Source organism: Pogona vitticeps, chromosome 6, assembly GCF_051106095.1.
Source record: "Pogona vitticeps strain Pit_001003342236 chromosome 6, PviZW2.1, whole genome shotgun sequence".
NCBI classification, from domain to species: domain Eukaryota; kingdom Metazoa; phylum Chordata; class Lepidosauria; order Squamata; family Agamidae; genus Pogona; species Pogona vitticeps.
The window spans coordinates 17,520,173-17,578,430 of NC_135788.1; the positions used below are offsets into that span (position 1 = coordinate 17,520,173).

A 58,258-nucleotide genomic window follows, 5' to 3' on the forward strand; every position below is an offset into this window, starting at 1 on the left:
TAGAATGATTAAAGTGATAGAGAACTCAGACTGTTATTACTATTACACAAGAGTGGGACCAACTATGTAGTAATTTAAAACACACTGAATTTTTTTTTAAAAAAAAACCAAATATTCAGCAAGGCCATCTCTTACAGTCCTAATTTACAGAATCATCTTGTAATCATGAGTTTCTTTTTTTACATTTTAGCTTGCACATAATATGGCAGAATTAAGCCATGGTCATCTTGGCATGGTTTTAGGAGAGGCTTTTGTTAAAACAAGAAGTCAGAAAACTATCTCATAAGCATATGAGTTAACAAGAAGGAAGGATAGTTAGAAATAGCTTCTTAAATGTGAAGTACCAAGCCCACTAGTCTAGAGGTAGGATTCATCTAAATCTTATAGGTTGCTTTATCATGCATGTTTGTGGTTCTATCATGTGATCAGTTGCATAATGAGTGCATAACTGGGCATATCCTGGAGACGCTGGCAAATGGACAACGCCCTTTTCATGACTGACATGTCGTGCATGGTAAATCAGAAAGAATGTTTGACCTTCATTTTCAAGTTCAGCACATGTTCAGTTCTTTTTCCATCAAAATCCCCATGTGTTTAAATGGCTTTATTTAGTTTGATTGTCCCAAGTGTCTATCTTCTTTAGCTGTCTTTCGGGGCAACCTTTAGAATCAATCTTGAGAATCAATCTCACCATTTCCTGATAGATCTAGATGTTCTTTGTATAGTTCCTGTCCACAAACTGTCTCAAAATAATTGTGCATAACATGACTGTTATAAAAATGTGTTTCATGTTAATGTTTCATTGAGTTCCTGTCGGACTGTAGTTACATGAAAAACACATTACATTATTGCAAACACAATGTCTTTATTTTGCAACACAGCATATGCCTCTGAAACAGCTGTTATAACCTTCAAAATATTGTACTGCTGTCCAACATATAAAATATATATAAAAATGATGTCATCTAACAATATGGGCTTTGAAGGTCACTTGTCACATGATAGGGAGAGGGAGGACAGGAAATACTTGACAAAGGATGTGTTTAAGCAGTTACCAGCATAAGCACATTCACATATATTATATTGGAAAACAGATTATGGTTCAGCCGAGTTCAACATTACACCTACAGAGACACTGTTGGTGCCAACTGTTTTTTCCTATGTTGCTCAACTGCTCCAATTTAATTACTAAAGTACTATGCAGTATGGGACTATGCAGGAAGATAAAACTTTTGTGTGTAAAAGTTTAAACTTATGTCATTGAACAATTTGAATGAAAAACTCAGAAAACACAGCAGAATTAATTACTTCACCCTCAAACAAACTAGGTGGGATTGTTTTAACCCAGATGTTCTTAGACTGCAAATCCCAGAAACCCTGGCCAACACAGCTGGCGCTGAAGGCTTCTGGGAATTACAGCCCAAGAATGTTTAACTCATGTTTATCATTTACAGTAATTTTATGTTATGTTGATGGTGATGTTTTTGCCCAGAGTAGTGGCAGATGGGCAGGAGAGAATTTTTAAAAATAAATTTTAACACAATAAGTTTTTTGAAACTGCTAAACAAAGTAGTGATTGAAAGACAAATTAGTTCACCAGAGCTCTTCTACCACCAACTACACTCACTCAGCCGTACAATTCAATGTTTTACTGAATACTGATTGCTCATAATCAGATTATCTCTTGCTGATGACAGAATGGCTACATAGTCAGTTGAACCAAGACTTGATTCAGACTGTAATGTTGTGCACAGTGTTACTTCCCAAGCAGGACTACCTTGTTTGTTCTTTAGCATACCTGGAAATTATTTCAGGTGTCCTTGTAATGTTACAAATCCACTTTGGCTAAAAGACAAGTAGCCACTTCCCCTTTTATGCAGATCCTGAAGCTGAGGCTCCAATACTTTGGCTATCTCATGAGAAGAGAAGACTCCCTGGAAAGGACCCTGATGTTGGGAAAGTGTGAAGGCAAGAGGAGAAGGGGACGCCAGAAGATGAGATGGCTGGATAGTATCATCGAAGCTACCAACATCAATTTGACCAAACTCTGGGGGGCAGTGGAAGACAGGAGGGCCTGCCGTGCTCTGGTCCATGGGGTTACGAAGAGTCAGACACGACTAAATGACTAAAGAACAATAAACAATACAACAACAAAGAGAGGGTGCTGTAACTGTACAACCTGTGTGTGAACTTCTAACATTAAGGGTCATAGACATGAATGCTGCTTCTCCTATCACAGGTTAGCAGACCTGTGTTGAGTATTAAAAAGGCATTTCTGTTAGAATTACAATCAGTCCCAGTGTGGTTGATGGCTCTATTTTGATGTAATTAGTTCAATTAATCTTGGTAAATGTTTATTCATTCCTTGAAAAGCAACTTATAATTACTAATAACCAATGTAGTATAAAGTATATGTGTGTATGTGATGCACCATCAAGTTGGAAATAACTTATAGTGACCATAACAGGGGTTTCAAGGTATGTGAGATATTTAAGAGATGGTTTTACCAGTGATTCAGCAAATCCTCATTGATTCAATGAGCCTACTCTAGTTTCTGCTTACTACTGGATTTCAGCCAATGTGTGAGTTTGGACTAGTCACCATATTTTAGTGTAAGCTATGTCATAAAGATAAAACCAAAGGCAGAGCAAAGATGATGTCCCTTGTTCTGTGGAAAGAAAAGGAGAGTAAACAGATTATGGTTGTGCTAGATTAGGAAATACATGAGTGCTGGTATTATAGCTGGCAAATCATACATTCATCTTGCCCAAAATGGAAGAGGGAAAATGCTATTTATTTTATTTTATTTGGTAATGGCAGGAAAGTGACATGCATACCTCTTGTATGCCATACACCATCAATCAAGAATTTCAGTATTCTGATTTATACACTACATTTTGTTTAAAAAGTCTCAAAACAGAGAAATGGTTCAGGCCACTGGCCTTCTGAATCCACAAGCTCAAGTCTGCTGTACCTACTGAAAGGAAATCTCTTAGGAAAATGTATTTTAGGTGGTATAATTTATTGCAAGATACCAGCGTACTGTTGTGGATAGAGTGATGGACTATGACTCAGAAGGCCTGAGTTTGAATCCCTGCTCGGCCATGGAAGCTCATTTGGGGTGTGGAACTGATAAAGGTTCCACACCCCAAATGAGCTTCCACGGCCGAGTGGAAGGTATCTCATTTACCTTGAAAGCCTTATCAGGGTCTCTATGTGTCAGTTCTGACTTGATTACGTATAACAACAACTTCTTGCAGCCTGTATGCACAGAGTGGTAGATAATCTGCAGTTCCCCATGAGCCAATCATAAATAATGCTTCAAATTACAACTTTTGCAATACAAAAAACAAATATGTCATTGAAAAATTATGATTAAGGGACCAAAATAAAAAATTTCTCTTTCTTTTCTCTTCCCCCCACCAAAAAACAGATAGTCTATCTAAATCTACAAAAGTTTCATAAATCAAGTCCATCAAAGAGAGAGGTCACTCCCCCCCACCCCGTAAATTGATCAAGATAATTGGCAGTTGCTCAAGTAACTTTCAAAAAGAGTTAACAGCAAACGAGGTGTATCTTTTCTGGATCAGCACCTTGGTTAGGGAGTTTTAAAGGATATATTTAATCCTTTGGTCCTCACTGTAGATGGAATTGAAATGGGTGTACCTTTTCACTAGGGGGAGCAAATCTCCTATTTGCCCCAATGTAAATACTCTCCCCAGTACTGTACAAATGGCAAGTAAGAGCTGATCAGGAACACAGAGAATGTAAGCCAGCACCTTCCTCATCTCCAAGATACTTATCTGGGTTGGCCCCTGCATCTGCTCTTCTTTTCTTTTTAACTTGAATGAAAATTTTCCCTGCATAGATGGCTTTTCATACATTTTGTAATTCACTCAGTAGAAGAGGAATGACTATGGAAAACACAAAACAAGGCTAATAACAAATTTAAAACAGTGGTTAATAGCTTCATATTTTCTCCTCTGCCTTCTCTATATCTTGTCCCTCCCCCTCTACATTCTTTACGAGTAATTTATCATATTCCTTTTGATCTTAATGCAAAGGTGCTGTGCTTATTTTCACTCATTCATTCTACATTTTTTTTCTAGTTGTTCTTTGACTTGAACTCTTAGTCTGACCCTTGATTTGGCAGATTTTGCCAAATGCATTCTTACACACAAGCATTTTCCATTTATTCTAATCAGAGTTCCAAGAAGAAAATACATTCTCTCCTAAAGACATGAAAAGATTTCAGGATCTACGGAACATTAATTAAACATTTAAGAGATGTTATCAAAGAGAATGTGTACAATGCAGTTTTAAGCAGGCAAAGCATACCGGCTGTGATCTCAGAACACAGAAAAACCCTTTTCATCAAAGCAGCTAATATTATTTTAAATAAAAGCATAGTTTCCTAATAGAATCAGCATATTAAAGTATTTCATTTTTCTGCTCAATGAATACATTTTCTATACAATGGTTCTTTTATTGTTTCAGGATTTCTACTGGTTAATAATAGAAATAAAAAGTATATTGTAAAATACAGTGTTAAGCATCTACTCATCTGAGCTACAGCTAAGTGGTGCAATCCATCATTTCCAGTGACCCTTTCAATGATATCGCTCACCAACCTGATAACTCAACAATCACCCGACAGTCTGATTCATTACTGGAGCAGCCAACACCATTTCAGCCATAACTTTTTGGGGGGCTTTCCAAAAGCACATTATGGATTCTCTTCTGAAACACTATTAAACGCAATATACCTTACCACTTTTGGAACCATGTCAAGAATGTTGGAAATGTCTGAAGAAACCATTTTCATTTTTCAAGTGACACAGGTGGGGAAAACCTTCCTTACCGCCTTCTCTTTTTCTTCTCCTCACATATTCAAACACCAGACAGAGGTTACAGGTCCAAAATGTATGCAATGAAATCCTAAACGAGTTTACTCAGAAGAAAGTGTTACTGGATCCAATGGGACACCCTTTTTGGGTAGAATGCTTAGACTCACAACCTTACATCTGTTTAACAAAACAATCACATTTGCTAGGGCTACTCCAGCATCAAACTGGTGTTTCTTACGGCAGATACAAAATGCATGAATAGCATACAGTATGTGTGTTCCCTTCATGGATTGCTGCCTTGTCATAGTGAAGGGGCTTGAGTAATTCAGAGAAGATATGGGCTATGCCATGCAGGGACACCCAAGACGGACAGGTTGTAGTGGAGAGTTCTGACTAAACGTGATCCACCTGGAGCAGGAACTGGCAAGCCACTCCAATATCTTTGCCAAGAAAACTCCATGGACAGAAACAAAAGGCTAAAAGATATGACGCTGGAAGATGAGACCCTCAAGTCGGAAGGCATCCAACATGCTATTGAGGAAGAGTGGAGGACAAGGACGAGTAGCTCCAGAGCTAATGAAGTGGTTGGGCCAAAGCCGAAAGGACGCTCAGCTGTGGATGTGCCTGGAAGTGAAAGGAAAGTCCAATGCTGTAAAGAAAAATACTGCATAGGAACCTGGAATGTAAGATCTATGAACCTCAGGAAGCTGGAGGTGGTCAAACAGGAGATGGCAAGAATAAACATCGACATCCTGGGCATCAGTGAACTAAAATGGACAGGAATGGGCGAATTCAGCTCAGATGATTATTATATCTACTATTGTGGGCAACAATCCCGTAGAAAAAATGGAGTAGCCCTCGTAGTCAACAAAAGAGTGGGAAAAGCTATACTGGGATACAATCTCAAAAAGGATAGAATGATTTCAATAAGAATCCAAGGCTGACCTTTCAACATCACAGTAATCCAAATTTATGCACCAACCACCAATGCTGAAGAGGCAGAAATTGACCAATTTTATGAAGACTTACAACACCTTCTAGAACTGATACCAAAGAAAAATGTTCTTCTCATTATAGGGGACTGGAATGCTAAAGTAGGAAGTCAAGAGATAAAAGGAACAACAGGTTTTACCTTGGAGTTCAAAACAAAGCAGGGCAAAGGCTAAATTAGTTTTGTCAAGAGAACAAGCTGGTCATCACAAACACTCTTTTCCAACACAAGAGAAATGTGGAGCTCAGCAATTAATGATAAGTTAACAAGTGAAATGAAAATAAGAAGAGGATAAAGTGTAATAATTTCAAAGATGTATGGAATTCATATTTGGAGCATGTCTTTTCAAAGAGAAACGGCTATATGCCAGCAAATGAATCAATGTATTTTTGGAGAGATATGGGGTGAAAATGGGCATAAATTGATATTATTGGTCACCTGGGCCCAAAGGTGAAGATGGCATGGGTGTGGAAAGTCCAATGTGCATGTGTGTACTTACTATTGAACTTGCATTTTAGTTTTAATCTTCTAAAAAATAGAAACATAAAAAATAGAATTGTCGTTTATTTTGAGAATAAAAGCTACCCCATTTTCTCTCTGGTCGATGACTTTCCCATTCTATGATGTGTAACCCTATAGAACTCTATAGCATAATAATAATAATTTTGTGCTGCCAAGTCAGTTCTGATTTATGGAGACCCTTTTCAGAGTTTTCTAGGTAGAGAGTATTCAGAAGTGGTTTACCATTCCCTCCTTCTGGGGGCATCCTGCGGCTGTGAAGCTTACCCATGACTGCACAGGCTGGCTTTTCTCTTGGGAGACACAGTAGGTAACTGAACTCCCAACGTCTGGATCCACAGCCAGATACCTAAGCCACTGAGATATTCAGCCAACTATACAGCATAAATGGACGTGGTGGCGCTGTGGGCTAAACCGCAGAAGCCTGTGCTGCAGGGTCAGAAGATCCGGCAGTCGTAAGATCGAATCCACGCGACGGAATGAGCACCCGTCGCTTGTCCCAGCTCCCGCCAACCTAGCGGTTCGAAAGCATGCAAATGCGAGTAGACAAATAGGGACCACCTCGGTGGGAAGGTAAACAGCATTCCGTGTCTAAATCACACTGGCCATGTGACCATGGAAGATTGTCTTCGGACAAACGTTGGCTCTATGGCTTGAAGAGCGGGATGAGCGCCGCCCCCTAGAGTCGGACACGACTGGACAAAAATTGTCAAGGGGAACCTTTACCTTTACCTTTATACAGCATAAAAGCATGTTAAAAGAAATAGATTGTACTTATGACAAAATAGGATCTGTCATGTTAGAGTAATTTTTGAAAACCAGAAAAGCAATCTACAAAGACAAATAGCACTCGAGAACTGAAGAGCACACGTGCAAAGAGCAAGCCATACTAAATTCAGATACGCATATTGTGAAATGAGCAATCCAACGCATATCCTACCTTGGAAAACCACTTGCAAAAATTGCAGTAATAGCAAGGGGAAAAGTGAGCAGATGCAGAAAGAAAAAGCAACCACACTGAACAGCACATCAGCTCTCAGTCCAGGGGCCATGGAAAAGTTACCCACCAGGACCTCCAGCCAGCATGCTCAGTTGTTCTCGGGGCTGTCATGCAAAACTCTGGGTCAGAATGTATTTTCCTTCGGCACTGAATTCTAACTGGCCATTGCAGCCAAATATTCTTTCTGGCAATGGTCTCTGCTTACTCTTTCATCTTCTAGTTTTCCCCTCAATTATGATCCTCCTGGGGAGCAAAAGATGCAGTTCTCAGTGACCTTACGGTTCTGTCTGTTGGACAGAACTGAATGAATGGATGGATGGATGGATGGATGGATGGATGGATGGATGGATGGATGGATGGATGGATGGATGGATGGATGGATGGATGGATGGATGGATGGATGGATGGATGGATGGATGGATGGATGAGTCAGCCAGACAGCTAGCCACTATTCTGGACACTTCCCAATAGTTAAATAAACATCAAGAACACAACCACACTACACTGAATTCACAAATCTGAAAAGCATATTTTAATGTGTTTTGTGAATATTAGAAGGGGGCTGACGCACCTCCACGTGCAGAGCATTCCACAAAGAGCTGGCCACCACAGAGAAGGCCCAGCTTCTGGTTGAAGACTTCCTGGCCTCCCTCAGGGTGGCCACCCACAGCAGCAAAAACAGAGGTACAAGTAGCACAGGAAGTTGATCTTCGGGAGAGGTGTTCCAATAGGTAGCAAGGTTGCAAAATGTTCAGGGCTCTATAGGGTTTGTGAGTTTTAACCTTGTGTAAACCACCCTAGGTAGTACTTACACTAAGGTGGCAGTCTATAAACTGAATAAACAAATACATCGATTTACATAAATGAATACACACTACCTTGCCTTTAGACTGTATTCAATTACTCACCTTTTCCCCTTAATACTCATGACACCCACCCTGTAAGATACATCAGGCTGAAAGAGAATGACTGGTTAGTGGTCAACCAATGAATTTCATGGTGAAGTGAGGACCAGAAGCTAGTTCTTCTAGGTCCCAACCCTACACATCAAACAGTACTGGTTCACATATTCATGAGCATCCATTTTGAAATGTGGTTACCAGTTTATAGATAACTGCAGAGTAAAATGAGACTGAAAACCAACATTTCACTATCCTAAAAACATTTTTAACATGTGGGATTAGATCTGTATAAGAGAAGATCTAGAGAAATCAATGGGCTATGACTTATTTGTTCTACAAATTTCAGTGGGTTTGCATTAAGCATAATTCAAGCTAGATCCAACCCTCTTTGGATTACCAGATTTACTATTTCATTTCTTCTATTCACAGAGCAGAACAAATACAATCAAATAGAACACCAGTCCCTTCTACTGCTGAATATTTGCTGCCATCATCTGGTCAGTTCAATTTTATTCACTGGAGCTTGTGTCAGCATCTCTGTTATCTTCAGTTTTCACCATAGCCTTTTGTTGCCCACAGGTTGCTAATGATTAGTATATCATGTATCAATACCTTTGTTTATCAAGACCTCTATTAGCTTGTCATGTTGACCTTTGTCAAAGGCTTTCTTGTAATAAAAAAATGCAAGCATATCATGGCATCTTTCGCAAAGTACTTACATGCAGATTAGGACTTTCTTCTTCCAATTCTCATTTTAATCCACACTTTGTATGTCCTGCCCTTTCATTTCACTTTAGTAAATTCTGCCATATATTTTTTAAGAAAAACTTAACCAAACACGTTTATTGTTTTGTAGTCATTATTAACATTGACATTTTCCTTTCTGAGTATTTTAAAAAAGGTTGATCCCAGCCAAATTTCAAAAATGAGTCTTATTCTGTAGGTATAATTGAAAAGATTCACTAAGAGTCATCTTTCATTACCTTTACTACTTCTGTGGAACAACTCAGGAGAATTACATTTTCTGCTAGCTCCATTGTATTTTGGATTTCAGATTTCTTTATTTCCAGTTCACTGCAAATGGCTGCCACAATAAATTAGGTTGGTCTGTTACTTTTGAAGAGGCCATTAATACAGATGGACATGAACCGGTTCATCTCAGTTCACCCCAGTTCATAAAGGCAACAGCACAGGTGCTGCTGGTCCACTTCCCTGCCTCCTCAGTCAATCAGCCACTCCCAGGCCCAGTTTGCTTGCTTTTTCCATCTCCTTGGCAAATCTTGCAATCATGAGCAAAAGCACAGGGTTCTCTACCAGGCCCTTTTGCCTGAGTGGGAGATCAGCCAAGAGGGCCGGGCAAAGAAGCCTGAGCTGTTGCTGGGACTGGAAGATCAGTTGAGGAGGTGCAGGAAAACAAGCATGCTGGGCCTGGCAAGAGGAGGCAAGGGAGGGGAGCAGCCACACCTGTGCTGCCTTCCTTAATGAACTGGGACAAACCGGTTTGTGCACATCTCTAGTCTCCAATGTACCTGGCCTACATTACAACATTTCTCCTCTTGATGTCAAGTATCAGATAATTATTTCTATCCAGAAGTAGCAGGGAGTAGCAATTTTTAAAAAATGCCAGTTACCGCCTTCATCCTTTATTTGTATTAAGGCAATAATAGATCCTTTCTATATTTTCTTTTTCTGCATATTGTTTGAACCCAGCATTTAGCACAATAGTCATTCTTTAATTCTAGGATTCATTTTAAAGAATTAAAAGGAATTCAAGGAATTTACCCTGGCCATTCTCAACATAGGGGCTTATGACCCCCCCCTTGGGCGCCCCAGTACTTTTGAAGGGGGCCACAGCCTGGAACCAATTCTTCACACACCACCTTAATTTGCTCTGCAGTTTATACAATCCTAATTTTGCCTATATGTCTTTTGTATTGTGTTTACTGTGTCCTCCAAAAAAGGTAGAGATTGCCTTCAAGACAATAAGGATAAAATAGAAATCTCATTCCTGCTTTACTTTGAGGAATCCAAATTACCCTACCATGGCTTTCAAAATATATCACATGATTCAATGCTTTTAAATTCATTCATTTTGTTCTGTTTTGGTGGTTCGAATCCACGTGACGGAATGAGCACCCGTCGCTTGTCCCAGCTCCCGCCAACCTAGCGGTTCGAAAGCAAGCAAATGCGAGTAGATAAATAGGTACCATCTCGGTGGGAAGGTAAACAGCGTTCCGTGTCTAAATCACACTGGCCATGTGACCACGGAAAGATTGTCTTCGGACAAACGCTGGCTCTATGGCTTGAAGAGCGGGATGAGCGCTGCCCCCTAGAGTCGGACACGACTGGACAAAAATTGTCAAGGGGAACCTTTACCTTTACCTTTTACTCCTACTGTACTTAGAAAGGAAGCCTTAGCTATATGCACACAAGGGCCACTAGATGGCAGTATGCAAGAATCTTCAGGAACTCTTTCCTTCTTATACCCATTCCAGCTTCTACTTGACTTGGTTTCGGCTGCTCCAGCGTTGTGGCAAATACTGTTAAAAACACCAGTTGTGGTTTTTACTCACTATAGTACAAATTATAAAAAAAAGGTAGGCACAGGTGCACATGATGAACGCAAATTCTAGAAATGTGTTACTGCAATCTGTAAATTTCCTTCAGAACACGGCCAAAGAGCCCGAAAAACCCACAACCACCATTAGATCCTGGCTGTGAAAGCCTTCGTGAATACAAATATCCCTATTGTTTTCAATGTTACACTACCCACACATTCTGCCTTTCTACAATTAATGATGTAATCTCCTGGTCCCTGAGATGGGATCTTAGAGACCATGGGTTATATGACGCTCTCCTAAACGGACAGATCCAGTGTCTTGGGGTGTTCTTAGATTAATCTCTATCACTGGAAGCCCAAGCGGACTAAGTAGCAAACAGCACTTACTACCAACTTTGGCAGTTATGGCAAATACAAGCATTCCTTGTTGATGATTTATCACCTGTTACAATAATCTCTACTTTACCGCACATGTCAAGATTTGGCAAGTTTAGACTTTCTCTGCTCAAGTCCTCTTTCCTTCCTTAAACCCACAAGGGAGGGAGGGAAGGCTGTCTCTTTCTGAGCAATGTATTCATGTTGTTTTTGTGGCAGCAACAGTGGCTGGTACAAGCAAGTTATCGATATCCTCTTTTTTAAAAAAAAATTAAAGGATACAAGCACAGTGGCCATAAAGTGGCCAACAGACCCAAAAGTCTGACCCCTTTGCAAAATAAATAAATCCACAGCAATGTCCACATGCACTGAAACAACAAGGAATGAAGCAATACCTGGTTGATAAATTTTAAAACAACCCTCCTGGAGAGTGGGGGGGGGGGAATGATTGGCTCGCCAAATGAATCAGTGTTAGCCAAACAGAGTAGTCCTAGAATGAGCTGGAATATTCAGCATGTATACATTATTGAAACAGCGACATCTATGTTGGCTTGGGCATGTCGTGAGAATGGTTGATGGTCGGATTCCAAAGGATCTCCTGTATGGAGAATTAGTGCAGGGAAATCGCCCCAGAGGGAGACCACAGCTGCGATACAAGGATATCTGCAAGCGGGACCTGAAGGCCTTAGGAATAGACCTCAACAGATGGGAAACCCTGACATCTGATCGTTCAGCCTGGAGGCAGGCAGTGCATCACGGCCTCTCCCAATTTGAAGAGACCCTTGCTCAGCAGGCCGAGGCAAAGAGGAAGTCACAAAAGCAGCAAAACCAGGGAGTTGGACAGGGGACAGATTGGATTTGTCTTCAGTGTGGAAGAGATTGTCACTCTCAAATTGGCCTCTTCAGCCACACTAAACGTTGTTCCAAGTCCTCCATACAGAGCACGTCACCATAGTCTTTCGAGACTAAAGGATGCCTACTATGCATCATGTGAACAGAAATTTACAAAAGTTTTAAAAACAGCAGAATCAATATAACAGGGGTTCTTTTGGCATGTGTGATGAAGCCTTAAATTCAGCATGCAAATGCAAAAGCTTTGCATTTCTTACCAGGAACTATGGCTTGCAATATGAATATGCCACCACCAGATGCCTCCACATCACTTTCGAACAGACCGAAAAAGCCGAAACACCATTTTGGCTTCACTTTTGATTAGAATCACTTGTATGCTTCACTTCAGAAAGCAAAGAATATCTCAGATTCTATAACAGAAGAACCATATAATTTTATACAATTGATGTTTATGGCAAAAATGTGTACATTTACCTAATATTCAGAAAGACATAACCATTCCAACAACATAAAGAGTTAATTATTATTTGCCAAATAGCTTCAATGTAAAGGATCATTGTTCTCATCCAATCTAGAATGTATGATAATCAGGTAATGGCATTCAAAAATAAATGGCAGACTTCTCCGTCCTTTGGGAATAATTATGTTTGGTCTAGACCAGTGGTTCTTAACCTTTGTTACTCGGATGTTTTTGAACTGCAACTCCCAGAAACCCCGGCCAGCACAGTTGGTGGTGAAGGCTTCTGGGAGTTGCACTCCAAAACTCCTGAGTAACCCAAGGTTAAGAACCAGTGGTCTAGACGAAAGAATATTTCAGTATGCTGTAACCTACTGTATGGTCCATTTTCTATGTTCTAGGGTGTTTTTTTTTCCAAATCAGGTCAAAAAAGTATTCAGAAAATTTAATTGGTCCAATATGCTCCCTCAGATAACTGACTAGAGCCAATTATTCGGCACCTGCTTTTTATAGTAGCTTCACATGGCTTCTGGTTTGATGCCAGGCAGAGATCAATGTCCTGGCTATTTATTTATTTAAAGTATTTACTAATCATTTTCCAACCCGGGGGGGGGGCATGAAAACGTAATGCAAAGTCAAAGCAATGCCTTGGGCCACGCTCAGCAAGTGATATGAAAAACAAGATTCTAAACAATTTCAAAAACCATTTTTAAAAGCCCTTTAGAATAGTGCTGTCACAAGATCAGCAAGAAATGCCCTCATCCAGACTTCTCTTTGAGATTTATTTTTAGCAGACTAAAGTTTGGCAACATGTTATCATTTCAATTTACGAGATCGAAGCGGCCAGAGGAAGTTTTACACTTGCAGTTCGAATCGAAGCGCCCGCAGGTGGCGCGGCTGAACCAACGCTGCAAGAGGGCGGCTTTCTTTCCTCCCAATTACTTCCTTTTATTACAGGCCGGAGTGACTCCGTTAGAAAAATAAATAGATGAATAAAAACGAGTAGGGGAGGGAGTTGTTTGAAAAACAGGTGGCAACTGAGGGGAGCAGAGGCTTTGCGGAGGACAGTCCTGGCGCTGAGTGTGTGTATGCATAGTCTCCCTCCCCCCCTCCCGCTTTTTGCCCCCTTTTCCGCTCAGAGAGAGGCCACACCCGGGCTCACTTTCACTGCCGCCCCATCTCTCTTCGGCTCTTTCTTTTCTCCCTTCTGGGGCGTCTCCTCCTGCTCGTTCCGCAGAGGGAAAAGCCTTATCGACTCTTTCAGTCAAGGCAAAGTAGTAAAACGCCGGTTTGAAAGGGGTTCGATTTAGCCTTGCCAATTATACACGGAGGGAAAATTATTTCGATCCCACTTAGTTTTATAAACGGAGAAAATCTCAGGGGAGTTGGCCGCGTAGAAAAAGAAAGAGAAAGAGAAAGGGGAAAGAGCAAGCGATGCCGCGGCGGGGCTGCCGCACGGACTGCCTGGAGCGGCCCCTGTCGCGGGCGCTGCGGGCGCTGGGGGCCCTGGTGGGCGCCCACCCGTGGCCCTTCCTGCTGCTGCCCTTGGCCCTCTCGGCCGCCCTGGGCTCCGGCTTCGTCTTCCTGCGGCGCCGCGAGGCCAAAGACCTCGAGGGCCAGTTCACGCCGGTCGGGGGCCCGGCCAAAGGCGAGCGCCGCTTCGTCCAGGCGCGCTTCCCCACCGACGACGCCCGGCGCTTCTCGGCCGAGAGACTCGCCACCGAGGGCGCCTTCGCCTCTTTCATCGCCGTGGCCGCCGGAGGGAACGGTGACTCGCTCCTCACGAGGGAGGCCTTCGCCCAGCTGCTGGCGCTCGACGCGGCCGTGCGGGGGCTCCGGGCGGCGGCGGGCGGGCGCGCCTTCGAGGACCTCTGTGCGCGCAGCAGCCAGGGCGCCTGCAGCAGCCCCAACCCGCTCCTGGGCGCCGCGCAAGGCCAGGCCGCGGGCATAGAAGCGCTGCTGCCCGGCCTCACTTTCCCGCTCTTCCAGGGGCGCCTTTTCCTCGGCTTCTTCCTGGGGGGCGTCACGCTCGGCCCCGGAGACGGACCGGCGCGCCCCCTCCTGGCCGCCAAAGCCCTGCGCCTCGTCTACTACTTGCAGGAGGACGACGCTCAAAGGCGAGAGGACAGCCGGCGATGGCTCGACGCCTTTCTGGACCGCATCCCGGGCGTCCTCGACTCCTTGAACTTCTCCTCCGTCCGGGTAAGCGCGACCTGGCCCGCGACCCCCTCACGATTTAGGAGACCCGGCAGGTCCGCCCCTCACTGTCTTTGATAGTGGTGAAGTAACCTGGTAGATTTATGCTCCTGAATAAACTGATGGCCAACCTAGGTCCCTTTCAGTACAGTATTAACATCCCTTGTTGATGATTTATGGGGTCAATTTTGATGCGTGTTCTGCTATGACTTAAAAAAATAAATCTTTCTGCCTTTCCTCGGCATTGTAAGCTCAGTTTCCTGTTGCACCTTTATTTGGGGGCGGGAGGAGCGAGTGGGGGCCCCTCATCCAGGAGCTGAGGCACCTTTGCAATCGCTGGACAGGTTGAGGGCCGGTCTCTTCCCAGTCCCGTCGTTCAGTCGTGTCCAATTCTTCGTGACCCCATGGACCAGAGCACGCCAGGCCCTCCTATCTTCCACTGCCTCCCGGAGTTGTGTCTAGCTGCAGCATTAATCCGGGAGGGAAGCCTAGTATTAAGTAGCTTAAGCACGTCGGGTATTATTTCCCCGATGGAATTGCAGAGAGGGGCTGTCGCACCGTCGCTGTCTCCTTCCTGGGGCAGAAACCTGTCTGTGTTCCTTTTGCTTCCTCCCAAGGCCAGATCGTGGCCTGAAGATGGCCCTAAGTGGCCCTTATTTGGGCCACTGCAGATCCTCCACGGACCCTCCTCTCTGTGTGCAGCTGGCACCTAGGGACTGCTTTGAACAACATGCAAGGCGCCTGTCAATGTTATGTTGTGATTTTTTTTAATTTTCAAACCAAGCAAGAGAAATTAATAGATGGCCATAAGGCAGGCATTTCTATGGAGGGAATTTAGCCCAACTTTGGAAGTTCTGGGTAAATTTTATCTTGTTACATTGGGGAAATCTCTGAACAAACAGGTAAGTGTATCTGTTAATTGACAGAGTATTTTTCAGCCCTGTCTATTAAATACTGTAGTTGGAAACATGAAGAGAGAACTTTAAGGTTCATATTATAAAATAAAATATTTACCAGGTTTATCCTTCTTCTTTCCTACACCCTGGCAGGTGTCCTATTTCACCTCATTGTCCAGACAGGAAGAATTTGACAAAAATTCCAAGGATGTGATCCAACTGTTTTCCATCACATATTTTTTAACAATCTTCTTTTCAATTATATCATGTTCAAGGTAACTCATCCACCCTTTACATTTGGGAGAGGGAGGGACTTTTTCATCTTATGGGGACTTTTTCTCTTTAGTTAAAAAACCTAACAAGTTCTCTGCTGCAGTTCTGTCGATTAAATGTACTAATCTTCATGAAGTATATGAGTGGCTTTCAAAAAATATGGAAACAAATGAATACCAGTCAGTTGCTGAACATCAAAATTTATTTTTTTATTTATTTATTTGAATTTTATCTCATCTTTCTTCTCAAGAACAAAAAATAAACAATTGATGGACATGTTTGGGGCATAAATTTTTAAATTTTAATTGTACTTTAATCGTTTTATCTTTTTATTGCATTCAGTAAAGACATTCAGACATTAAAATTGTTGTAAGCTGCCCAGAGAACTTTGGGTAGTGTGGGTGGCATATAAGATGAATGAATGAATGAATGAATGAATGAATGAATGAATGAATGAATGAATGAATGAATGAATGAATGAATGAATGAAATGAAATGAAATGAAATGAAATGAAATGAAATGAAATGAATGTGCAATCAGTGCAATTATACACTTAGGCTGCAGCCCAATACACTGAAGTATGAACTATAGTGAAACCAGAAGAAACATGCTTATTTCTCCAGATTCTTGAGAACCAAGCAGGGAGAGCAGCACATCCCAGAATTTCATGAACTCAGCATGGCTTACTAAACAGAGGACTTGATTGCTATTTAGCTGGTGTTTGGCCTGTGTCAAGACCAGGGGTAACTTGTGGACTGAGATGAGAATTTGGGCAGGGGGCGGAACATCCTCCCTGCTCTAGTCATAACCCATCCTCAACTGAGATACATATTTTAGTTTTTCATGTTATAGCCATGTTAGTCTCTGCAAGCATTTCAACAAGTAATACAAAGCAAAGCAAAAAAAATGCTCAGTGAAAGTTTACTTTAAAATATAGCAGTTAGTATTCTCGAAGGCTTTCACAGCCAAGATCCGATGGTTGAAAAACATCCAGAACACGGCCAAACAGCCCGAAAAAACGACAACAACCATAACAGTCTTTAAGATGCCACAACATCTTTTTTTTTTTTTGCTTTTATGTGTCTGTATGTTTCTTGCTGATAGAGAATTTAGAATAGGGAACATTGCCTTCCTACCAAATTTGAAAGTTTGTGACATTTCATTATGGATCTGCTTTGCACCTTTCCCTTGGAGAAACAGGAACTTGATAATGGTCCTATGCTCTTCCACAGTGAACTTTTCTGGAGGTGCCGCCATGTTCACTTTGGACCAGAAAATGAAAGTTAAGTTAAAATCATAGGCAGTTGATTTTTGCACCGTTGAATATAGACAAATTGGTTAATATATCCTGCAATTTATAGCTTCTGTTAAGGGAGCTCAATTTTTTCAAGGTAAGGCTCAATACTTATCAGCAGCCCCTCATACAGCCTTGTAGGAAATATGGGCTTGTTTAAAGGTGAAGGAAATATTTGCCCCATTTCACAAAGGTAGATAGTTCTAAGAAAGATAACATTATTCAGGACCAAGAAGGAGTGCCTCACTAAGAAAAGCAGGTGACATTTTCCCATGAAAACTATGGAGAGATAGATGAAAACCCATAAAGAGTCCTGTATCACCCTAGACAGTTACATACACGATCTGAACAGCAAACCGTCAACATGGGAGCCACACCTTCAACAATGCAATGTTTTCTATGTGTACAGTGGCATGATAGATTTGTGAGAATGTTTTTTAAAATGAAAAAAATATATAAATGATTATACTTCTACGTTATATCTTATTTTTCTTAAGTATGTATCTGCATATGGTATTCTACATTTGTACAAAATGAATTAACACATCTTCAGTGAATGTCAATGTCCAGTTAGCTTTTTTTAAAAAAATACACTTTACAAGCTGTATTAGAAAAAGAAGACTAATGTATGACTTTAAAGACTAATAATTTTATTTCAATATAAGCTTTCTTGGATCAGACATTGGTATCCTAAACATGACCAGTATTATTTTTATGGCCAAATGATACAGATAAAATGCAGAGTGACATGGTTCATTAACGCAGAGATGTGACTCTTTTCTCTTGTCAGCATGGTAAAATAGATCAATGTGGCTACTTCTTTGGAATTTTTACAGGCTAGACTGTGTACGAACGAAAGTGTGGGTTGCAGCATTTGGAGTGTTGTCGTCTGGTTTATCTGTGCTCAGCAGCTTTGGATTATTGTTCTTTTGTGGGGCACAGTTTGTTGTTACTGCTGCGAATGCACCGTTTCTTATACTTGGTAAGTGAGAAAACAGATATTAACATTTCATTTCTCTTGAGCCTTGAATATGTGCGTCTATATGTTTTTTCCCAAATTATTCATGGGCTACATAAGTGAAAGGAAGCACACTGTTCCCTGGGGGAATCAAGCCCTAAGCCTTGAAATAGTTGTGTGGGATAATTAAATGGCATCACAATCTGAAGCTGTCCTCAAGTCCATTTCACTAGCCATGCTAATATTTCCATGCTATTTTCCAAGTAGAAATCAATGGTGGGGATGGTGCTTTTTAACTTTTTGATGAATTTTAAATTATGGCTATTATTAACTAATGTTACAAGCTTTTCTTCTCAATCCTATCACTTTACAAAAGCTTAAGGTTTATAGTTGTGCCTTTTACCCAAGTGAATATGAAAAGTGGAGACTATAGGGCGAAAACGGAGATTTTCTAATATCCCCCCCTTAAATAGGACTAGTTTATGGCTTGATCTTAGAAACTGTTTCTCAGGAAATAAGTCAAGTGAACACAAGTGAAACCCATGCTCTAGAGCAGTGGTTCTTAACCTTTGTTACTCGGATGCTTTTGAACTGCAACTCCCAGAAACCCCAGCCAGCACAGTTGGTGGTGAAGGCTTCTGGGAGTTGCAGTCCAATGCTCCTGAGTAACCCAAGGTTAAGAACCAGTGCTCTAGAGGCAAAATATTCCTCTTCTCTAGGATCATTAATCACTGCAAGTTTTCCTTTCTCCCAATACAGATCAACTGGGCTGACATAGTAAAGTAAATATGTAATTAGGAAAAGGACTGTGTTAGTGTAACTGTGGAAATTAATGAATGAATTTCACAGAGTTACATTGGTCCTCCCAACCAGCTCCCAAATAGGCAGGGTCTTGTCCCTCTTCTTAGATTTCGGTGGAATTTATAAAGCTATTACAGTCACGATTCCACTCTTCCCCTCTGGGGAGGAGGACAAAATCAATGGCAAGCACACAATTTGTTTCACCAATAAAATTAGCCACATTATACACACACTAGAGTGAGTATTATACTCTGGTATTTACTTCAGGCAAAGTACAAGAAGAATGCATCCATGTTCAAATATAACTTTTTGCTTTTAATCAAATATCTCTTCTCTTTTGAGAAAACAGTCTTTAAACAATGATTTTGAAAGTGTTTGAAAGTTTTGGTAGCAGGGGATTGCAAATGAAAGGTTCAAAAACATTACTTTAGCATTTGTGATTCTGCAGAATTTTGGAAGACAAAATAAGGAAAAGATTTGCTGTCTGCACTGTCAATTTTTTTATCCCAATTTTACTGGTTATTAATTATAAAGCATGCTCATTTCTTTTCTTTTGCACTCTTCTCATATCTTTTGTTGTTCCTGTTGTTTAGGAGTTGGTGTTGATGACATGTTCATCATGGTATCCTGCTGGCAACAGACTAAAGTAAAGCGTAGTGTTAAAAATCGGATGGCTGATACCTACGAAGAGGCGGCTGTGTCTATTACCATCACCACTCTCACAGATGTGCTAGCCTTCTATATTGGAATGGCAACTTCCTTCCGATCAGTTCAGTCATTTTGCATCTATACAGGAACAGCTTTTATATTCTGCTACTTGTATAATTTGACATTCTTTGGGGCTATCCTTGCTCTAAATGGTAAACGAGAAGAAACCAACAGACATTGGCTCACGTTCATGAAAGTGAAAGATGAACCTCAAAAATCTCAGGGTCGTCTGTATAATATGTGCTGCGTAGGAGGGTATTTTGATACCTCCACTGAAACAGAGACTGAACATCCCATAAATGCATTTTTTAGAAAGTATTATGGTCCTTTCCTTATGAACATATGGGTCAAGGTGTTTGTGGTAGCCGTGTATCTTGTGTACGTAGGTAGTAGCATTTATGGATGTACGCAGCTTAAAGAAGGGATAGATCTTCAAAACCTAGCTACTGACCATTCTTATGTTATTCAGTATTATGACTGGGAAGATGAATATTTTTCAGAATATGGTCCAAGGGTTATGATTGTTGTTACTGAAAGCATAGCATATTGGAATTCATCTGTCCGTGCAGACCTTGAGAACTGCATCGATGCACTAGAAAGCTCATCTTATGTGGACAAGAATTTATCACAGTCATGGCTGAGAATTTATGAAACTGTTGCCCAACAAATGTCTATAAATATAAATGAACGTACTACGTTCATCAGAAATCTACCTGTCCTGTTTAGAGTAAAACCAGAATCTAGATGGGATGTTAATTATACTACTACGGAGATATATGCTTCACGTTTTTTCATACAAATAGTCAATGTTTCTACTGCAGTTGATGAGCAAAATCTCTTAAACCAACTGAGAGGCCTTGCAGAAGACTGCAAGATACCCCTGATGGTTTATCATCCAAGCTTTATATACTTTGATCAGTACCTTGTGATAGCTCAAAACACCATTCAGAATATTGCTATTGCTACTGGAGCCATGTTAATTATTTCTTTGCTGTTGATTCCCAATCCTGTTTGCTCTTTATGGGTAACATTTGCCATTGCTTCTATCATTGTGGGTGTGACTGGTTTTATGGTCTATTGGGATGTCAATCTTGATTCCATATCCATGATCAACCTTATTATTTGCATAGGGTTTTCAGTGGACTTCTCTGCTCATATTTCTTATGCCTTTGTTTCCAGTGAGAAACCAACTGTGAATGAGAAGGCAGTGGATGCTCTTTATCATCTTGGTTACCCTGTTCTACAGGGAGCTGTTTCTACCATATTAGGGGTGGTTGTCCTGTCTGCAGCAGCCTCATACATCTTCAGAACCTTTTTTAAGATCATGTTCTTGGTGATCTTGTTTGGCGCTGCTCATGGTCTCATTTTTATTCCTGTGTTCTTAACATTCTTTGGCTTTTGTGGCAGGCAGACAAAAAGACAACCGCAAATGGATGACCAGTGCTATAAAAACTCAGCCAATGTTCAAAATTCTATTCTATAACTGCCTCTTGTAAGTACAATTAAAACCCAACAGCCTTCATTTCAACAAGATTCAGATTATGATAAAATCTTTAATTATTATGTAACATGTTAGCTTGTAGATTCTGGTCAGTCTTATTTTACCCGGCCTATAGATACATATCTTAAATTTGTTTTAATAGTTATGTGTGGTCCTCATAACATGCAGCTTAATCCTCATCAACCAGGATTTTTTTAACATTGCTTTGAGTAAGTTTGGGGGTATTTTCTTCTCCCACACAAATTCCAATCTATTGAGACTTAGCAGTAGGGTTAGAGTGTGAGTTACGTTTACCTGTGTTATACAGTGGTGCCTCGCAAGACAAATTTAATTTGTTCTGCAGTTAATGTTGTCTTGCGAAAAATTTGTCTTGCGAAATAGGTTTTCCAGTAGGAATTCATTGAAATCTTATTAATGTGTTCCTATGGGCAAAAAAAAAAAAGTCAGAACAAAGTCAAATTTGGTTTACAAAAGGTTTATTAAGTGCTCTTTAAAGCCATACATATTGTACAGACGATTTAAAAATTTTCAATCAAAAAAATTTAACTTTTTAAAAATCATAGAAAAACATTTAAAAATCAGCAAACATCAGGCAGGAACAAAAAACGGAAAACATTCGTCTTGCGAAACATGGCCATAGGAACATTTGTCTTGCGAGTCATCAACCCCCGTTGCCAAAACCATTTGTCTTGTGAATTTTTTGTCCTGTGAGGCATTTGTCTACATAGAGAATTCTAGAGGCCATGTCAGATAAGGATAATTTACTGATAATTGGAATATATTATTTGCTGCCCTTTCTGGTTTTCCAAAAAACAGCATTGAAGTAGGTTTTTTATTTTGTTTATGGTTTAGGTCCCAATACCTTCCTTGGCTGGTATATGGATATGCTTATGTTCTTAGAAAAAATGTTACTTGGTGTAACTTCAGAAAGAAAATATAACTTGAAGTACTTCTAGTCAGCTTTGGCTGACATGCCAGTTGTTATTCTTCTCTCACACACAGAAAATAAAGATGTGGCTGCTATCAGTGGCTTCTAGATAAGATTACTATAATATATTGTAATGTTTTTCATTACAATTGAAGACAAGCTGGAACCTTCAGTTAGTGCAGAACACTGCCATCCATGTACTATTTATTTTTGTGTTTCTGTTTTTTATCATTATCTATTATTTCAACAAGAAAATTTTATTTTACTTTTTTGATATCTGCAATGGGACTTTGAATGTTACATTTTAAAGGGATTGGTTGTATTGCTCATTGTTTAGCTCTGATTGTGCAAGCAAGTTGTTCCCTTATGTTATTGCTGCTTTGCATTGTTATTATTTATTTATTTATTTATTTATTGGACTTATATACCGCCCCATAGCGCTACAAGCACTCTCCGGGCGGTTTACAATTTTAATTATACAGGCTACACATTGCCCCCCCAGCAAGCTGGGTACTCATTTTACCGACCTCGGAAGGATGGAAGGCTGAGTCAACCTTGAGCCGGCTACCTGGGATTTGAACCCCAGGTCGTGAGCACAGTTTTAGCTGCAGTACAGCGTTTTAACCACTTACCAATGGAACAGTAAAATACATAAAAATGTGGTAACTGCAAAGGATCAGTTTCTTTTTTTCTAGCCTAAGCCATACCATCAGTTATCCATACACCATATCTATTAGCCAGTGTGGACAGACACATAGCTATATTCTTAGAGGAAGACCTGAAGTTCTAAATTCTGTAATAAAGATGTGTCATTCAGTGGCTGAAATCCAGTAGTAAATTACAATTAGAGTAGGCCTATTAATTAGATCAGTGGCAGTTACAGAGTTGACTCACCAAATCTCCGTGGAATCAATGGGCCTATTCTAGTTGTGGCTTGCTAACAAATTTCAGCCACTTACAGTAACTTGAATTTTGCTTACTCTTCCTGATACCACCAGTAGTAAAACTAATTTTTTTTTTTTAGTAAAACTAGAGTGGTCGCAAGACCAGATAGGCAGGATATAAATACTGTAGAATGAATGAATGAATGAATGAATGAATAAATAAATAAATAAATAAATAAATAAATAAATAAATAAATAAATAAATAAATAAATAAATAAATAAATAAATAAATCTAAAGCTAATGTTCTTCTGTGATCTTACACATCCTTATGACTGACTTATAGACAGTTTATAACTCCCTTTGAGATCTGTTCTGATCTTTGAGATCTCAACTCCCTTTGAAATCTGTTCACCAGTAGGTATAACATGGGCTGGATATTGTAATGCGAAGAAACTGGTTTACCATAAGAGAACAACTATTCACGTCTTTCTCTGGGGGGATGTTGACCCTGCCACTTTGCGAAACCAACCACCTCAGAGGGTCTTGGTTCACCAGATGCCCTCCTGAACTTCGTGTCTCTCAGGCTGTTGCCTCCAGAAGTCCTTACAGAAGGACACCCCTTTTGGACAATAAACTCTGTCAGCAATTACCTCAGAGGTTTCCATGGCAATAAGCCTCCTGGGATGCCAATCAGCCTGGCAGAGTGCTTTCCTGGAATGATTTCTTTCTCTTTCTTTTTTTTGCCCATAGAGACATTTTCTGAGACATACAACAAACACTCTCATGCATACTAACCTGACAAATAAGGCAGAAAATCCCACAAACTCTTCCCTCATTCTTGACAATAAAAATACACAGAGAACAAGTTAAACTACTGTACTAATCATTTACAATTCTTGGCTGCCACATAAAATCCACTGTCTGAGAGAAATGCTTCATTGTATTATTAAAGAGCCTTCCCTGATTTCCAAGTTCCTCCTGCAGTACTAAAGTGGAATATTCTGAGGTAAAAAACCTTCAGTCTTTTCCCACCATATGACACTAGAAATAGTCTCCACAGGAGAGATACAGAATGAAACCTCAATAAAGGGAGAGCAAGTTTGAAAGGGAAAGAAAGTGTGTAGTTTGATCACCAGTCAGAAACCAGTCAGGTAATTATTTCACAAAAAAAGGCAGAAATTGTTTGGGAGAAGCAGGACCGACTTCTGCTGCTGCCTCACAATGTTAAATCTTGAGGTGAACACAGAAAATAACCTGTTCTTGACTTTCTTTGGCACATGAGATGCTCTCTGATCAATTTAGACAACTCTTATGTCATACAGGATCACACTGGCATTTTAATAAGTTTTTCTATATCAGAACAAAAAAAGCCATTCCTAAAGAGCAGCCTCAAGTCTTTTCCATGAGGTACGGTTAGTCCAAGTTACAGCGAATGTCTGCAGCAGAGGCATAGCTTGGACAGAGTCACTGCGGCTTTGGCGAGGAGCACTGAAATTGCTGCTGGAAGAGTATGAATTTGCCTACTCCAGACACATATAACATGTCCAGTGACTTTTCAGACAGAAGGAAATACAAAATAGGTTCAGCACAAAATGAATATGGCTGTCATACACTCAGACCCAGACATCCCTTCTGACTTCTCCAACTCCACATGATCAAGCCTTAATCAATAGGGCAGCAAAACCCTAGAGGTGAAAATGTCTAATTATGCCTCAGGCTCAAAGTTATGACTAACATGCCAGAGAGGCCCAGATGGATAATTCCTGCCAAGTACCATTGGTAAGTCCCGCCAACCTAGTGGTTCAAAAGCATGCAAATGCAAGTAGATAAATAGGGACCACCTCGGTGGGAAGGTAACAGCGTTCCGTGTCTAAGTCGCACTGGCCATGTGACCACGGAAGATTGTCTTCAGACAAAACGCTGGCTCTATGGCTTGGAAACGGGGATGAGCACCACCCCCTAGAGTCGAACACGACTGGACAAAAATTCTCAAGGGGAACCTTTACCTTTACCTTACCATTGGTAAGAGATAGCACATCACTTGCAGGAAATTGCCATGGGGATTAAAGGAGAGTGAATTCTTACTATCCAAATTACTTCTGTGTCCCACCAGTGATAGGTGAACCACTGTATTACACTGCAATAGTAACTACGTTATTCTAAGGTAAACTTGTATGCTTGCAGATTGTGAATTAATAAGGAATTTGATATTTTTTCATATTACTGTTCATGAGTCCTCTGCTATTACCAGAGAGCTTTAACTTTATATTCTTATGACACTTTATAGGAAACCATGTCACTGTTTTTGTGCATAATTTTTTAGTCCCCTCCACCACAATGGTCTGCAACATTATTTAAAATATGGGCAGGTTTCAACACCAATTTGTATCTCAGCCATGGTGACTACTGTTTCAGAATTTCAGTTTTGTGTGCCAAGGACATAAGCAAACCTAAAACAGCTCTTATTGTAAACAGATGTTTTCTCATTAGCTGAAATCCTGTTGTGTACATAGGTAAAGGTAAAGGTTCCCCTTGACAATTTTTGTCCAGTCGTGTCCGACTCTAGGGGGTGGCGCTCATCCCGCTCTTCAAGCCATAGAACCAGCGTTTTGTCCGAAGGCAATCTTTCCGTGGTCACATGGCCAGTGTGATTTAGACACGGAACGCTGTTTACCTTCCCACCGAGGTAGTCCCTATTTATCTACTCGCATTTGCATGCTTTCGAACCGCTAGGTTGGCGGGAGCTGGGACAAGCGACGGGTGCTCATTCCGTTGCGTGGATTCGATCTTACGACTGCCGGATCTTCTGACCCTGCAGCACAGGCTTCTGCGGTTTAGCCCACAGCGCCACCACGTCCCATAATTTGCAATTACAACCATGGTAGCTACAATACTGCCAAAATGAAAGTGCTGTCCACAAAATCACTTTTGCCCGCATAGTGTGGGAATCGCTTGACTGCACAATCGAATCTCACAATTTCATGTTGCCTTGATGTAGCCTCAGAAAATTTACACAGTGTAACTTTACACTACACTTGTACAAACAGTATTTCGGCTTTTGGGTAAATATTATGAACAACACACATCATGTGTATGTGTGTGCAAAACTACATATTTTCACCCTTTTGTTTTTAATTGTTTCTTAACTCAAAAATTAATCATAGTTAGACCCATTATTTCAGAGACACTATTCCCCTATATTCTTAAAACTACCATATATTGAGCTAGGATCTAGTAGTTCATTTATAAATTTTTTGAACTGTATTTCCTAAAAGAAATATGGAGTTTGAATGTATTTAAGTAATACTGTACAGTGATTTATTAAGGCTTGAGTGAACAAACATTCCTATTTAGTACAAATTAAATGAATTAAACCAAAACTTTATTTTGTGAGAATAATACATCATTTGGAGGAAGCTTACATTTACTTCATTACAGTGGTTGGAATAAATCCAAATATAGTAAACATAAGCAAATCATATTACAATAAACCTGGGTGAGCCAGCATGCTCACCACACCTTTGTGTTAATTCTACACCAAAGAGGTTAACTTCCATCTTAACACAGTGTACCTGTCTTTAATCTTATCCCACATTCATTAATGGGCATAACTGGACACCAAAGAAAGATATTTGCATTGACATGAAGATTTGTATTTTTACAAAAAACAGGAAGAACTTAAAATCTGACACTTTCTGAGGTATATATCAGTGATAAAAATGATAATTTAGGAAAATCTAAAAGAGTTACCAGACTTAAATTACTGGTCAATAGTACATGTAAGTATTCTCAAGAGACCAAAGTGCAAGCAGCTTCACCTATTCCTGCAGAATTTGACTCAGAAACCAAACTATCACATTTCATTAAAATGAAAAAAAAAGATATGCATAAACTGCACATTCATGAATCAGGTCTTTTTTTTTCATTTCAATAAATTTGTCTAATTCATGTCTCATCAGAAGCAAGACCTAGTGATTTAAATGAGAATTATTCCCAGGTAAATGTGCATAGAATTGAAGTCACAGGGTCAACCTCGACATCATAAAAAGTATGTAGCATGCCATTTAAGAGTTCTATATTTTTTTTCCTCTGAAGTGAGGGTGCACAGCCATAACCAAGTTTAAATCCTCCGCCACGTTATGATTCTTGCTGAGAATTCTTACTTGTTATAAAAGCGTACAATTCTAACAACACAGCAACATTATCAACAGAGCAGCTACAAACAAACACTCAAACTTTCTCCATTCTGTTCCTCACTCTGCTCTTTCTCAGGTTTTTCAACTGACTTAGATGCATCTTCTAAAATCAATGCTAAACTAAGCAATGTAGTAGTAGGACTGAGGAGCTTCACAACTGGTATGTCTACTCTTCTTTCACTGAAAATGCGATTCCGCAGGCTCATTGCTGACATAGAATCCATGCCAAGAGATAAAAGTGGTGTATCCATTGCAATATCAGTTGGATCCGTACCACTGAGATGACTTACCAACAACTTGATATATTCTTCAGGTTTTATTGGAACCAAATCCTGAGACACAGTTAGTTCTGAAAACTTAAGATTGCTGCCCAACGCTTCTGTCACAATTGCATACATGCGAGATAGGTATTTCCTTTGACTGAATAATGTTTTAAAATTGAACTTCACAACGGCTTGCTGAGGATTGTTTTGTGTTAAGCAAATTTTAAGATATTCATAAAAATCATTGACTTGCAGAATCTCTATGCCTTTCTCCTTTAAAAGATTTTGAAGTTGACTTTGATTGTGTAGTACTCCAAGATTTAAAGCACCCCAGTTAATGGATTGTCCTGACAATCCACAATGTCTCCTATAATGGCAGAAGAGATCCAGGAAGGAATTGGCAGCAGCGTAGTTTGCTTGCATCGCGTTTCCAAGAAAGGAAGTAATTGACGAATAGCATACAAAATAGTCAAGGTCCTGCCCCCGAGTCGCATGGTGAAGGTTGATGGCTCCAGCAACCTTTGGACTTAAAACTTTTTCAAAGGTAGCAAAAGTTAAAGCTTCAATTGATCCATCATGAAAAACCACAGCACTGTGGAACATCCCTTTGATGGAACACTTTGGGAAGATCTTGATAATTGAATTGATGGCTCGGTCAACTTCAGTCCTTAATATGATGTTACACTGCAGGCTGACTATTTTGCTCCTTTCATTCTCACTCTGCAAATTATTTATTTCCTTTTGCACCTCAGCACTGGGCTTTCTCCGGGAAAGAATCACAATGTATCCTCCTCCATTTTGAGCAATAAACCTTACAGTTTCAAAACCAAGACCAGACAGACCCCCTGTGACGATGTAAACAGCATTTTGCTTAAACAGTCTCGCCTGGGCTGCATACATTGGTATGTCTGAAGTGAAGCTGTCGTGTACGTTAGTTTTCATCACAACAAATGGGAGAGACTTGCAGGCAAGAGTGGATAAGGTTGTGTTGTCTGTCTTCTCACCTTTCTCTGTTGTCTGAAAAACTGAACAAGGTAAATTCTTAAAATTTTTCCATCTCATTGATTTCATCCAGTGGGAGAAAGGTTTATGAGAGTGTTTCAAAGATGCTTTCTGAAAAATAGTTGCAAGACTCAGAATATGAACTTGAAAGTTTTCATGATCAAAGGTAAGGAGAGGTCTCAGGCATTCAAAGTGTTGGTTGCTGCATATTACCACAACATTCTGGAGATGTGAAAGACGAGTTAAAACTTGGTGAGGTAATCTTTCTATGGGAGGCAGGAAAACGAGAGCATTGCACTGCGCTGCACTTTCATCCAGCTTTCCGTCAACTATTGTACTTAAAGTTTTCCAGCCTGCTTCCTGAGCTGAGATTCCCAGTACTTTGCACAACACTGATTCTGGTTCAGCAGAAATGATCCCTAAAAATCCATTGCGCTTCACCTTCGGTAAAATCTGATGCAGGATTTCCCATGTAATTTTGAAGAGGGACACACAAGGGACATTTTCAAAGCACGGACATTTGTGGGTGTTGAAGCAGATTGTTTCTGGGACCCTGGCTTTTGAAGATGCAACCACTGGATAACATGAAGCTATCCGATCCCCCACTTTGACTTTTTCCACATTTCTGCCAATTGCTGTCACTTTTCCTGACCAATCCAATGCTAAGAGCTTGTGTTTATCACTCGTTTCTGAACTCCAGTATAATGCATTTCCAAAATTACGACTGGTAACACTAACAGGATAATAATCCTCAGAATGGATCCCTATTTTTTCAATTTCCACTTCAACACTGTCATTATCAAGGGGAGTGTTAGCATTGTCACTCAGCTCAGCAAATACATCTCTGGCTTCATATGGCTCAGAAGTATAAAGAGTAAGCTCCCCAGGGTTTTCAAAAGACTGCAAAGGGTGAATGTAGGATGTATCATTGCCCTGGCTATGCCTAATTTCTGAAATATAAATTCTTCCCTCGTTAATCCATATCTCAGGGTAGTTCTTTACTTCAGAATCTACTAAAACATCTGCTAAAGCTGAGATGTCCATCGTTCTTGTCGAGCTGATATCAATAATCTGAAATGCAATTTCAGTAGCTTCTGCCATGCAGGATCGTGCCATGCCACACAAAGCAAAACCAGGATTAATATGGTCTACAATCCTATCTGTTGTCCTGTAAGTGATTAACCTGATAGAGCAACGACTCATCTTTTCTCTCAGTGCAACAATAAGTTGTCGAAAAGCTTCACAGCACTTTGATAAACTTCTAATAACAATGTCTGCATTTTCTTCATTCAGTCTTTCAATTCCCCACATGAACAAAACATCATTGTAATCTTGTACCTCTTGCTTAATTTTGTTCTGTGCAGCCAGTTCTGGGCTTTGCGGTCCCAGTAATTTCTCCCAGTCTTCACAGATTAAAAATTTGGAATCTTTATGGAGGTATTTTTTGAGATGATGAGATACTCCAATTTCATCAGCAAACACTGCAAATCTACAGGCTTCTCTTGAGTTTTGGATAGCTTGGGAAAAGATTTTCTCTTTCCAACTATTTTCAAAGAGTAGATCATTTTCCCTCATGGAAGTTTCCTTCACAAAAGTTATCCTAACACGTTTTATCTCTACCAGAACAGAGCCATGTTTATTGGTAAAACATCCGCAACATTCTAAGTAATTGTCAGCGGACTTGCTTGATTTCATATATATCATCATCTCCTCTTCTAAAGGTTGAGCAATTACAAGGCTGTTTATTCCAGAAGGAAAACCAACACGGTTTCTGAAGGTCTTTGTTGCCAGAACAACTATCATTTGTAGAAAACAATCTAGGAGAATTGGATGGATATGATACTCGTGCATTTCCTCTGTGATCTGTCTTTTTACCTTTATGGTACTAATGGCTTCCTTCAGTTCTTCACAATAAAACACATCACCTAACTGCTTAAAGGCTGTCCCATATTCAAATCCAGTAAAAGACAGCGTTTCATATATCTCTTCTTTGCTAACAAAAGATTTACACCGTTGAAAAATATCATGATAGGAAATGCTCTTTTCTTCAAGAGAGATTTCTGGGTTCGTTCTGATTTGTCCGGATGCATAAACTGCTCCAGAGGAAGACAGTATCTGGAAGTCTCTTTCTTCTTTATGTGATTCCACTTTTACCTTCAATTCATGAGAACTTTCACTCAACACACATGGTGATGTAAACCTGATGCTCATCTGACACAAACGTAAGGGCACTTTTGGTCTTGAGGTCGTCATCACAGCTGTCAAAGCAAGATGAACAAAAAAGGCACCAGGAACTAGAGCAACACCATTGTGTTTGTGCTCATACAGATAGGGGGTTGCTGCTTGAGATACATAGCTTCTGAATTCCGTATTGCCATTGCTAACACTGTCAACTAGAACATGGTTTAAATTTGCCGCCGTTTCAGTTTTCCACTGTAGAAAGTCCGGAACGGAACGGTGCTTCTTAGAATCAAACTGATATCTGGGATAGCTTGCTGGTGCTCCTTGATATCCCTCATAGAGGTGTTGCCATTCTGGATTAAACCCCAGTTCAAAAAGCTGCTTTACAAGTGCAAGAAGGGTTGCATATGGTTTATCAACCAGCAAGGAAGGAAACACTTTCATCTGTGTCCCTAAGGTTTCGCTTATGTATCTCTGCAGTGCTCTTTGAGGGCCAATTTCTACAAAGACTGTATTCTCCTTGCCTTCCACTGAACTCACGATGGCATCCGAGAAAAAAACAGGGTTTCGAACTTGCCGGGCCCAGTAGCCACCTTCAAGAAAATCGTTTTCTGAAGCAATCTTCCCAGTTACTGTTGAAAACACCTCCGATTTAGGCTTTTGTTTTTGTAGCCCTGATAAACTTTCTGCTAACTCTTGCAGTATTGGATCCATCATGTGGCTGTGATATGCAACCGGCACATCTAAGACATGAAGAAAGATGTTTCTTTTGCTGAAGATTTCAGCCAGATGCTTCCGAAAGGCACTGATCGAATCAGCATCTCCTGACAAGGTACAGGACTGAGGGCTATTAAATGCTGCAATACAGATTTTCCCTGAATAGGCTTGAAGGGCTGCTGACACTTCTTGAACGGGGATGTTACTAACTACCAGCATTCTGCCTCCAGTGACCTTAGCCTGTAGCCTGCTCCTGTGGTAGATAATTCTGACTGCATCTCCTAGAGAAACCAAGCCAGCACAATGGGCAGCAGCAATTTCCCCAACAGAATGGCCCACAGTGCCAACTGGGTTAACTCCCCAATACCGCAGAAGTGTAACCAAGGCCACCTGGAGTGTGAACAGTAAGGGCTGGGCAATCTCAGGCTGTGACAAATCCTGAAATTCACTTTCAGTTAATTCTAGAATGCCAATGGAGGAATATTCCTGAAATAATCCTTCTATTTCTTTGCATTTGTCTCTGAACACTGGCTCAAATCTCAGCAAGGTCTCAAATACACTTTTAAAATTCAATCCGTTTCCTGAGAACACAAAGATTAACTCTGGTGGCTTCTTTGTGGGAGTTATTTCCATCGCGGCTTCAGAAGAAAGCTGTTGTTCTAGCTGTTGGAGTGAAGATGCCACAAAAGCTCTTCTGTATTTGTAGTTCATGTGACTTCTTCTACATGCAGATGTATAGGCCAGATGGGGGAGTGCTACTGAGTCACTTATTTTTACATGTTTGGCTGTGTCTTTCATTGTTTGTTTGAGAGATTTACTCGATGCTGCAGAGATTACAAACAATTCCACTGGCCTTTTGACTGGAGAAAGTGCCTGTGGTTGCTTAACTTGTCTGACAACCACGTGTGCATTGGTCCCCCCAAATCCAAAACAGTTGATCCCAGCTACTCTGCCAAGTTCACTAGACTCATCCCATTCCTCCACTGTTGTCGGAATGGAGAGATTTAGTTCCTTTGTGTTTATGCTAGTAGAGTTTTCTGAAACATACAAAGTAGGAACGATCTTTCCATAGTGCATCATGAGAAGAACTTTGATTAATCCTGCTGCTCCGGCAGTTGACTCTGCATGGCCGATGTTCCCTTTAACGGAGCCAATTTTGAGAGGCGGAATGTTAGGAGACCTCTTTTTACCAATGGCACGGCCTATGCTCTTTGCTTCAGTGGGATCTCCTACAGGGGTTCCTGTACCATGAGCTTCAATATACTGAACGATGGATGGATCAACATGAGCTGGATAGATGCCAAGCAGTAGGTTCTCCTGTTGCTGTTGAGATGGTTTGGTGATTGGAGTGGCAGATCTTCCATCCTGATTAACTGCACTGATTTTGATGACACCCCATATTTTGTTGTAATCTTCCTGTGCCTGTTAAAGAATGGAATGCCATGGGTAACTTACTGAGGTACATTATTTATTGAAGTATTGATAAAATAAAAAGCCATCAACTTACTGGTGGTTGTAAAAAAATAATAATTTTCTCAAAAATGCTAGCAACGAACTAATCAATATGTAACTTATAGCAATTTTACAGGAGATGGCTGGAGAATTCCTGGTTTGTGTCTTGTCCTTTATTGAATGGTACTCAACTGCGGTATATATTTGAGTACTCAAATATGGCAATCTATCGTTCTTGCATTCCAAGTATAAAACTGGCTAACTGAATTAACAGTTACATCTCTTCTATCTCTAGAACTGAGTTCAAACGCATGCATGCACACTGACGCAAATAGGTACTTGCATTCATATTATCATGTAATGTCACACTTCTGTTATTTAAAATATCAATATAACTTGGAATAGATAAGATCTTCCTATTGTGCCAGCCACTATATTCATTGATACACCCTTAGTGAGGATAAAGAACTCTTCTTGTCTTATACCATTTCTAGATCTTTCTGATGTTGCCCTTTATATGTAGAAGTGCATCAGTGGCTGAATAACCAGTCCATCTGGTACTGCTAGACCATGGAACTGCTCATAAAGACTATTACAAATCAGCATATATTCAACATCTGAAAAAGATCACCATAAACAGATAATAGATTGGGTTTGCCAATTTTGAATCTACAATGTAATTGCTCGAGGCAAGCCCTTGACTACATTGTATAGTCATTGGAAACCCATTTCTCCTAATAAAACAGACCTGTTCAGAGGGTCCTTTCATGACATCTGCAGAAAGACCCTTTTTTGATGTTTCTGCAAGAAGTTCTTCTCTCCAGCATACATATTAGCATCAGTTTTACATGTTTGTTTGCTTGTTTTGGGCACAGGGAACAGGAAAATGAATTGCATAAATGTATGAGAGGTTCATTACACACACAGGCATAAACAGTTACCAAGGGCTGAACAAAGAATATTGTGCCCAAACTTGTGTGCAAGATCAATCTGGAAGATGTTACAATGACTTTAACCTGTCTCTCTTCATCCTTTACTGTGGAGTTCTTGAACATGAAAAACAACAGTACCTTCTTAAGTGGTTTCAATAAAACAACGCCACATCCTTCTCCTCTTCCATAGCCATCTGCATTTTTAGAAAAAGGTTTGCTTGTCCCATCAGGAGAGATCATGTTTGCTTTGCACAGCGATACAAACGTGCAGGGATCTATTATACAGCTCACCCCAGCACAGAATGCTGCTTCACAGTCTCCTGTTTAAAAAAATCACATTATTTTACAAGTTTTCAGAATTCTGATATTCTACATTACACCTAATGTACACCATAGCTATATGTACAGAACATGCCATAGTATCTTCAGGGTATAAAAATTAAAAATGTTATTCACCGACCAACCTATAAGCATTATACTCACAACATTCCATCCAGCTAGCAGCAATACCATTAAGCTATAGGTGTCATTCACTGGAAATTGACTGCCTAAATTTCTGGTCACACTTATGTGTTTTGGCTCTCTAAGTGCAAAAGCCACAGAATTTGTTCCAACAATCCATAAATGTATTTTAATTCCTACTTGTTTGTTATTAGTTGTGTGTATGTGTTTGTGTGTTTATGAGTAAGAGAGAGAAAGATTAAATAAATATATATAATTTTCACCTTGGAGTGGCAAGTACAAATTAAATTCTAGTGAACATTTACAAAGGAAGATTCAGTTACAGCAGATTTTGCTCCCTTAATAGTCTGATACCTTGTCTGATTCCATGTAAGGCGTAATGCAGTGCATAAAAAAAAGAAGAGCAGGCAGTATCTATGGCAAGTGATGGTCCAGTCAGGTTGAAAATATATGAAATCCGATTAGCAGCTATACTCATTGCTACGCCTGTTCCATCGTAATGGTTTATTTCTGTTACTGCATTGTTATTTATAGCCTCATAGTCACGATTCATCAAGCCTGTGAATAGAAAAAAAATTTATATGAGATGGGAAGTCCTTGGAGAGGTTTCACTTGCACCATAGAAAATACTGGCTGTCCCCTATGGATGTTCACATAAGGTGGTGGGACACATCTGAGTTCTGCAGTCAGACACATTGCCAAGCATGCAATTGAGATGTCCTCCAGCTCCTCATTAATCCACTAAAATCAGCCACTGCCAGTTGTGCAAATCATACATGAACACTGATAAGATGTTGGCACTATTGTGAATAATAATCACGCCATTATACTTCTGGCACTAGAAATACTGTACAATCTAATTCTATTCTGTAAACACAGTGACATAGCTAGTTGCGAAGTTTACAAAAAACAGGTGAGTTTACTATGGAAGCAGAAATTGTAATCTTTGCCTTCCTTCTGTATTTTCACTGAAAAAACATCACCACATTCTCTGTTATTTGGCACAATGTTTTATTTCAGCACATGGCAAAAGGAAATAGCTGGTTTGTAAGCATGATTTTAAGTGGGAAAATGGTCAATGAAAAAATATAAATCAGCTTGGCTATGGCTCCAGCTGGTGTTTGAAAATAAAGACACGCCCCATTTCAAGTATAAGATTTTTTTTTAAAAAAAGAAAGTCCTTTAAATCACAATTGAATTTGATGCCAGAAAAACACAATGAGCTCTAATCCACACCCTTCATAATCTCTCCACTGAGAATAGTTAGCAAAACATGATCATAAAACAGAGGTCCAAACAGCAATATACTGCACGCCTATTAGAGTTTATTTCAATGCAAACAGCTAATTTCATCAGATTGGCAAAATACATGTAAAAGGCTATTGACCTGACAAGACTTGCAAAGCATATTGTAATTCAGTAGGTTTGGAACCCATACCGAATGGATATGTTATTTGACTAGAGTGAAGCCCATAGAAGAATACTGAAGAATCCAATGTCAAAACTAGTTTTCATGTTTTCAAAACAACCTTATCAATATTTTTTGTAGTATAGGCCAATTCTATTCAAATTTCCATTTTATCCACAATTATGGCTATCAGCTGAACATGAGAGCACCTATTTGTTTAACTTGATGTGCCCAAACAATGAAAATAATACAGTATAAAGAAAAAGCAGGGATGGGAACTCACATTGTGGGATTCCCTGTCAAGTCGCACCAGTAACTTGACTTGGACTTGACTCATTTTCTTTTAATGGCTTGGGGTTGACTTGCAACTCGGAACCCACCTACCCCTCCCTTTCTTCTGAGGAAAAAAGCCTGTTTTTAATTGGACTTTGGGCTTTGGACTCAGGAATTGATACCAAAGATTTGGACTTGAGATTGGATCCAAAGGCTTGCAAACATCCCTGATATACAGTATATCACAGAAGTGAGTACAACCCCTCACATTTCATAAATATTTTAGTATATCTTTTCATGTGACAACACTGAAGAAATGACACTTGGCTACAATGTAAAGCAGTGAATATATTAAGCCATTAATGTCTAAATCGCTGGCAATAAAAATGAGTACACTCCAAGTGACAATGTCCAAATTGGGCACAAAGTGTCAATATTTAGTGTGGCCACCATTATTTTGCAGCACCACCTTTTAACCCTCTTGGGCACAGAGTTCACCAGAGTTTCACAGGTTGCCACTGGAGTCCTCTTCCACTCCTCCATGATGACATCACAGAGCTGGTGGACGTTTGAGACCTTGTGCACCTCCACCTTCCATTTCAGGATGCCCCACAGATGCTCAATAAGGTTTAGGTCTGGAGACATGCTTGGCCAGTCCATCACCTTTACCCTCAGCTTCTTTAGCAAGGCAATGGTTGTTTTGGAGGTGTGTTTGGGGTCGTTGTCATGTTGGAATACTGCCCTGCGGCCCAGTCTCCGAAGGGAGGGGATCATGCTCTGCTTCAGTATGTCACAGTACATGTTGGCATTCATGGTTCCCTGAATGAACTGTAGCTCCCCAGTGCTGGCATCATTCATGCAGCCCCAGACTCCCACCACCATGCTTGACTGTAGGCACGACACACTTGTCTTTCTACTCCTCACCTGGTTGCCATCACACAAGCGTGATACCATCTGAACCAAATAAGTTTATCTTGATTTCATCGGACCACAGGACATGGTTGCAGAAATCCATGCCCTTAGTTTGCTTGTCTGCAGCAAACCATATGTGGGCTTTCTTGTGTATCATCTTTAGAAGAGGCTTCCATCTAGGACGACAGCCCTGGAGACCAATTTGATGCAGTGTGCGGCATATGGTCTGAGCACTGATGGGCTGACCCCCACCCCCACCCCTTCAATCTCTGGAGCAATACTGGCAGCACGCATAGATCTATTTCCCAAAGCCAGCCTCTGGATATGATGCTGAGCACAGGCACTCAACTTCTTTGGTTGAGCATGGTGAGGCCTGTTCTAAGTGGAACCTGTCCTGTTAAACTGCTGTGTGGTCTTAGCCACTGTCCTGCAGCTCAGTTTCAGGTTTTGGGCAATCTCCTTATAGCCTAGGCCATCTTCATTTAGAGCAACAATTCATTTTTTCACATCCTCAGATAGTTCATTACCATGAGGTGCCATGTAGAACTTCCAGTAGCCAGTCTGAGAGTGTGAGAGTGATAACACCTGCTCCCCCTTCACACCTGAGACTTGTGACACTAACGGGTCTCAGGACACCAGGAGGGAAAAGGGCTACTTGGGCCCAATTTGGGCATTGTCAGGGGTGTACTCACTTTTGTTGCCAGCAGTTTATATATTAATGGCTGTGTGTTGTATTATTTTGAGGAGACAGCACATTTACACTATTATACAATCTGTATGTGTGTGTTTAGTCGTTTAGTCGTGTCCGACTCTTCGTGACCCCATGGACCAGAGCACGCCAGGCCCTCCTGTCTTCTACTGCCTCCCGGAGTTGTGTCAGGTTCATGTTGGTTGCTTCGCAGACACTGTCCAGCCATCTCATCCTTGGTCGTCCCCTTCTCCTCTTGCCATCACACCTTCCTAACATCAAGGTTTTTTCCAAGGACTCTTTTCTTCTCATGAGATGGCCAAAGTACTGGAGCCTCAGCTTCAGGATCTGTCCTTCAAGTGAGCATTCAGGGTTGATTTACTTTAGAACTGATAGGTTTGTTCTCCTTGCAGTCCAGGGGATTCTCAAGAGCCTCCTCCAGCACCACAATTCAAAGGCATCAATTCTTCGGCGGTCTGCTTTCTTTATGGTCCAGCTCTCACTTCCATACATCACGACAGGAAAAACCATAGCTTTGACTATTCGGACTTTTGTTGGCAAGGTGATGTCTCTACTTTTCAAGATGCTGTCAAGATTTGTCATCGCTTTCCTCCCAAGAAGAAGGCGCCTTTTAATTTCAGGGCTGCTGTCTCCATCTGAAGTAATCATGGAGCCCAGGAAGATAAAATTTGACACTGCCTCCATATCTTCCCCTTCTATTTCCCAGGAAGTGATGGGACCAGTGGCCATGATCTTAGTTTTTTTGATGTTGAGTTTCAGACCGTTTTTTGCACTCTCCTCTTTCACTCTCATTACAAGGTTCTTTAATTCCTCCTCACTTTCTGCCATCAGAGTGGTATCATCTGCATATCGGAGGTTGTTGATATTTCTTCCGGCAATCTTAATTCCGGCTTGGGTTTCTTCCAGTCCAGCCTTCCGCATGATGTATACTCAATCTGTATACTCAGTGCTAAATACAAAGCAGGAGGTAACATAGCAGTAGCTGTATTCTTCTAAATTCATTACAAGAAGCCAGCAACACAGAGAGACAATGAGATAATGGATTTCTCTTCATAGGGAGAGACTATATTATTTGCCTGTGTACCTCCTTTGTGAAGATCCAAGACTTTGTAAGTTTTTTTTAAATTAAGTAGCCTTAATTTCAGCCTCTGACATCATCTGAGGCTGACATGGTGCTTGACTGCTGTACGGCCACTGCAACCTCCCTAGATCCTTGTGCAGCCTGGCTCATAAAAGTTGCCAAGCCAATAACAACAGAATGGGCTACTTCCATCATAAATGTGTCTTTCCTTGACAACAAGTTCCCTGTGCCCTCAAGAAGACGCTCATTAGACCCATTCATAAAAAAACTAATTTAGCAGCGGATGACATTAAAAACTATAGACATGCTGCCAATGTTCCTTTCTTAAGCAAGCTAGTGAAGAGGGCAGTGGCTGATCAACTACAGGCACTTCTGGAAGAGACCAATGCCCTCAACAGATTCCAGTCTGGATTCAGGCCACATCATGGCATGGAAACAGCATTGGTTGTCCTGCAAGATGACCTTTTCAGGAAGAGCAACAGGGGCAAAATGTCTATGCTAGTTTTTCTCGATCTCTCAGCGGTCTTTGACATGCTGTCCTCCTAAGGAGGCTCCTGGAGTTGAGGATCAGTGGCCTGACTCTGTCCTGGCTCCAGTCCTTCAGCAAGGATAGGCCAGAGAGAGAGAGAGAGAGCAACTTGGGGAGATGGTGTCCACCCCTTGGATTCTCAATTGTGCGGTCCCTCAGGGGTTGATTATTTTCCTATTGCTCTTTAATGTTTGCATGAGGCTGCTGGGGCAGGCCATCAGGAATTTTGAAGCATTGTGTCATTGGTATGCTATGACACCCAGTGCTGTCTCTCTTTCCATCCTTTTGCAGTGGATGTTGTCCCATGCCTTGAGCACTGTGGTATACAAAACCAACAAACAAACAAGATACCTTTTGCAACCATTTAATCTGATTCCAATCCTTCTCCTTTTTCTTCTTTTAATAAAATCCATAAAATCCTGCCTAGGATTTCAGTAGATTTTTGTGTGCAGAGGAAAATCGAAGTACTCTTTCTGGTTCTGAAAAAACTTCCAGGATCTGAGTAAGAAAAAGCATGTGACGGTGCTACCATGTGCATAAAGCAGGGGTGGGCTTCACTTCATAAAAGGCACTCAACCAGGAAGGGGGTTGCCTGCTAAGAAGTGGAGGGAAACAGCTCAATAGGGCCTGTCATCCCAGAGTCATCTCTGAATTCCCCACCTTAGGGTGAAAAGGGCTGGCAGTAGAGAGGCTATCAGAAGACCAGCCCGGCAGCTGTGATGGAGGAATTTTGTCACAGGAACAAACCAAGCTGCTTCTCTAGTTCTTTAGAAAACAGGTTTGTCTGATAAACCCAGTTTTCAGATTAACCCAAGGGAGTTTGCCTGTCATTGCTTTGGATTTGGTGGAGAGATATGACCTCTGAGGTTTATACGTATCTTTGGGGCTTCTAATAACCTGCAAAGAGGTAAGACATGATGAACTGGTTTTTACAATTAATATTACTAGGATTACAAAATAATATAGTTCAAAATTCAGTAAAGGTCATTAACTCACCAACAAAAACCCCTGTTTTGGTGCCACTGATGGTCTCTCTGGGTATTCCTGCATCCTCCAGGGCTCTGTAGGTGCATTCCAGGAGTAGTTTTTGCTGGGGATCCATGCGTTCAGCTTCCAGATCATGGATGCCAAATAGCTTATTGTCAAATGTATTGAATCTGCATGTAGAGATTGAAAGATACCTACACAGTGACTACTACTGACCAAAATTAAAAGAACCCATGAATAACAGTTTTAGCTACGTCTCTACTGTTGTGATAAAGTCTCCTTCCCTACTATTCACTTCTGCTGTTTTCAGAATGGAATGAATTGGCTGAGAACTCCTGACTAACTATCTGGCTAACTGAACTGGTTCTATTCTAGTTTCACAAAACACACAATATGCTTCTAGATGTTTCTGTCATTGGCCTATGGATGAGAAGACCCTAAGCCATCTAAACTGCCATACAAAGGAGACAACACACAACTTTTTTGGGGAAGAATATATAAAGAACAAAATACAGACTATCAGGACAATACTATTAATAAACCAATATTTTACATCATTTGACCCCTTTTTCTGGATGAAGCCTTTGCTATATTAAAACATCTGGCATCCCCCAAGGCTTGCTTGTTTCCTCTCAGCATACTTGCTATCTTCAGAATAGCTGGGAAATAAATGGGCTTTCCCAGGAACAGTATATTGTTGCAAGCAATGGCCTGGATTTTCAGGGGGGCGGGGGGAGTAGGAACCACCTTAGATTTTTTTTTCTCCCATAAAGATTTACAGTATTAGCCTTCTTAGAACCTTATAGTCACCCTGAGTATGCTGTTACCTTCTTGTTGTTTTTCAGTAGCCCCATTTTGACTAAATTCCTGGTGGCACTCATCAGTTGAGCTCACTACAAAAGGGATGCTGAGACGAGCGCAAGCAACCCTACTGTGTAAAAGTTTGCCCTAGACCAGTAGTTCCCAACCTTGACTCCAAAAATCTCCTTGGTCTAAAACTCCCAGAAGCCTTCACTGGAAGTTGTGTGGGCCAGGATTTCTGCTGGTTGTTCTCCAAGAATATCTGGGGACCCAAGGTTGGGAACCGCTGCCCTAGAGGTGCAACGAGGCCTGCACATATAAGTGCACACATTTACACATGTCCCTGGTTTTTACAAATTGGGACGTTTCCCCACCAAGTGTACACAGCACAGCTTATTTCTAGGAATGACTACTCAGAAGTAACCTTGAGGGTAACTGCTTGCAGGCATGCAAAGGACAGTTCAATGTGTGCTAGATAACAGAAAAAAACAAGTGTTCCCCTTTTTTTGTTAAGGTATTCTCCTTCCTGACTGTACAGTATTATCATTTTAAAGGCAGAGAGGCCTCTAACAAGATTTTTAGAATACAGTTACACTCTTACTCATTCAGAAGTGCAGCACGTCTTGTGAATGATTTTCCTGGTTTATTTCTATCAGGATCATACCATTGCTGGGTATTAAATCTTTCTGGAGGTATGTCGACAGTACAGTTTTTGCCTTCTACCAGCACTTGCCAGAAATTTTCTATTCCTTCACCTGTAGCAAATACATACATATTACTTCTTTTGTCAGTTATCGATACATTTGTGCAGGTTATCTTATTTTGTTTTTTTGCACATATTTCCTTTTTTTTTAGAAGTGGCAGTCAACTACATTCAGCATGCTTACTCCATTGCCTTGGTTTCCAATTCTCAGGTACACATACAGTAACTTTACATATCTAAGGCTTGCCATGCATGGCAGACTCCACATGGAGAGCTGTTTAAAATTCAAATCCATCATTACTCTGCTCTGTTTGATATACTGGCAGCTTCCCTTGTCAATAAATAAGGGCCCAAACAGAATTCGTCGTGCAGTGAACTTTCCCAATCTGAACTCAGCTTGAAGAATCAAGTCTAAATGAAGACTCAGGAAAAGTTACTTTTTACTACTATTTCCAGAAGTAAAAAAGTAACTCAGAAGCTCTCCATTCATCACAGATCTTCCTTTCATTGTGAATGGGGCAGGTGAAATATAGCGGCTGGAATCTAGGTGAAGCACATTATGCCACAAAACCCGAGTGGTGCATTAACCATAACCATGCTGCAGCTGTTTGGGGGGGGAATTATAAGCTACTATTGTGGGCAAGAATCCCATAGAAGAAATGGAGTAGCCCTCATAGACAACAAAATAGTGGGAAAAGCTGTACTTGGATAAAATATAAATCCAAGGCAGACCTTTCCACATCACAATAATCCAAGTTTATACACCAACCACTGATGCTAAAGAGGCTGAAATTGAGCAATTCTTTGAAGACTCACAACACCTTCTAGAACTGACACCAAAAAAAGATATTCTTGTCATTATAGGGGACTGGAATGCTAAAGTAGGGAGTCAAGAGATAAAAGGAACAACAGGTAAGTTTGGCCTTGGAGTTCAAAACAGTGCAGGGCAAAGGCTAATAGAGTTTTGTCAAAAGAACAAGCTGGTCATCACAAACACTCTTTTCCAAAAACACAAGAGGCCACTCTACACCAGATGGACAATACCAAAATCAGATTGATTATGTTCTCTGCAGCCAAAGATGGAGAAGCTCTATACAGTCAGCAAAAACAAGACCTGGAGCTGATTGTGGCTCTGATCATCAACTCCTTATAGTAAAATTGCTATAGGATTGCTACAGTTTAAAAGCTTAAACTGAAGAAAGTAGGAAAAACCACTTAAATGAACAATGCAAATATATAGAGGAAAATAACAGAAAGGGAAAAACCACAGATCTGTTCAAGAAAATTGGAGATATTAAAGGAACATTTTGTGCAAAGATGGACATGATAAAGGACAAAAATGGTAGGGACCTCACAGAAGCAGAAGACATCAAGAAACGATGGCAAGAATATACAGAGGAATTATATCAGAAAGATCTGGATGTCCTGGACAACTCAGATAGTGTGGTTGCTGACCTTGAGCCAGACATCTTGAAGAGTGAAGTCAACTGGGCCTTAGAAAGCATGGCTAACAACAAGGCCAGTGGAGTTCATGGCATTCCAGCTGAACTACTTAAAATCTTAAAAGATGATGCTGTTAAGGTGCTACATTCAATATGCCAGCAAGTTTGGAAAATTCAGGAGTGGCCAGAGGATTGGAAAAGATCAGTCAACACCCCAATCCCAAACAAGGGCACTGCCAAAGAATGCTCCAACTACCGTACAATTGCACTCATTTCACACGCTAGCAAGGTTACGCTCAAAATCCTACAAGGTAGGCTTCAGCAGTATGTGGATCAAGAACTCCCAGAAGTACAAGCTGGATTTCGAAGGGGCATTGCTAACATGCACTGGATTATGGAGAAAGCCAGAGAGTTCCAGAAAAACATCTACTTCTGCTTCATTGACTAAGGAAAAGCCTTTGACTGTGTGGACCACAACGAACTATGGCAAGTTCTTAAAGAAATGGGAGTGCCTGACCACCTTATCTTTCTCCTGAGAAATCTAAATGTGGGACAGGAAGCAACTGTTAGAACTGGATATGGAACAACTGACTGGTTCAAAATTGGGAAAGCAGTACGACAATGCTGTATATTTTCTCCCTGCTTATTCAACTTATATGCAGAATACATCATGCGAAAGGCAGGACTGGATGAATCCCAAGCTGGAATTAAGATTGTCAGAAGAAATATCAGCAACCTCAGATATGCAGATGATACCACTCTGATGGCAGAAAGTGAGGAGGAATTAAAGAACCTCTTAATGAAGGTGAAAGAGGTGTTGGGATCTGCAAGATGAGGGGAAGTAGGGGTCTTGCAGATGAAGCCTCAGGGCAGGGATCTTTCTCCTTGACCAGCAAGGAGAAAGGAAAAGAGACACGGGACACTCAGAGTGTGGTTTTCAGGATGGGATCCGGATGAATACAGAACAGCCTGCCGTGAGGCACCTGTTCAGTGGGAGTTCTCTTCTCTCGATCTGGCCTCCCCTCAGTTTATTGTATCCCCTACCTTTGAACAAGTTAATCAATACAGAGGTAACTAATTTCCTGAATACACAGCCAGAATAACCAGAGTGCTGGTAAACAGAGCCAGCTAATTTCCTTGAATACAAAGGCATCAGTAAACAGAGTGGTTGGTAAACAGAGTGGTTGGTAAACAGACAGGCTGGTAAACAGACAGTTAATAGTAAACAGATACAGCTAACTCCAAATATACAGACAATGTAAACATTCCTGAGGTAGACACTTTAACAACATTAACCAGAGACAATAGACAGCAGGTTAATGAATCATGTTACTGGAAGCTAGTCAGTTTTAGCATGAGGCCTGCCATTGCCACAGATATATACATTTGCTACTGCCACAGACATATACATTGTAACAGCATAATAGCATAAATTTTCCCCACATCCCAACCGTTTTTTATTTATTTTATTGAAGACAATGGCTGTTGTCGACTCTTGAATATTCTGAATCTAGGGGGTTCCAGTGCAGGTATGATGGCATGAAGTCAGGCTCATCTTCAGCAGAGGGCGGAATAGCATGTTCCAGGCCACTGCAATAAGCATTCAAATAGCCAAACCTGCTTCCTTGTTGCACTGAGAGGCAAAACTCATTCTTTACAACTTTAAAACATTGTTCAGATGGAATGAAACCTGGAATCTTGCAAGAGAATTAGATGGCATATTCTGATGACATCAACATTACAGTGTAGATTAAAGAAAACACAATATTGGATAATTAAAATTACAATTGCAGAACAAGGGTACATAACAATTTTCAGGAAAAGAAAACATATTGAAAACATATTATTCAGTTATATAAGCACAACATACTGCTAAGAGGCAAAAGCAAAACATTTTAAGGTATACAGATTTTTTGCATAGAAATATGTGACACAGACAACTTTCCCACTGAAGACACACACACCATGAATTTCTTGTATGATACTTGACTGGAGAGATACATATAGAGCTTGGTAAAAGAACAGCAACTTATTTTGAGGGATGAGTAGTAAAAAATGGTGCCGGTATGCATCTGCCTGGCTCCGGGGCAAAGTTCTTAAACTGTACAACTGACTGAATTAAAAAGTTGCCTGCTAGTGCCCTTAAATTTCCCCTGGACTGAAAGTATGTTTCTACAGGCAAGCATGTCAGATGAATCAGCATCACAGTGTACAAAATTGCCTACTGTGGGGCCTACTTGTAGGGAATAATATGCTTCTCTGTCTCAGGGATAAACAGACAAAGTTTTCATATTACATTAGAAAATAATTTTCAAGGAAAACTGTGACATTTAAAAGAATAAACATACAGTGTCTACAACAAAATTAAATTCATATTAGGAAAAACTCAAAGGCTAAAACTGCAGTTAATTCTGAGCATAAAACTAAGAATTGCTTCTCTAAAATTCAATACTTTAAGATCTGGCTAACAGAGGAAACACATGTTATGCACTCTTATCCTGCAGAAAGAAAAACAAACATTTTTGACAATTTACAGCATTTGGAACAAACATTTTCTCAGGGATGTGACACTGTTACTCCTGGAAGGCAGAGACAGGAATGCAGGCTTGTATGAAGTCCCATATGCTCAGCTACCCAGGAAACTCAGCAATGCAAGGTGTCATAGGATTTGTAGTTCTAAGAACATGGAACCTAGAGTGTGCAGGACATCATTTGGATCCTTACAAGTGGCTTGAGTGTAAACAATGCTTTCTCCAGATTGGAAGGTGATGGGGGAAAACTTTCTGGTTCGCCTCCTCCCACCCCAATATGCAGCATTAGTCTCTCTACTGGCCAGGTGGGAGGCATTCTTTGATGATCTGTATAACTGCCATGTCCGGCTGAGTAGGATTTTTCACCCAAACAGGATTATGCACATGGAAAAAGCAGTTCAAAACAAGCTTCATGTTGGGTGTAGCAGCCACCCCCCTTAGATTCTCTTCCTTCTCCCCTTCCTTATATGATCCATCAAATGCTTGTAGAGCTGCTTTTGCACCCCAGTCCATGATCACAGAAATCTGGGCCTGGGTCCCAATGCCACGAAATATCATGCAACTTTGGCTGAACAGGCGGAGACACTGAGGTAGCTGCTGCTTCTTTCAGACCAGCAAGGAAGGGAGTCAGGCATGCAGTTTGATTTGCTGATTGGAATGCGTTTAAAGATACTTCTGCTGCTTGAGTTAGAGCTGTTGTCGTGAAGCCTAGCTGAACAGCAGTAGCAAATGCAGCTCCTCCCATAAACATTAGAGGACCATCAGGGGATGCACCAGCATTAATTTCTGCACGCTTAAATGCTAAATCTTGCCATTCCTGAAGGCAAGTGAGTACCTCTGCTGGAGGAAAGGAATCTTTTGTCAAGGCCTTGCAGTCATTAAGCCATGAGGTAGATAAAGAGTTCATCCCATTGTCCTGGTTACTGCTTTGCAGTTTGTGGATGCCTTGAGCTGGGAACAATTCACAACTAGCAGAAACAGCTGGCACATCTCTCTGTGCTTCTGCTGCTCCCTCAATGACAGGAGGGGCAGAAATGACACCAGTTTCTGCACAAGCACCTGTTGTATCCATTGAAGGATGGTTATCAATCTCAGTTGCTTGAGGTGGCAGTGCTTTTAATTCATCAGGCTGGTCAGAATGAGACGAAGGGTGCAGCAGGGAAGCCAAAGAGGCTGAAGGGAGGGGAGGCAGAATTTGAGGGAGTTGTTTGATTAGATTAGCCTCGAATTCTGAATCGAAAAGAAAATTGCGTGGGCCTTGAAGGCACGTACGCACTTTGGAGCATGTAGAAATCTCTTCTGCTTTAACTCTTGGCTGTTCATGCAAATAGCTGTCTATTTCAGACCATTCCTGGTCCTGTATATATTGTTCTTGCTGAAGACTTGATAAATTAGTCCCCATTTTGCTAAAAGTGTAGGTTCTAGGTGTCTTACTTGACAAATTCCACTCACCCGAGGGATCCTTGCGGATGATTGACGCGTCTTGGGGCCTATGCCAGGCGAGATGAGTGCGAATTGTCGAAAGTTGATCTCAGTCCTACTCATCGGGATCCAGAGGATGCGTGCACGCGCTGTAGCCCTTCCACACCGGGCGTGATGAGTAGGACGATAGGTGAATTTACCTCAGAGAGGGCACCATTTGTTGGGATCTGCAAGATGAGGGGAAGTAGGGGTCTTGCAGATGAAGCCTCAGGGCAGGGATCTTTCTCCTTGACCAGCAAGGAGAAAGGAAAAGAGACACGGGACACTCAGAGTGTGGTTTTCAGGTTGGGATCCGGATGAATACAGAACAGCCTGCCGTGAGGCACCTGTTCAGTGGGAGTTCTCTTCTCTCGATCCGGCCTCCCCTCAGTTTATTGTATCCCCTACCTTTGAACAAGTTAATCAATACAGAGGTAACTAATTTCCTGAATACACAGCCAGAATAACCAGAGTGCTGGTAAACAGAGCCAGCTAATTTCCTTGAATACAAAGGCATCAGTAAACAGAGTGGTTGGTAAACAGACAGGCTGGTAAACAGACAGTTAATAGTAAACAGACACAGCTAACTCCAAATATACAGACAATGTAAACATTCCTGAGGTAGACACTTTAACAACATTAACCAGAGACAATAGACAGCAGGTTAATGAATCATGTTACTGGAAGCTAGTCAGTTTTAGCATGAGGCCTGCCATTGCCACAGATATATACATTTGCTACTGCCACAGACATATACATTGTAACAGCATAATAGCATAAATTTTCCCCACAAAGAGGAGAGCACAAAAAATTGTCTGAAGCTCAACATCAAAAAAACTAAGATCATGGCCACTGGTCCCATCACCTCCTGGCAAATAGAAGGGGAAGATATGGAGGCAGTGACAGATTTTACTTTCCTGGGGTCCATGATCAGTGCAGATGGTGACAGCAGCCATGAAATTAAAAGACACCTGCTTCTTGGGAAGAAAGCAATGACAAACCTAGACAACATCTTAAAAAGCAGAGACATCACCTTGCCGACAAAGGTCCGCATGCAAAGGAGTTTTTCCAGTAGCGATGTATGGAAGTGATAGCTGGACCATAAAGAAGGCTGACTGCAGAAGAATTGATGCTTTAGAATTGTGGTGCTGGAGGAGACTCTAGAGAGTCCCCTGGACTGCAACAAGAAAAATCTATCCATTCTGAAAGAAATCAACCCTGAGTGCTCACTGAAAGGACAGATCCTGAAGCTGAGGCTCCAATACTTTGGCCATCTCATGAGAAGAGAATACTCGGAAACAACTTAACAACTAAACAACAACAAGCTCCAAATCCCACTACCACCCTCCCAGATTCCAGGGATCTCTAGGGATCCCTTTTTTCTTAGGGAGACCTTCAGAAGCCATCGTACAGGATAGGAGGTCATTTCTAGATGGAAGATCACCACAACTAGTGGTAATTTTGCAGCTGGAAATCACTCCCTATCCCATTCCACAGCTCCCAAAATCTTCCTAGGGTGCAGAAGATCCTTAGGGATCCTTAAAGTCTGGCAGAGGGAGAATAGGAAGGTTTTGATTCATCTTGGCTGATGGCATCACCAGATGTGCACAGTGTAACCTGTAAAACAGGGTTTTGGCCTCTGTATGTGTAGCATACAGGACAGAAGAAATTAACTACTTAACATTTTGGTTTGCAATTTTCTACTGGCATTACAGTCAGATTGAATCAGAAATGCTTATGCAATAAGTTTTTCAGATTGAAACATGAACCTATAGCAGCCAGATGTTCATGGAGAAACCAGTTCTCTTTATCTTAAAGTAGTGTGTGACACACTGTAATTCATGTACAATATTATGATGTGTCTGTCAGCCTAGTACTAAGGCATAATTCATCTGTCCAAATAATAATGTGATTGATTCAATGGCCCTACTCAGTGGTAAGTCAACTCCTCCATAAGTTCTATTGGGTCATAGGGGCCTACTCTAGTTATTTTTGTTATTTCATATTGCTGGGCTTTGGTCTACGCCTTAGGTGTATATCTTAATATAGCCATTAGAAAAAATTACCTCCAGGAAAGTTGCAGCCTATCCCGACAATGGCAATTTCATCTTCAGACTCCATTTCTTCCCAGGTGTTTTATAACTGCAAAATAATATATTTTATTTTTGTAGTCACCACCACCATCATGGGTCATCAAGTAAATTCCAACTTACGATTACCCTTTTCAGGGTTTTCTAGATAGAGGGCACTCAAAAGTGGTTTTTCATTCCCTTCTTCTGGGGGCATCCTGGGACTGGGCAGCTTGCCCAACCCCAAGTGTATTTAGCCAGGTGTCTGATTATAATTTATACTAGTTCTTCCACACACTATCTGATCAACAGAGACAATCCTAAGGTTACATACTTAGGAAAATATGATAGAATACTGCAGGGACATGTCTCAAGAAACATGTGTTGAATTAAGCTGTGCTAGGTTAGGGGAAAGGTTCCCCTTGACAAATGTCCGGCTCTAGGGGGCGGTGCTCATCCCCGTCTCCAAGCTGTAGAGCCAGTGTTTGTCCGTAGACAGTTTCCGTGGTCATGTGGCCAGTGCAACTAGACACGGAATGCCGTTACCTTCCCACCGTGGTGGTACCTATTTATCTACTCGCATTGACATGCTTTCAAACTGCTAGGTTGGCAGGAGTACACAGAAACAAATACAGTACACATACTAACCCAAACACATGCACCCCAATTTCAGTAGTTTTGTGCTAACTGAAGGGCTTGTCTACAGTTTGAGTGGGCTAAATAGGGCTGCTTAAGGTTGAGTGGAGGACTTGTGTGCCACTTGCACCCAAATGGCATATTCACCTCAAGCAACCCTATTTGACCTGCTTCCTTTTAGAAAACAGCAAAAACAAAACTCTCCTTTCTCTCTCCCTCCTTCTGGAAAGAATTTTTCAAATTATTTAAAAGAAATCTAAGTCATATAGCACTCAATAGACTTTTGAAAAAAAACATTCATTTCTTTCCACTGCCCCTCCAAACACACTTGCTATTATTCAAATTGCCATGTACCACATAATTTTGTAACTGTCTCAGGTTGGTAGAAATGATTGTGAAAAAATTTCATTTAACTCACCCCACACCTACAAAAATACACACACATTTTTAGAAACTGAGCACTTTCCTAAGATATCCATCTGAGCAATTATAGTGTTAGCCCTCATTAATTCTAGGCCCATTATAACATTGTCCCTGCTTCTTCACCATCAGTTCTCTCATGCAAATGTTCCCTCTGAGAGCAACAAGTTTCTGATTTTGCCTCATCCAATTTTTTTTCTCATCAAAGAAGCAGAACTGATGCAAAAGAGAGATGCAGTGGCAGAATATTCACCTGCAACGAATTCCTTTTTGTTCACAGAATCAGAATATGAACACAGCCATACAAAGTTATTCGCTCAAAAGGCATAACAAAGAAGCTACCTGCTATTTTACTGTTCTGCCTTGAGGGTTTCAATTTAAATTTGACCTTGATTGGAATGAGAGGTGTGCAGATTTGTGGTCTGGGGTTACAACATCCAGATTTCCAAGACAATTATTTGGGACAGTGGTCCCAATCCTTTTCCAAACTGCAGACTGGTTGGGGGGTGGGGTCTGTGCATGGTGGTTGGGCACAAGCTCACACATTCGTGGGTGGGCGGGGGCACACTCTTGGGTGGGTGGGGCGCACTCACATGCATGAGCGGATGGTGGGAGCGCTCATGGGTGGTGAGGGCACTCATACGCATGGACGGATGGGCAGGGCACATGTGTGTGCAGGTGGGCGGGCCGTGCATGCGGGTGGGTGTGCATGGGGGTAATGCATGCGGGGGGTGGGATATCTGTCTCTGCGGCCCGGTCCTGCCAAGGCCACAGCCCGGTATCGGGCTGCAGACCAGGGTTTGAGAACCCCTAATTTGGGAGTTGATGTCCCAAAATTCAGATCTATACACTACAGTTAGAACCAGATCTGGTCATAATTCTCACAGAACCACTGAAAACTAGGAAATTAAAATTAGTCATGACTACATCACATTGATTTTAACAGGAGTTATTCTAAGAATGGGTATATATGAATCTGTAGCTTTAAGAAATTCTACCTGAGTGTGCATACTTTCCTCTTCCCTTTACTTTTTCTTCACACAGAATTTAACTTACAAAACAAGACAGCCCTTAAGTCAAGATCTTTATCAGTTGGCTTTTCTATGTGGCAGAACTCAATCTACAAGATTCCTGTTCTGTGTTTGTCAAAGAGACACTCATCTACCATGTTTCCTGAAAAGAAACATGGTCTTATATTAATATTTGCTTCAAAAATGAATTAGGGCTTTTTTCAGATAATGTTTTTTTTTTCATGTACAACCATCTACATTTATAGAAATACAGGCATGTCATCTGCTTCTGGTTGCTGCACAAGGGTGGAGGGCGGGGTTTCACCTAACTGGGGCTTATTTTGGGGGTAGGGCTTACATTACGAGCATCCTGAAAAATCATAGTAGGGCTTATTTTCAGGTTAGGTCTTATTTTTGGGGAACAGGGTGGTAGAAAAGTGAGCTAATTATACCTAGCCAAATTACATACACATTTTTCTCCAAAGTTAAAAAAGATGCCAAACGACCAGAGACAAAAGCAGCTGTTAAAAACAATCAGCATTTCTATCAGAAATTATTTTGAAATTATTTTTAAATATAAATTAAATTATCTCCATGGATAATCTCTGTAAAACTCTGTGGTGATAGAATTCCTTCCTTACAATTTATGAATCATTTCCTCTTTCAGCCTAGTTGGCTATTACCACATACACGTTAAATAAGGCCTACATTATGATCAAGATAAATCATTCAGAACAAAACAGATCAAGTCCATATAAATATTCAGGAATGCAAGGCTGAAAGGGTACCAGAAAAGCTCGTCTTTTCACTACAGTTTACATACAAAATCCTTCTTATAACAAAGAAACTGCAATCCTATGTTCACTTACCCAAGAGTAGGTCCTACTGGACTCGGTATGATTTACATCTGACTAAACAAATCCTGTCTCGGAGAAAACCGATCAGGTAGAAGAAGGAAGAGCTCCAGGCTTTTCAATTCTTGTAATACACACCCACTGATACCTCTCATATTTTTCCTTGCCCTATAAAAGAAGCAAACATCTGTCTCTCTACTTTGGAAACTACAACTCTGAAGGGCACTGAATTTACATGAAAGTAGAGAGGAACCAGATTTCTATCAAGTTTTTATGCCAACCTAATGCAAATGGCACAAATCTCACCAGCAAATTGCCAGGATTTTAAAATTAGTGCCGGCATTGGCTGTTGTGTGTCATGTCCCATTTCCTGTTGTGTCACATGACAAAGGACTGCAAGAGCAAAAACCTCTGGTCATTTTTTAATTTGCTACAATTTTCCAATGAGATTTAGGATAATTGTGTTACACCAGCGGCATAACTACTAAGGTTTTGACTAGTATATAGAATTAAACTTCAGATCAGTTTAAACACAACCGTGGTAGACCATGTAGCTTGCACACACCTCTCCAAACTCTTCATGCCACCCCTCTGGACTTAGGAGCAGAGAAAGTACAGTGGTGCCTCGACTTACGAGCGCCCCTACATATGAACATTTCGATTTATGAACAGCTCCGTTTGCAAAATTTTGCTTTGACTTGCAAACAAAAAAAAACATGGGGGAAACAGAAAATGGACTTTGGACTGCCTGTTACTATAATTTAAAAATGTAAAAATTGGTTTAAATGGTGCTTGGTTTGGTTTAAAGCTGCTTGGTGAAGAGGGGGTTTAATGGTTAAATATACTTCAATTAGCAAATTGGGCAAAAGAATGGAAATAACGCAGAATCATGACGACATGTGAAGAGACAATTGGAAAAAGAGCGAAATCAGAAGCAAAGAAAAATAGAAAGGGGACAGTAAGCGAAATAAATTGTTAGTACAGATGAAATATAAATCATTTGCTTTGAAAGACTTGTGGCAAGACAATTTGATTAAAGAATTAAAGGGGAAGATTGGGGTAAAAACAAAAGAATAATATAGAATATGTCGATAAAGATTTTAAAAAATTGTTATAAAGTAGTGTGGGAGATGGTATTTAAAACCAGTGGAGTACATTAAATAAAAATCGTCATTTCTGTGCTGGAAGTGTAAGAAAGAAAAAGGTATGTACTGTATTTGCATATGTGAAGGTTTTGTGAAATAAGGAAAAAGGAATGAATATTGAGTTTTAAGGGGATTGGGGAAATAACTGCTGTGAATATGCAAATGTCTCTAATGATTCTCTTGTTGAATGTGGTTAACAAGAATCAAATGAAGAGAGAAGAAAATGAATGAATTATTATAATTATTATAATTAATATACAGTAACTATAATTATAATGGTGATAGTGACAAGGTTAATATTCACAAAGATTTGGAAAGATAAAAACCAAAATAACATTGAGGAATGGTATAATGAAATATGGTATAAGGCAATTAATAACAAATTGAATTGTGAAATAAAAATGAGAAGAGGAAAATCAAAAAGTAACGATTTTAAAGAAATATGGAATGCCTTTTTAGTATATATGTTTCAGAAAGGGAAGGGGCATACACATCAGGGAAGAATGAATGTGTTTCTGGAGAGAAATGGGGTAGTATGAAATGCAAGAATAAAGAATATGAATCTAGTCCCTAGGGGGAGAATGGTATAGAGTTGAGAAATGTGCTTATGATCAATTTTGTTTAACTCTAGTTGATTAAATGTACTGTATTGTGAATTTGTGGTTTTCTTTATTTCCCTTTCTGTGAAAAATAGTGCTTCCTCTTTTCCTTCTGCTCCACCCCACTTTTCCCAGCAATATAGTCTATTCTGGTCCCTTCTGTATTTCCATTATATGTGCAAGGTAGATATTTTAAGAGACTTTTTTAAAAATACACTTGTTCAAGCTGAAATGGGGGGGAGGCATTGGCTGAACACACTGGGGTGTGAGGGACTGATGAAAGAGTTTCCTGAAAGATCTTAAAACCCAGATGCAGCTGAGTGTCATCAGCACACTGGTAGAACCAGACCACAAAATTTTGGACAGCCTCTTTCAGGTTTTTCATGCATATGTAAAATAGTATGGGGAATTATGGTACCTTAGGGCAAGTTGTTTAACAGGAATCCCCCAGCACCATTTCCGTTCACAAAGTGACAGTAAGCAAGGGAAAATCCCAGAAGATTACTCCTTTTTCCATCACACAAAGCAATTGTTGGGGCTATTTTTCAACAAGTGTGAATGATAGTAAGCAAAAGAGGTTATCCTGTAGACCAGTGGTCCCCAACCTTGGCCATCCAGATGTTCTTGGACTTCAACTCCCAGAAATCCTGGCCAGCAGAGGTGGTGGTGAAGGCTTCTGGGAGTTGTAGTCCAAGAACATCTGGAGGCCCAAGGTTGGCAACCACTGCTGTAGACCATCTTGACAGCTGCCATTGGTGCTGTCAATATTCAGGATGTCCTTTGGTATATAAAGCCTGGCATCCTTTTTCCTGCTGGCAACACGGGCATAATATTGTCCTGCAATATTGGGTCATTTCCTGGCTTTCTGAATTGTGGATACAGAAACAAAATACCTCACATTCATAAAGCAGAGGATTTCTCTGAAGAACCACATTAACTTAATTCTGTTCAGTTTTAGGTGGATCTCATTCACTGAGTAGCTCCAGTTAATACTGCCACCTTGTCGCAATATTGCACGTTGACTTGCTGGCCAGCTTACTAGTGAAATAAGAGCTGTGGTGGTGTGAACACAGCCAACCAAGCTTTTCTGAGAAAGAGAGAGAGTGAGAGAGAGAGATTGGAAATAGGCAATCTTTGCCTAAATAGAAAAAATAAAATAAAAAGTAATTTGCAGAAAAGGCCTTCTCAAGCCAGAGCTACATCAAAGAGGACTTTTGCTAAGGTTCTTACTTGAAGGACAGGTTCATCAGCCATTCTTTAGATACTGTATCTCTGACCTTTTGGAGCTTAAAATGTCAAACTGACATATAGTATCACTATATACCCTATATATGTCAGTATATTTAAGGTCTGCTGAAGAAGTGGGTGCAATCAGAGCTAGGGGATAGAAGAACTATATTCCAGAGGCTAGCTCTCATATAGGAAATTCATGATTAGTGTCTCTTTCTTACGTACGTACATACGAACGTACATGTGTGTGTGAGAGAGAGGGGGGGGGAGAGAGGGAGGGAGAGAATGTTAATTTAGTTAATAACCACACATAGCAAAGTGCAGACAAGTACCTTGGAGGACAGAGTGCTAAATATTTTCATTCTTTGTCCTTTCCACAAAGCCACACTGAGGAAGAGGAAAAGTAAGATTACATAACAACTTCAATCTATTTTCGGAGGCTGAAATAAGGGAGAGTTTTAAAAGGAAAGTCATGACTCTGTGCCCCTCAAGTATTTTGTCTGGCTGGATAGCTCCATGGTTTAGGTATCTGGCTGCAGGTCCAGAAGTTGGGAGATCAATTCCCCAGTCTTCCTCCCAGGATAAGAGCCACCCTGTGTGGCCTTTGGCAAGCTGCACAGCCCCAGGATGCCCCCCTGGAAGAAGGGAATGGTAAACAACTTCTAAGTATTCTCTTCCTGGAAAACCCTGTAAAGGCTTGTCTTATGTCAGAATTGAATTGGTGATACATGATGGTTATCATTATATGTTCAAACCTGGACAGCTCGGTGGTTTAGGTATCTGTCAGTGGAGCTTGAGGTTGTGCCTCCTAGTTATTTTGTGTGGCATTGGGCAGTCCCAGGATGCCACCAGAATAAGGGAAGAGTAAAACCACTTCTGAGTATTCTCTACCTAGAAAACCCTTAAATTAGAGTTGACTTGATAGCACATCATCATCATCATCATCATCATCATCATCACCATCATCATTCAAAAACACCAGGCACAGTCAAAATTATAAAAACATTGACTGGCATTATATAACAGGTATTATATATAAAACTTGTATAAGATTTAACCAAAAACCTAAGTATCTGTTAAATACCAGCGGAGTGTGTATGCTGTTCCTAATCTGGAACGGATTAACCTCGCTGTGCGAGGCACCACTGTATTGATTGATTGATTGATTGATTGATTGATTGATTGATTGATTGATTGATTGATTGATTTGATTTGATTTGATTTGATTTGATTTGATTTGTAACCCGCCCATCTGGTCTATAAGACCACTCTAGGCGGCTAGAGAGAACAATAAAATTCATTGATTTATTTTGACCTTCCTGAAATCAGTTCAATAGAAACATGGTATTAGTTTCTCATAAGGAGTGATTTCCTGTGGAATTACCCTGTATAGGCTTATAAGGACTTGAAAAATGCACTTGTCCATTCGTCTGTGATGAGTGAAAAATGCTGCTGGATGAGTCACAGCTCCATCCCTGCCTGCCTCCTTCCCCTCCATCTCTCTCTCTCTCTCTAATCCTGCAGTACTCCCCTCCCCCCTCCCACTGCAAAGGGAAAACTGTCCTCTTCTTGTGAGAGGAGAGTTCAAGCAGCATAGAGATATAGCTCTGCAGGAGAATGTAGCCTAGTCCCATGCTGGAGAATATGGAGATTCCCTGCTCCAAATTTCAAATGAACAAGGACACATCCTGTGGTGGGAGGGAACCATGGCTCCTTACAAGACCAGGCACTTTTGCTTTCAGTTTTATTTTTGCTGGAGACTTTCTAAAGAAAGGCATTCAAAATACAAGCTTCATCACCTCACAGGCACACAGGCAATAAAGCAACCCAAGTCTGAGGGTATAAATCAGTGATTCCCAATCCCAATAAATTGCAAGGCTATAGTCCAGTCATGCTGATTGGTGAAATTTTTGACTGACTGGTGAGACATTCTAAAATTTTTCAGGCCCTGCTTATAGTTATAGTTTTGCGAAATCCAACTCCTTCCTTTTTTTTAATCTCAAAAAGCAATGTGATATCTTTTGGAAAACATGCACACATGTCTGTGGAGCTTTCGGTCCAATATACCTTTTCTTCCTCAGCGTGCATGACTCAGAGAAGGGTTTGGAAATTGGAACATAGCTTTCCAGCCTGCAGTTGGTGGAGCGGGCATGGCAACATTACTTTAATGAAGAGGTTAAAGAGTGTGTATGTTTCTCCATTGTAGGTATTGTACCTACTCACACCTTTGCATCACCATTTCACTCAGTCCAAAACAGTCCTTCACAATATTTTGGCACAGAGAAATTAGAGCCATATCAAAACTGTTCTCACATCTCTCTTCTCCCACTACAGATCATATATTCATCTTCTCGAATTCTCCACCACTGGGTGATTCTGTATCAAGGAAATTTCTGATTGAATTTGTGTATAGCTTCTGCATATTTACATTCCCGTTTTAAAAACTCAGGAAATGTAATTCTTCAAAAAACCTCTGGTTTATGATTGTGGGATATTGTGCTTCTGTACCCATGATTCAAAAAGCCAGGAAGTAGCCCAATGTTGCTGCACAATATTGTGTCCACATTGCAAACAAGAAAAAGGATGCCAAGCTTTATCTAGTAAACGGCAACACCAATGGCAGCGGTCAATAAAATATGAAATATATTATAGATATGTAGAAATAGATACATTATATATAAGGTAGATATATGTAATACAGTGGTACCTCGACTTGCGGATATCCCTACTTGCGAACGATTCGAGTTACGAACAGCTCCGTTCGCAAAAAGTCACTTTGACCTGCAAACGGAGCCTCGACTTATGAACCAAAAGAAAAAAGAAAAAAACCTTTCCTGCCCTTTTTTTGACCTAAGTTGGTCTGGAAATATAGCTATTATAACCTGATCACCATGCAGGCTAATGAAGTCTTTCTGGCTCTGCAGAAAGAGGTAGGCCACAACATATTCATCTGTCTGCTGAATTTTGTGAAGATGCTGATTGGCAACTAGGTCATATTTGGCAAATAACTTGAAAGTTTCTAGGAATTTTCCATAGTTACCATCTGTATTTAGATTTTCTGAGTGACCAAAAAAAGGTAAGGTGTGACTGGCTAGAAACAGCACACAGTCAAGCCTTCTGGCTAAGACTGCTTTCCATTTTTCAAATGACTTCTGTGGTACAAGCTGGGCAGCAGCATCAATATTTCTGTAGCTATATTTCAAATTATTTCCACATTGTACATGCACTGAGGTGATACGAACTGCACTTATGCTCTGGTAATCTGGGGTTAAGCTTTCTCCATGCATTAAATCCACTTGGCTTTCCAA

General features: G+C 40.6%; 2 protein-coding genes across 2 annotated transcripts; one reads left to right on the forward strand and one right to left on the reverse strand.

Annotated features, from left to right (window-relative positions):
• The first annotated feature begins 13,391 nt into the window (after positions 1–13,391).
• LOC110083036 (patched domain-containing protein 3) lies at positions 13,392–23,454 on the forward strand. The gene is made up of 4 exons (XM_020801148.3): positions 13,392–14,705; positions 15,749–15,870; positions 18,000–18,145; positions 19,516–23,454. The coding sequence occupies exons 1-4, from the start codon at positions 13,938–13,940 to the stop codon at positions 21,111–21,113; spliced, it is 2,634 nt and encodes an 877-aa protein (XP_020656807.3). The 5' UTR covers positions 13,392–13,937; the 3' UTR covers positions 21,114–23,454.
• A 2,856-nt stretch (positions 23,455–26,310) lies between these two features.
• On the reverse strand, positions 26,311–49,108 carry LOC110071592 (mycocerosic acid synthase). The gene is made up of 6 exons (XM_078378620.1): positions 49,054–49,108; positions 41,452–41,605; positions 40,059–40,219; positions 34,505–34,708; positions 33,827–34,008; positions 26,311–32,726 (listed from the first exon to the last, which is right to left on the reverse strand). The coding sequence occupies exons 1-6, from the start codon at positions 49,106–49,108 to the stop codon at positions 27,162–27,164; spliced, it is 6,321 nt and encodes a 2,106-aa protein (XP_078234746.1). The 3' UTR covers positions 26,311–27,161.
• Between the last annotated feature and the right edge of the window lie 9,150 nt (positions 49,109–58,258).

What these genes read in the sequence shown, in the direction of transcription:
- LOC110083036 (XM_020801148.3), top strand. Translation starts at nt 13,938, where the DNA reads ATGCCGCGGCGGGGCTGCCGCACGGACTGCCTGGAGCGGCCCCTGTCG. An exon ending in TGAACTTCTCCTCCGTCCGG is followed by an intron (nt 14,706 to 15,748) that starts GTAAGCGCGACC and finishes ACACCCTGGCAG; the next exon opens with GTGTCCTATTTCACCTCATT. An exon ending in TGCACCGTTTCTTATACTTG is followed by an intron (nt 18,146 to 19,515) that starts GTAAGTGAGAAA and finishes CCTGTTGTTTAG; the next exon opens with GAGTTGGTGTTGATGACATG.
- LOC110071592 (XM_078378620.1), bottom strand. Translation starts at nt 49,108, where the DNA reads ATGGAGTCTGAAGATGAAATTGCCATTGTCGGGATAGGCTGCAACTTT. An exon ending in CAAAACAGGGGTTTTTGTTG is followed by an intron (nt 34,709 to 40,058) that starts GTGAGTTAATGA and finishes TTCTATTCACAG; the next exon opens with GCTTGATGAATCGTGACTAT. An exon ending in CTTACATGGAATCAGACAAG is followed by an intron (nt 34,009 to 34,504) that starts GTATCAGACTAT and finishes TTTTTTAAACAG; the next exon opens with GAGACTGTGAAGCAGCATTC.